The sequence below is a fragment of the Saimiri boliviensis genome, chromosome 6 (genome assembly GCF_048565385.1).
Source record: "Saimiri boliviensis isolate mSaiBol1 chromosome 6, mSaiBol1.pri, whole genome shotgun sequence".
NCBI classification, from domain to species: Eukaryota; Metazoa; Chordata; class Mammalia; order Primates; family Cebidae; genus Saimiri; species Saimiri boliviensis.
In genome coordinates, this window is record NC_133454.1 from 121,756,975 (window position 1) to 121,828,806 (window position 71,832).

Here is a 71,832-nt window from a genome sequence, read left to right on the forward strand (position 1 = left end):
CCTCCCAGGTCAAGTGATTCTCCTGTCTCAGCCACCCAAATAGCTGGGGACTACAGGTGTATGCCACCATACCCAGTTAATTTTGTATTTTCAGCAGAGATGTGGTTTCACCATGTTGGCCAGGCTGGTCTCAAACTCCTGACATCAGGTGATCTGCCTGCCTCAGCCTCCCAAAGTGCTGGGATTACAGGCATGACCAAATATTTTTCTTTAAATAGATTTATTTATTTATTTATTTATTTATTTATTTTTGAGATAGGGTCTCACTCTGTCTCCCAGGCTGGAGTGCAGTGGCACAATCACAGCTTACCACAGCCTTGACCTCCTGGTTTCAGGTGATCCTATCTCAGCCTCCTAAGTAGCTGGGACTACAAGCACACACCACCATGCCTGGATAATTTTTGTATTTTTCAGAGATGCGGTTTTGTCATATTGCCTAAGCTGGTCTTGAATTCCCGGGCTCAGGCAATCTGCCTGCTTCAGCCTCCCACAAACTGCTGGGATTACAGGTTTGAGCTACCGCACCCGGCACTAAAGAGATTTATTTTGAAAACCTTAATCATTTAATTAAATAGAAACCTTTATGTCACTGGTGTAAATGAAACCCAGCATTTTGCTGACAGACATTGAAATAAGTACAGACGGAACTGTTAAAAGCACGCATTCTGTCCTTTGGATATAATCTCGAGCACTACCCAGTGCTCTGTATAAGGTCCTGGTGTATAAATCTTTCTCTACGATAGGGGCTCCATGCATGCCTGATGGAGATGTTGAGGGTGAACTTGATGTTGTTGAGGAGTAGAGTGATTTGCACTAACTTGTAACTCCATCAAAGATGCTGAGGAGACCCCCTGCTGCCTGACCAAGGGCCTGCTGACTCCATAACATCATCTCTAACAGGGGAGGATGATAGGGGCTCCTTCAGAGAGCAAGGTGAAGGTGAAAACTGAGCTCCTGGAGGGATTGATTTACTTATATATTTAGTTATTTTTGAGGCCAGGCTCGGAGGTTCACACCTGTAATCCCAGCACTTTGAGAGGCCAAGGTGGGTAGATCACTTGAGATTTGCCTTTGTGTAGACAGGGCTGGGACGGACACTGCCGGGCTCCCTCTGGCTCTCTGCAGGTCTCCGTTGCTGCATGAGCCTCGCTTCCCTCATGATTATAGGGTTAAACTAAGATGTGATTATGACATGCGTCATCATGAAATATCCCCACCGCAATCGGTGGCCATCTCTGTCCACTAGAGGCTCAGAATTGGGTTCCTAGGGATGGACCCTGGTGTGCATTGCTGGGGGATTTTGGGATCTGTGTCTGCCGTTCCCTCTGGCCAGCCATGGGTTGTTTCTGGAATGGGGCTCGTGGGAGGGAGGGAGGAAGGAGCTGTGGGAAGCAATCCCAGGTTCCTTCGTGGGACTGGAAACTCTGCCTCAGGCCCTGGAATTTGGACTTCCTGTTTGGCCTGGCACTTCTTCCCGAACATTTTCGGCTCTGACACATCCTCTCCCTCCCTCTCTCAGCATCGTTTCCTCATCATAAAATGAGGGGGTTGCACTAGATCATATCTAAGGCCCCTGTGAGCTGGAGAAAGCCCCGATTCCACCCCCTCACTTTTCCCTTGGGCCTCTTGATCGGCAGTGAGTGGAGAGGAGGGAAGGAGGAGAGAAATCGCAGTAGCTGTGCGTTAGGCCACACGCAGGACAGCCCTGGGGTGAGGAGCTGTCCAGTCCAAAATGTGAATAGGGCCAAGGTGGAGAAGCCCTGTTTTAGGGAAGGAAAGACAGAAGAGAGGAGAAGCTTAAAAGACAAATGCAGTTGAGCACAGTGGCTCACGCCTGTAATCCTAGCATTTTGGGAAGCCGAGGTGGGTGGATCACTTGACATCAGGAGTTTGAGACCAGCCTGACTAACATGGCAAAACCTTGTCTCTACTAAAAATGCAAAAATTAGTCAGGCATGATGGTGCTTGCCTGTAGTCCCAGCTACTCTGGAGGCTGAGGCAGCAGAATCACTTGAACCCGGGAGGTGGAGGTTACAGTGTCCAGATCATGCCAGTGCACTCCAACCTGGGAACCAGAGTGAGACTCCATCTCAAAAAAAAAAAAAAAAATCCAAAACAAACCAAAAAGAAAGACAGACGCACAAATGCCCTACAAATAAGCAATGATTAAACAAATAAAAATGAAAAGGAATATTTAGGGAGAAACAAAATGTGCAGGAAAAGGGTTGATGAAGGAGATTGGGAAAAGTTGCCAAGATAGGGAAGGATGGGTTTGCAAAGTGATCACAGCTGGGCTGGTTGAGTTTAAGCTGCTGACCTTAGAGTACAAACCAGCACTCACTTTACAGATGAGGAAACTGGGGAAGTTGGGAAGGACGGGTGTCCTCCCCTCTCCTTCCTGGTTCAGTTTGGAAGATGCTGCCTCACTTAAGCACCCCTCCTATGGGATTTCAGCAATGCAGCCAGGTCAGCAGTGGTGCCTGTTGATGCCACACAGCAGCCTCAGGATGGCAGGCTGCATAGTCCAAAGGCCCAGGAAGTCATTATCATAGGAGCATTAGCATGTGAGCCGGTCATGATTAGTTTCTCTGTGAGACCTTTGCTCCTCACTGGAATCACAGCAAATCAGTTGTCTCCACTCCAGAGGAAGATGCCACATAAAGCAAGACTAAATAAATGAGCAGAGAACAGAGAATGTCTCCATGGCCTTGGGGATGGGCAAACATTTCTTTTTTTTTTTTTTTTTGCATTTTAGGTTTTGGGGTACAGGTGAAGAACATGCAAGATTGTTGCGTAGGTACACACATGGCAGTGTGGTTTGCTGTCTTCCGTCCCCTCACCTGTATCTGTCATTTCTCCCCATGCTATCTCTTCCCACCTCCCCACCCCCCCGTCCCTCCCCCATTTTCCCCCAACGGACCCCAGTGTGTAGTGCTCCCCTCCCTGTGTCCATGTGTTCTCATTGTTCAACACCCGCCTATGAGTGAGAATATACGGTGTTTGATTTTCTGCTCTTGTGTCAGTTTGCTGAGAATGATGGTTTCCAGGTTCATCCATGTCCCTACAAAGGACGTGAACTTCAAACAGAATGCAAACAGCACTAACCATAGAAGAAAAATTGATGAATTGGACTTTATCAAAATTAAATCCTCTGTTCATCCAAGGCCACCACTAAAAAAATGAAAAGGCAAGCCTCGGACTTGGAGAAGATATATAAATCTGCAATACATGTATCTGATAAAGTATTGGTTTCCAGAATATTTGCAGTACTGCAGATCAATAAGAAAAATAAAAGTGATCCAATAATAAAATGAGAAAAAGAGGCCAGGTGCAGTGGCTCATGCGTGTAATCTCAGTACTTTGGGAGGCCCAGGCAGGAGGAACACCTGAGGTCAGGAGTTCAAGACCAGCCTGACAAACACGGTGAAACCCTGTCTCTACTAAAAATGCAAAACTTAGCCAGGTATGGTGGCAGGTGCCTGTAATCCCAGCTACTCAGGAGGCTTAGGCAGGAGAATTGCTTGAACCCAGGAGGCAGAGGTTGCAGTGAGCCAAGATCCCGCCACTACACTCCAGCCTGGACGACAGGGCAAGACTCCATCTCAAAACAAAACAAAGCAGAAAAAACCTAAGGGATTTGAGTGCCTATGCTGACGATAACATATATACAAGAATGTTCAAAGGAGTTTCTCCAAACCTAAAACACTCCAAATTCCCATCTACAGAAGATTGGAGAAATAAATTGGGGGTCTATTCATATAAGAGTACTAGGCAATGATGAAAAGATCACAGGCTCTGATTCTATTAATATAAAGTTCAAAAAGAGGCAAAGCTGATCTATGATGAGTCAAATCATGGTTCTGTCTGGTGGGGATATGGATTGGGAGGGTGCATGAGGGAACTTTTTGCAGTGTTGGAAACATTCCCTATGTGGCCTGAGGTGGTGGTTATAGAAATGCCTATATATGTAAATAATTATCAAGCTGTCCATTTAAAATGACTGCACCTTATGTACTCTGATGAATGTATGTTGCACTTCTATTTTTAAAACATGAAGAGAAATGCAGATTCTCATGTCCAAGAGAAGTAATAACAATAATAATTTACGGAGCACCCAATGTACACCCAGTTGCTTTATAGAGATTAATTTGCTTTAATCCATCTAAACCACTTGTCAAAAAGTTATCATTTTCTTGTTGCAGAGGAGGAAACTGAGGCTTAGAGAGGGAAATAGCTTGTCTGAGTATCACAGCTGGTAAGTGTCGGAGTCAGGACTTGAACACCGTATTCTGCGTGGTTGCCACTTGGCTTGGGATCTGGAGCGTGAATCCTGGTGCAGCATCAAAGCTCTCCGTGGTGCCTGCTACTCCCCCAGGGCATCAGCTGTTGTCCACACCATTCTTTAAAGAGAACTTCATTGTGTGAGCCCCAAGTTCCCCTACCTTCTTCCAAACAAAAACATGGACTGGGAAACCCAGCCCCTTTATGAACCCTTTCCATGAATTTGTTCCAATCAGGAAAAGAGCCCGCAGCTTCCTCCCAACCCGGTTAGTCCTAACTGTTCTGTGTTGTGAATTCTCTGAGAATGAAAGGGGATGGGCTAGAGCTGTCAATATTGTGAGCCAGGCTTGAGCTCCAGCTGTGATCCTTTTAAAAAGTGAAGCTCTTGGGTAATTATTTAACTTCTCAGAGCCTTTGTTTCCTGGTCTGTGAAAAGTGACAGTGGTAGTTCCCTCCAGTCTCACAGTGAGAGTTAAGTGCAGTCATACGTAAGAAGTGCCCAGCTCAGCGACTGGTTCATAGCAAGTGTGCAATAAAGGGTATCGTAGAACCGTCAAAGCTGGCTGGGTGCAGCCAGCCTGTAATCCCAGCACTTTGGGAAGCTGAGGCAGGAAGATTGCTTGAGTCCAGGAGTTCAAGACCAGCCTGAGCAGCATAGTAAGACCCCCATCTCTTAAAAAGATAAATATATAAATAAATAAATAAACAAGCTTTCACTTTCCTTCACTTTGGCCTGATTCCTTCTAAGCCTCTTAAAGAGGCTTAGCACCTTTCCCCTCTAAATGATTCAACACATATTTGGAAGTTATGTGAATGGTTTCTTCACAAAGTATAACATATAGTGAATAAATGGATCTGCATTTCAGCACTTCAGCAAGAAAAGGAGGGCATTTTGAACAAGGGTTGTCAGATGGAGAGTATGATTTGGATGAGTCTTCAAAACTAGGTAGGATTTAGTCACAGATAGAGAACCAGGAAGGTCATTCTCAATTAGGGGGAGGGTGGGAGGTAGCTCCTAGGAGCCAAGGTGAAGTTTGGGAAGGGTGAGCAGGTGATTTTGGCTGGTGCTTGAGACTTGTGTAGGGACTAATGGAAGATAAAGCAGGAAAAGAGGCCTGGTTCCAGGTGAGGTCCCATTAAGAAAGCTGAATTTTTTTTTTTTTAGGCAGAGTCTTGCTCTGTTGCCCAGGCTGGAGTGCAGTGGTGGGATTGTGGATCACTGTGCAACCTTTGCCTCCCAGGTTCAAGTGATTCTCCTGTCTCAGCCCCCTGGGTAGCTGGGATTGCAGGTGTGTGCCACCATGCCCGGCTAATTTTTGTATTTTTTTTTTTTTTAAGTAGAGGCAGGGTTTCAGCATGTCGGCCAGCCTACTCTTGAACGCCTGACCTTAGGTCATCTGCCTGCCTTGGCCTCCCACACTGCTGGGATTACAGGCGTGAGCCATTGTGCCCTGCCCAAAAGCTAGATTTGTTTCAGTCGGAAAAGGAGCTGCTGAGCTTTCTTGAGCACAGGAGGTATAAGATGAAGCCAGGGCATGCAGGCCCACGTGGGAGGTGAGAGAGGCCAAGCCAGGAGGCCCCTGAGAGGACAACGGGGATGAGTTGGGTGTGACTCAGGGAGGAGCACTGGGCTGGGACAGAGGCGTAGGCAGGCTCTGGGAGCCGGGGAGGGAAGGTGAAGGGCTATGAAGTGTCAAAGCCAATTCATGCTCAGGTTCATGAAGGAGAAAGAGGAAAGGGAAGAGAGAAAGTCAGCTGGGCCGTGATAATGAAAGGATGTCTTAATGGCTGAGGCTAGAGGCGGCAGATGTTTTCGTGGTTCCTACCTTCCTCTGTTGTTTGAATGTTCGGGAACACACTGTCCTCTTCTGGTCTCAGGTTTGTATGGGGGGGCAGCAAAAGGACAGACACAGGCTTTCTGCAAGCGTCCTTTCCACGCCTGCCGCGTAGAGACCACACAGAGGGAGGCATGGCACGACCGAAAGACACCCAACAGCAGGACTGTTTAAATCGATCCCTTCCACAGGCCAGCATGTGTTTAGATGCCCGAGCAGGGAGTGCGGGACCTTTTTTCAGTTTGTGCAAAGTTAACGAACCGTCTTCGGATTTTACAGTGAGATGCAAACAGTGTTTTGAATTAAAATCTCTGTTCCTCCCCCCACCCCCCAGGGCCGTAGCAGTGGCCAAGAAGAAAACCACCCCCTTAAGGTTGTTTTTGTGACCGTTCTTTGGAGCATTGTTCTAAAAATGGGAAATGACATCTCGCTGTGCCAAGGGAAACAAGCACCTGCAGTTGAAGGAATACCTTCCACTAGGCGGCTTGCGGAGCCTGCGCGGTGACAGCTGCGGCCGCGCCGGGCCAGGGCTGCGCAGAAGCTCTGCTTGGTGCATTTCTTTACCTGCCAGGGGACAGAGGGTGGGCTTAGGTTTGGGACTAGAGGGGCTTTGGCAACTACGGGGCTCAGGTGATTATCCTTCGCTCATTCATCCAATAAACATTTATCAAGCATCTATTCTTGTGTCAGCCTCCGGTTTTCTCTGTTCCCTTCCCGGGCGTTGTGAAAATCCCTGGGAGGGGTGATCACAGGCAGCAGCTTGCTGTCACTATTTTTTTTTTTTTTCCAGTTTTCAGAGTCAGCGCATGGCTGCTGCCTCCACATGACTGAGAACCTGGGCGTTTTCTCTCCTTCCTCTCTTATTTCTCCCTCTTTCTTACATCCCTTGCTCACCCTTCCCTTTCTCTTTCCTCTTTATCAAAAATCGGAGAAACTTTTTTTTTTTTTTTTTTTTTGAGACAGTGTCTCACTCTGTCACCCAGTCTGGAATGCAGTGGTGTGATCCCAGGTCACTGCAACTCCGCCTCCTGGGTTCAAACGATTCTCGTGCCTCAGCCTCAGTAGCTGGGATTACAGGCGCCCACCACCATACCCGGCTAATTTTTGTATTTTTTTAGTAGAGACGGGATTTCACCATGTTGGCCAGGCTAGTGTCAAGCTCCTGCCCTCAAATGATCCACCTGCTTCAGCCTCCCAAAGTGCTGGGATTACAGGCCTGAGCCATCAAGCCCCACCAAGAAATGTAGTTTTTAACATGCCAATCGATACAGTTCTTCAGGCACATGCCTTTTCAAAGTTTCCTGTCACTGCGGGTCAGTTTAATTCTTATGCTATGGTGGTAGATGTTAAAGGATAATTTTCGATTACTGAGGCAGAGTTTCACTCTTGTTGCCCAGGCTGGAGTGCAATAGTGCCATCTTGGCTCACTGCAACGTCTGCCTCCTGGGTTCAAGCAATTCTCCTGCCTCAGCCTCCTGAGTACCTGGGACTACAGGCACACACCACATCCAGCTAATTTTTGTGTTTTAGTAGAGACAGGGTTTTACCATGTTGATCAGGCTGGTCTCGAACTCCTGATCTCAGGTGATCTGCCTGCTTTATCCTCCCAAGGTCCTGAATTACAGGTGTGAGCCACCACGCCTGGCCTCCTTCCTTTTTTCTATCTATTAGCCATTGTTGTCTTTTCCAAAAGGCCTCCCCTTTCCAAACCCCAATACCATTCTGTTTTGCCTCCTGTTATGCGCCAAATTCTGTCCCCTCCCAAATTCACAAGCTGAAATGCTAACCCCCAGGACCTCAGCATGTGCGTGTATTTGGAGATGGGGCCTTTAAAGAAGAGGTGATTAAAGTTAAATGAGGTCATTGGGGTCCACTCTAGTCCAATATGACAGGTGTCCTCATAAGAAGAGGAGGTTAGGACGTATAGCGACAGGCGGCAGGGCTGTGCATGTACAGAGGACAGACCACATGAGGACCCAGCAGGAAGATGGCCAGCTATTACACAAGCCACGGAGAGGCCTCGGGAGACACCAACGCGGCTGCTCCTTGATCTCAGACTTTCAGCCTCCAGAACGGAGAAAATATTAATACATTTCTGTTGGTTAAGACACTTCGTCTGCGGACTCATGTTGTGGCAATCCCCAGCGAATACACCTGCTAACAAAATCCTTGTTCCTAAAGGGGCAGTTGTTGCATGTCGAGGTTTTTAAGGACAGAAACTCCATCGGGGCCTAGCCACAGTTTCTGTATTTGTCCATAACATCCTTAAAGCAAAACACCGAGAACTGCAGTTTTTCTTTACCTTCCTTTCATCATCACAGTAATCTACTTTATAGATGAAACACTCTTAAAAGTTAATTTGCGCAGGGTCACCCAGGTAGTGAGAAGCAGGATTCAAACTCACTTCTGCCCCTAAGTGCCATTTCTTTCTCTCTGGTTTGGAGCAGCTGACACAGCCCCAAGGAGGGTCTGGGGACAGGAGCCAGAACTGCGCACCTCTGTCTGGGGTGAATATTGGCAAACTGCAGGAGGACTGAGCCATCAACCCTAACATGGTTTGGCTTCTTCCTTAAGCCACTCAGAAGTTCAGTTCCTGGGAAAAACTGACATGTCCTCCACAAGGGGAAAGGTACCACCCCCCACACCACCCCCATCTCAAGGTTTTTTTGGTACGTCGGACTTGAGACCAAGGGGACAGCTCGTGTGCCTTCTGGTCTTTGTCAACAGTGACTCCCAACCACACTCTTACTCTTTCAAAATACATTTTATTAGCAGCACATGGAATGTAAAAGTTAGGCAATTTCTTTCCAGAGAGAAGGTGAACCCTGAGACACTAAAAACCTGAGCATGGATATTACAGTGGAATTACATTACATGTCGCATTTCCAGTGTAACAGGAGATAAAGGGGAATATTGTCCCCAAGGAAATGACTTTCTTCAGCATGCTGACCACACTGCACAGCGCCCGATCCAGCTGCTGGGGATGGGGAGGTGGGAAGAATCTCAAAGCACAAAACAGGATGAGGACGCAGGAAGTCATGGGATCAGCCCTACAGCGGTCGGCTCCTGTCTGTTGTTGGAGAGGCTGTGAGTTCCGTCACTCGCTATACGAGGACCAGAGGGTGTTCGGCAGGTGGAGTCTGGCTCATGGGAGAACACTGAGGGAGGCTCATCTCTGAATCCAAGAAACTTCACGGAATCCCACAGCGCCTCCATTATGACCTTCCATCTCCAGGTTAGGGAGCTATGGTTTCTTTGGGAGTATCTGGGTCCTTTGGAAATATCTGGAAACATTCAGATAAGTCAGCGAAGATCTGAACTTTCTTAGGAAAATCAGTTTAGTCTCTCATACATAGAGTATTTCCCTTAAAGGATTTTGGTTCTTTTCCCTGATGTTCTTGTGCACCCAGGCTGGCATACAGTGGAGTACCTATGGCTCACCTCAGCTTTGACCTCCCAGGCTCAAGCAATCCTCCTAATACAGGCATGTGTCTCGTGACTTCAGAACCCACCCCTCAATCAAACATTCAGATGATTATTAAGGCAACAAAGCAAGTGATAGGCTGCACAATTTGTTTCCATTTCTAGATATAATTGATTAGGCTGTGTCTCATGAGGAGACTGTACCCTTCCTCTAAGCTAGCATCTGGAACACAGTCTTCCAGGGACTTAGGCCAGGTCTTTGATGGTAGTTTCGCCAGGATCAATTCCAAATTGCAGCTTGCCGTCCTTGGCGGCTGCCCAGGGCATGGAGGTGGTGGTCCACTTCGCCACCCAGTCTCCTGTCTTGCTAACCAAGATGAGGCCACCTAAACCTTTGACTCTTGACTTCATATAACCCAACGATAGGTCCGCAGCCTCTTCTACCGTCTTTCCTGAAAATAAGGAAGGGTTGAGAAAAAACACGTTACTAAACGGAATCTCCTGGGAAAATCACTTGCAGTTAGAAAGGCCAAAGTGAACTAGGAAGAATTTGTGGTAAATGAACACCTGAACGCTTAAAAGGAGGGTCCTCCCCTCCTTGCCCTGAGACAGCGCCCTAGCATCAGCCCAAGCAGAGGGGTCTTCCCTCCCTCTCTCAGGCTCAGTGTCTCTCCACTGCCCCCTTCTCCTGAGATGTGGAAGATAACAGTACTCAATGCTCTCCCATTCCAGACCTAAGGGAAGGTGGAGAGTCAAAACACAGCTTTAACGACCTGAAAACAACATCTGCAGCCAACAGGAAAGGATTTCCTACACGTCTCCATGCATTTACTTATCAAATACCTTCTAAGCATTTGTCTTCACAAATTATTTGACTTATCCTGTGGTCTGTGTACCTTGTTCCATGTGGTACAGAGTGAGTCTGGCCAGGTTCACCTTCAGGATGCTTTCCCCGTGCCCTGTGGTTGAGATGGCTCCGATGTTACTGTCAGCATAACCTCCGGATCCTGCTCAAAAAGGGTGATTGTTCTGAGCATTCACAGTCAAGAAATTCAAATCCATATCAGAAGTTGGACGCTATGTGAAAATTAAATCGCAAAGGGCGCTCAAGTATAGACGAAGGTCAGGTTAGCAGCCATGATCCACAGACAGTAAGGTGGACTAGAAAGCACCATGTAGATGCCCCAGAATGGAGGAGGATAAAGGGAGCCTCAGGAGGGCAGGCCTGACCTTCACAAGCAGCTACAGCAGGACAGCGTCTCCTTGGCCCCGAAGCATAGCCATTCCTTTCTGCTCAATGAAGCCCCCCTTCCCTGCCTCCTCCTCAGGCCCCACACACTATGGAGGAGAAAGAGCGTGACTGCATTACATGGATCTCTAGCAAGGCCATCAGGTTCCAGTGATTTTGGGAAAACGGATACCCACAACCTAACATCCGTGCACACTGTCCAGTGGAGGGCAGCTCTATGCGTTGAGGGTGGGCATGACTGGACCTGAAGGAACTATTCTGGGCTATCCACTTAAGCAGGGGTCTGCAGCAAAAGCTACTTTAATAAGATTCTTCCTTATTTTGTTCTGGGATCAAGCAACCTTACAGCCTAAGTCATTCCTCTATCTGTTCACACACAGCTACCAGCCTGAGTCCTTTAGCTTTGGAAGGACTCACTTTTACTCTCCTGCAGTTGATACAGAAGCAGAGATGACTGACATTTGCCTTACTTATGGACGCTGGACATGGGGCAAGGACTCAGGAGTTGAGATGTTGCACTGAATTGTCACAAGGCCCCAGAGGTTCTCAAAGGCAGATCATCCCTGGCTCTGGTTCTGGAGGGAGATGACACTGGGCAGTGAGTGAGCTGCTGCAGTGGGAGGAGGAGCCCTTCCTTTTTCTTGTAAGCTTCTACTGCGGAATAAACTGGCCAGGTCCCATGGTGTCAATCTGCCCTAATATTTGGAAGCAGCCAAGTCTTTGCTTGCTTTTCAGTTACTCTAGGACCACAGAAGGCCAGGTGCCTCCAAGGGTGGTCCTAGCACAGGCATCGGGTCTGTGAAGCTGTCCTCCCCACCACATGCACTTCTCAGGACAAGTGGATTGCCGAGTGACCACTGCTGTGCCTAGCACCCGTCCCTCCTGACTGTCCAGCCAGGGGCCTAAGGCTGCTCAGAAGGCCAGGCGAAGCATACCTGGTGCTCACAGCTGGACAAGGACTTCTGAGAATTTAGCTTATGCCTTTTCTTGTCCGAATTTACCACTGTAACTGAAGTTTAAAGTTAATTTCTAGGATCTAACCTGCAGTGGCCCCATGGTCTGGTCTGAACCCAGCTGAAGCAAGCTGCACTACTGACCAGGGACAGTTTGGTAGGACTTTTGCTAAGGAGAAAGAAAGGTAGACTACTTCGTATCTCTTGGGTGATCTACCAAACAGGAGAGGTGTTACCAAGCCTCTACTCTTTAAGGAAGCTTCCAGTGTCTCTGAGTTTATGACAGAAAAAGGGTATCAAGAATTGTCAAGAGTATAGATTATTACTAAAGAGTAGAGCAACACATTAAAAAGGGAGGGGAGGGCTAGTTTTTCTCGAAAAGAGGAAGTTGCTCTTTGGGGCAGATGGAATAATTTAGCTGTTTCTCAAAACTCCAGTCACCTGCAGGGGTTCACGAGGACTCCTGCATGAAAAGTGTGAAAGTTTGCACAAAGTGAAACATACAACCCCAGCCCTGTCACTCACTTGCCGGAATGAGAGGATGCACCTCCCTGTTGATGTAAAAAACATCTCAATCTGTACTATGTCTGTAGAAGTCTGTCGCTTTCATGCTGCTCAAATCTAATAACCGCAGTCTTAAACTCTCAGATTTCTCAGATTGCTAATTAGAGCCCATGTCTGGGGAGCAAGCCTCACTCAAGTAAGTCTGCAGATCCTGAAACTGAGGCTAAGGAGAAGGCAGAATCTCTATTGGGTAAATGGGGGGCAACTTTAGCGTCCCTGTCTCCACTTCTCTCCCCACGTTGTTCCGAAAAGGCGCGCGTTCTAGGAAAACAGTGCCGCCGATACAAACACCCTCCCAAAGCAGGGCCCCGAACAGCCCCTTCCAACCCCATTTCACTCCCAGACATCTTGGAGCTGCACCAAGAGCAGAAAGGGAACGCAGCAAGAAAGGGAGCGGGGGCCGGGAATTGGGAACGAGGAGAGCCTGAGGATGGAGGAAACGAGAAGGGGCAGGAGCCATCCCTTGGTCCTACCTACACACGGCGAGTCCCCGACGCGGCCGACCATTTTATTAACGAGACCCCCTGTAGAGGTTGCGTAGGCCACATTCCCTTTGCAGTCCAAGGCAACAGCACCCACAGTTTCCAAGTTTCCGCTAAAAATAAACAGAAAAAAGGGACAGGCTGAAAATGAGAATGAACCCCATAACCAACAATGTCACTTCGAACCACTTAAGTCTCATGTTTTATGGTAATGGCAAATGAGGCACCCTTTAACTCCAACATTCTAGAGAGAACCTGCCTGCTTCTTATTCTACATGTAAGTTACAGGTGGATTGCTGGACACTCCTCTACACCTCAGCTTTAAGAGCACATCCGATCCCAGCACCACCGTTTGGTAGCTGTGACCTTAAGTTTTGTTTTGTGTCTCATTACCCTCATCATAAAATGTGGATAAAAAGAAGAGTGCATCTCAAACATTAGTGTGAATAAGAATCCCTTGGATCCTTGAGCCCACAGAGATTCTGAAGCTGCCACCAAGAGGAGAAAGGAAAGGAAAAAGTGAGTTGGTAGATACGGGGTGGGACCCATTATCCTGCGGGATTTTTTTGCTTTTTGGTTTCTTTTTTTTATTTTGAAATGGAGTCTCACTCTGTTGCCCAGGCTGGAGTGCAGTGGCACAATCTTGGCTCACTGCAACCTCCACCTCCTGGGTTCAAGAGATTCTCCTGCCTCAGCCTCCTGAGTAGAGAAATGTATTTTCATCAAAAAATAAAGAGCTAATCTAAAAAATTTAAAAAAAAAAAAAAAAGTCAGCCAGACATGGTGGCTCATGCCTGTAATCCCAGCACTTTGGGAGGCCAAGGTGGGCGGATCACCTGAGGTCAGGAGTTTGAGACCAGTCTGGCCAACATGGGGAAACCCTGCCTCTTCTAAAAATTCAAAAATTAGCCAGTCATGGTGGCACACACCTGTAATGCCAGCTACTTGGGAGGCTGAGGCAGAAGAATTGCTAGAACCCAGGAGGCACAGGTTGCAGTGAGCCGAGATTGCGCCACTGCACTCACACCTGGGAGACAGAGTCCGATTCTGCCTCAAAAAGAAAAAAAAAAAAAAAAAACTAATCTGCAGGAGGTATAATTTCCAAAAAGTTACAAAAGTAATTGTAAAATATACGTAATTTTTCTTAATATTAAAACATGAATTGCAATTAGTAAATGTAATACATCAAAGTTAAATTACAAAAAAGCTAAAAACTTTAACACTATAGTTTTGAAATTAACTAAATCTTTTAAATATTTTTATCAAAATAAAACCATTCGTAGTTATAATATTCAATATCCATGTAGTGGCTAACATGGAGAGTTGGCTCTTCACACAGGTTCTGTCTAGACCTGTGCTGTCCATTTATAGAAGCTGCAGCTACCTGTGGCGACTGAGTGGCTGCTCGCTAACTGTGGCTGTCCCCAGTGAGACCTACTCTAAGAGTAAAACATACATCAGATTGTGAAGATTTAGCATAAAAAAAGAGTAAGACATCTCATAATTTCTTATATTCATTACATGTTGAAATGATATTTTGGACATATTTGGTTAAATAAAATATATTATTAATTTCACCTTTTTGAGGGGTTTGGTGTTTTTTTTTTTGAGACGGAGTTTCACTCTTGTTCCCCAGGTTGGAGCACAATAGAGTGATCTCAGCTCACTGCAACCTCCACCTCCCAGGTTCAGGTGATTCTCCTGCCTCAGCCCCCTAAGTAGCTGGGATTACAGGTGTGTGCCACCATACCTGGCTGGCCGCTCCACCTCAGATCTATTTAAATATGATTCTTCTAGTGGGGTGACCTAAACATGTATATTTTGAAAAAGCTCCCAAGGTGATACAAGGTCCACCTCTGGTTAAATATTATTATCCTGAAAAGCATACAGAGTCAATAGATTTAATTCCATTATAAACTACCAGGCCATATTCACATTTTACTTTCAAATTCTGCTTTAAATACGTGGTCTTTTATTTGGGATTTCAAAATCTGTAACAGAAAACTGTAATTCAGAACATGACTAATTTGGATTTTTAAGAGCTGTACTGATTTCTCTACACTATGAATGAATACTTAAGTTTATAAGGTACACTAGATCACAGAGAACCTGTTTAGTCTATTTAAGATACACTGATCAAGAAGAATCCGGATAACTGATTAATTAATACATAAAATTCTTCTATTAAATCATGTCAGAGGCCAGGCACAGTGGCTCATGCCTGCAATCCCAGCACTTTGGAAGGCTGAGGCAGGCGGATCACCTGAGATCAGGAGTTTGAGACCAGCCTGGCCAACATGGCAAAATCCCATCTCTACTAAAAATACAAAAAAAAAAAAAAAAAAAAAAATCAGCCAGGCATGGTGTTACACCTGAAGTCCCAGCTACTCAGAAGGCTGAGGAGAACCACTTGAACCCGGGAGGTGGGGGTTGCAGTGAGCTGAGATCGCATGACTGTACTCCAGCCTGGGCAACAGAGGGAGACTCCATCTCAAAAAAAAAAAAAAAAAAAAAGAGAGAGAGAAAGAGAAAGAGGAGGAGAAGAAAAGAGAAGAGAAAAGAAGAGAAGAATGTAGATAATCAGGTATTTGCCTAACTTTCATATTTTAATAACTCCCAAATAATGTGAATCACAGGTAAGACTTACGGTTCACTTTCTGTTTCCTGAGCCTGTTTTTCTCGCTTCTCTTTTTCCAGGAGCTTTTTGTTTTCCTCTGTTATCAGATTTTCAGCAGGAATCTCTGGAACTCCCATAGCTGCTGCAAATTGTGCTGCACCATGGTGAGTCAGAAAGCAATGAGGTGTCTGAGCCAGAAAGAAAAGAGAAAATGATCGGTTTTTGGAAATTTTTAAATCTTTTTAACTGTTCCAAATTCACTGAAATAATTACATCTCTCTGGGTGCAAAGGCTTAAAAATACAAATTCCAGTGCTTTGCTTTTCAGTACGCTGAACAAAGCCTGACTCTCTTCTGAGTTTTTGCACACACACAAAAAAGACCCCAGTCAAGCGTGGTGGCTCACACCTATAATTCCATTACTTTGGGAGGCCAAGGCGGATGGTGGATCACCTGAGGTCAGGAGTTCGAGACCAGCCTGACCAACATGGCAAAACCCCATCTCTACTAAAAATACAAAATTAGCCAGGTGTGGTGACACATGCCTGTAATACTAGCTACTCGGGAGGCTGAGGCAAGAGAATCACTTGAACCTGGGAGGTTGAGGTTGCAGTGAGCCAAGATCGCACCACTGCACTCCAGCCTGGGCAACAAAAGTGAAACTCCATCTCAAAAAAAAAAGCCCCCAGTTGATGGAATGTTACTAGAGATGAGATTTACATATTATGTTAAATTTAGCGAACTCAATCCATTTTTAATACATGCTATTAATAGCCAGTCTGATCATTTTGTATGTGGTCTGAAGATAATACCGGAAGATAAAGTAATCACTCACTGGTCAGGTGATTACTAGTCAAGAATCTTGGCTGATTTGAGAAACCCAAATACATTGCTTCTGTTTTGTATATATTTTGTGAGAACAGTGATCTAAGTATTTCTGCACAGTTGGAGCCCTTCTCACTGAAGTATAGCGGTAACAGTTGGAAAAGGATGTTTAGTCACATATACCTTTTCCTTGACAAGCCGAGCAAGTTTAATGGGATTTGCTATACCCCGGACTGCGGACACTGCTCCTGTAGACAGGTCTTTTCCCTCCATGATACTGGCGTCCATTTCAACCTCACCATTTGTGTTCAAGATAGACCCACAACCTAAAACCGAAAACAAGTTGAAAAGCAAGAATTAAGAATTTAGAAATGGCTCCAGATTTTCTCTAATTTGCCCCATTTAATCCATCCTCTCTTCCATTGCCAGAGGAACTTTTTTTTAAGAAATCTTGACTTGGAGGCTGAATGCAGTGGCTCACACCTGTAATCCCAGCTCTTTGGGAAGCCGAGGAGTTTGAGACCAGCTTGGCTAACATGGTGAAACCCTGTCTCTGCTAAAAATATAAAAATTAGCCAGGTGTGGTGGTGTGTGCCGATAATCCCAGCTACTCAGAAGACTTAGGCAGGAGAATCACTTGAACCCAGGAGGCGGAGGTTGCCATGAGCCAAGAGTGACAGAGTAAGATTCCGTCTCAAAAAAAAAAAAAGAGAGAGAGAGGAAGAAGTCTGACTTGGCACTCCATGACCTACAAAATAAAAAGTACAAAGCCCTTCCCAACCTGACCTCTGACCTGCTTTTCCAGCTTCATTTTCTCTCCTTGGTTACATTTTACTGAAATATTAGGTTTCCCTGAATACAGTAGTCCCCTTCTCTACAGCCTTGTTCTGAGGTCTCAGTTACCCTCAGTCAACCATGGCCACAAATTATTAAATGGAAAATACCAGAAATAAACAATTCTCGAACCATCCCACTCTGTCCCCCAGAGGGACGTGATTCCTCCCTTTGTCCAGCACACCCACACTGTATAGGTTCCCTGCCTGTTAGTCACTTAGCAGCCATCTCGATTATTAGGCAGATCAACTGTAGTAGCCCTGCAGTGCTTGTATTCAAGAAACCCTTATTTCACTTAATAATGGTTTCAAAGCACATGATCTTGGCTCGCTGCAACATCTGTTTCTGGGGTTGAATCAATTCTTGTGCCTCAGTCTCCTGAGTAGCTGGGATTACAGGTGCCCACTGCATCATGCCTGGCTACTTTTTATACTCTTAGTAGAGACCAGGTTTCACCATGTTGGTCAGGCTGGTCTCGTGCTCCTGACCTCAGGTGATCCGCCCACCTCGGCCTCCCAGAGTGCTGGGATTAGAGGTGTGAGCCAGCGCGCCCAGCCTTGAGGCTTCTTCTCTTAGCCTGTAGGTGGTTACTATCTCACGGTGTGCTCACTGCTTGCTCCATGACCTCTTCTTGTGCCTGTGAGAGTGAGCAAGCTCTCTGGTATCTCCTCTTCTAAGGACAGTAATCCTATTAGTTCCGGACTCCACCCTTATAGCCTTCCTTAATTTTAATTACTTCCTTGGAGGCCCCATCTCCAAACATAGCCACCCTGGGGGTTAGGGCTTCAACACATGAGTTTTGAGGGGGACAGAAACATTTAGTCCATAACACAGATAAGGGAAAACGGAAAGAATTTGTTGCCAGCGGGCCTAACCTAAAAAAATGGCTACAAGAAGTTCTTGGCTGGGTTAGGTGGCTCATGCCTCTAATCCCAGCCCTTTGGAGGCTAAGGTAAGAAAACTGCTTGAGCCCAGGAGTTTGAGACCACCATGGACAACATAGGGAGACCCTGTCTCTACAAAACATTAGAAAATGAGCTGGATGTAGTGGTGCTCACCTGCAGTTACAGCTTTTCTTGGGAGGGTGACATGGGAGGATCACTTGAGCCTAGGAGGTAAAGGCTGCAGTGAGCTCTGATTGTGCCACTGCACTCCAGTCTGGGTGTCAGAGTCAAATTAAGACCCTGTCACCCCTCACAAAAAAAAAAAAAAAAAAAATGATGGAGGTTTTTTTTTTTTTCAGATGGAGTTTTACTGTCGTTGCTTGTGCTGGAGTGCGATGGCACAATCTCGGCTCACTGCAACCTCCGCCTCTTGGGTTCAAGCGATTCTCCCGCCTCAGACTCCTGAGAAGCTGGGATTACAGGTGCCTGTCACCATGCACAGCTAATTTTTGTATTTTTAGTGAAGACAGCATTTCACCATGTTGGCCAGGCTGGCTCAAACTCCTGACCTCAGGTGATCCAACCTGTCTCCGGCTGCCAGAGTGCCGGGATTAAACACGTGAGCCACCATGCTTAGCCAAAAAGGAAACTTGGAACATCAGGAAGGAAGAAAGAATAAAGGAAAAAGTGGGAGGAAAAGGGTAAATATGACAGACTTTCCTTCTCCTCTTGAATTTTCCAAATTATGTCTGCCATTTAAAGCAAACATGATAACACTGTCTGAAGTGGTTCTCAATGTACATAGTGGAAATATCTCAGAGAACTATACGATCAGCAGGGGAAGGTAAAGGGACCAAAAAGAAAGGTAAGGCTTCTACAGGCTGCTAACCTACTTTTTAGAATGTAGTAAGTTACATGTGTTTATCCATCTACAGCATAATATCTAGAGCAAACACCTAAAAAATCTATACAAAGAGATACACTCAAAAAAAAAATAATACAGGTAAAATAAAATGAAATTCTAAAAAATGCTCGAATAACCCATAGGGAGGCAAGAAACAGAAAGCAAAACCAGCAAACAGAACACTAGACACACAATAGCAGGTTTACACCTCAGTGTATCAGTGATTATATAAAATGCAAATCTTCTAAATACACTAATTAAAAGCCAGGTATAGGCAGAGTGGATAATTTTATTTTTATTTTTTGGAGACAGAGTCTTGCTTTGTTGCCCAGGCTGGAGTGCAGTGGTACGATCTTGGCTCACCGCAACCTCTGCCTCCCAGGTTCAAGCAAATTCTCCTGCCTCAGTCTCCTAAGTCGCTGAAACTACTGGCGTGTGCCACCATGCTCGGTTAATTTTTGTTTTTAGTAGAGACAGGGTTTCACCATGTTGGTGAGGCTGATCTCCAACTCCTGGCCTCACGCGATCTGTCTGCCTTGGCCTCCCAAAGTGCTGGCATTACAGGCGTGAGCCACTGTGCCTGGCATTGGTAAAAAATTTGACCCAGCTATATGCTGTCTACCACATGACCCAGAAATCACAATCCTGGGCATTTATCCCAGAGGTATGGACATTTATGTTCATATAAAAACCTGTTCATGAATGTTCATGGCAGCTTTATTTGTAATAGTCCCAAACCAGAAACAACCAAAATATCCTTTACCAGGTGAATGTGTAAATAAACGGTGGCGCACCTATACTAGATAACACTATTCAGCAACAAAGGAATAAATCATATGGGCAACAACTTAGATGGATCTCAAGGGCAAACATCCTTTTGTAAATGAAGAAAGCCATTTCCAAAAGGTCACATACTGTATGATTCTGTCAGAGGCGTTTGAACCAGAGCAACTTCATCTTGAATAGGAGCTGGGTAAAACAAGGCTGAAACCTACTGGGCTGCGTTCCCAGATGGTTAAGGCATTTTAAGTCACAGGATCAGACCAGAGGTCAACACAAGATACAAGTCATAAAGACCCTGCTGATAAAACAGGCTGCAGTAAGGAAACCAGGCAAACCCCACCAAAACCAAGATGGCCACGAGAGTGACCTGTGGTCATCCTCACTGCTGCACTCCCACCAGCTCCATGACAGTTTACAGATGCCATGGCAACGTCAGGAAGTTGCCCTACATGGTCTAAAAAGGGGAGGCATGAATAATTCACTCGTGTTTAGCATATCATCAAAAATAACCATAAAGATGTGCAACCAGCAGCTCTCAGGACTGCTCTGCGAGGGAGGAGCCATGCTTCAGTCCTTCACTTTCCTAGTCAACCTGCTTTAACTTTACAGATTCGCCCTGAATTCCTTCTTGCACGAGATCCAAGAAAACCTCTCTTGGGGTCTGGATCAGGACCCATATCTAGTAACAATTAAATTTATAGAACATTCTCAAAACAATAAAATGATAGTGACAAGAAACAGATAAGTGATTGCCAGTTGTTAGGAAGGATGTCACACTGTGATTTCTACTGAGAAACGCATAATTGGCCCTCGGTATCCGTGGGGAACTGGATGTAGGACCCCTGGAAATACTGAAACTGCCTTTGCAAAAATTATTCAGTGAGAAAATTATCAAAATGAAAGAAATCTGAGTTAACATACCATCCTATCTTGTCTTTCCCTTAATTATTCCTGGGCTACTGGGTGGAGCTAACTTTGAGAAACATTTAGGCTATAGTTCAAAGGATAACACACCTTGCCCAAAACACAACTGCTTTTGTAAAGTGAATGAAAGTTCATCTAGGCTGGGCGAGGTGGCTCATGCCCATAATCCCAGCACTTTGGGAGGCTGGGGTGGGTGGAACATAAGGTCAGGAGTTGGAGGCCAGCCTGGCCAACATGGTGAAACCCCATCTCTACTAAAAATACAAAAATTGGCGGGGCATGGTGGCGTGTGCCTGCAATACCAGCTATTCAGAAGGATGAGGCAGGAGAATCGCTTGAACCTCGGAGATGGAGGTTGCAGTGAGCCAAGATAGCATCATTGCACTCCAGTCTGAGCAACAGAGCAAGACTCCATAACAAAAAAAAAAAAAAAAAGGAAAGAAAGAAAGTTCAAGCTGGGGGAGGAGAGGAAAGCCTGATTCTAAAGAGGTGTAGAGACACCCACCTGGACCTGCCAACCCCCTCACCTGTAGCCTCGCTCAGAAGCAATTCAGTGCACAGGAGAAAAGTTTTGACTCCCTTTCATTTTATTTTGTTTTTGCTCTTTTTTTTTTTTTTTTTTTTTTGAGGTGGAGTCTCGCTTTGTTGCCCAAACTGGAGGACAGTGGTGCAATCTCAGCTCACTGCAACCTCTGTCTCAGAATCTCGAGTTCCACGAAAAACTAAAAATAGAGCTACCATATGATACAGCAATCCCACTGCTGGGTATACGCCCAAGAGAAAGGAAATCGGTATATGGAAGAGTTATTTGCACTCCTTGCTTCCTGCAGCATTGTTCACAATAGCCAAGATTTGGAAGCTACCTAGGTGTCCATCAACAGATGAATGAAGAAATGATACATATACACAATGGAGTACTACTCAGCCATAAAAAAGAATGAGATTTAGCCATTCACAACAACCTGGGTGGACCTGGAGATCATTATGGTAAGTGAAGTAAGTCAGGCACAAAAAGACAAACTTCACATGTTCTCATTTACCTGTGGGAGCTAAAAATCAAAACAACTGAACCTATAAAGATAGAGAGTAGAAAGATGGTTAGCAGAGGCTGGAAGGATAGCAGAGGGGTTGCAGAAGGGGGGATAGGTAATGCGCACAAAAATAGAATGAGTAAGATTTAGTATTTGATAGCACGACAGTGACTATCATCAATAATTTATACATTTTTAAATAACTAAAAGAATATAATTGTTTATAACACAAAGGATAAATGCTTGAAGGGATGGATATCCCATTACCCTAGTTTGCACTGCATGTCCGTATCACAATATTTCACATACCCGCTTAAGTAAATATACCTACTTGTATCTCAGAATCACCTGGGAATCTTCAAAACAAAGACAACAAATTACAATTCCCAAACCCCACCACAGACCTTTACCTTATTGATTCTACACTGTAAGTCCAGAAAAAGAGTAGATAAATGAAAAAAAAAATCCTGTTCACTCAAAGATTCTCTAACAGCTTATCAAATTGAATTGTAGAGAAAATAAATATCTATAAAGTGCTGTGTCAATATTGTTGAGCTCTAGTGAAAACAAATGGTCATTATTTGGTTGCCAATCTAAGGAAGTTTTTTTTGAAGGAGTTTCGCTCTTGTTACCCAGGCTGGAGTGCAATGGCGCGATCTCGGCTCACCGCAACCTCCGCCTCCTGGGTTCAGGCAATTCTCCTGAGTAGCTGGGATTACAGGCATGTGCCACCATGCCCAGCTAATTTTTTGTAGTTTTAGTAGAGACGGGGTTTCACCACATTGACCAAGATGGTTTCGATCTCTTGACCTCGTGATCCACCCGCCTCGGCCTCCCAAAGTGCTAGGATTACAGGCATGAGCCACCGCGCCCAGCCAGGAAGTTTTTAAGGAATATTTCTAGCATTCAGATTTACAAGTTCAATCTTTACAGTGTTGGTATCTAAAAATAAACACTTTTTAATAAACTATTATGAAACTAGCTTTAAATATAAAGTAAAATCCATATCGTAACAGGAATAGAATGTAGACATAATGTTTTTACAAATGTTCAGGTAAGTTGTGTCATGAATGCTAATTATTGCCACTGAACTCAATACCTACTGGGATCAGCTTTGTGTATGAAGTTCCCAAACAGTTACTTATTCTAGAGGATTATGGCAGAGACTGCTGGGAATATCGTTTGCCTGTACGGAAAGGTTCGCAGTATGCTGTTCAAAGTCCCACCTTTCCCCCCAGAATCTTTTTTTTCCTTCTTTTCAGCTCTACTCTTTTCTTCCTCAATGTGCTGAATAGCAGACATTTGAAAGATGGGAGGGGAGACATTGAGAAGGCCTCTGGATAGAGAGCAAAAAAAATGAGAACTAGCTGCTCCAATTCCCTAATCCGTACTTCCCAATTCATGCAGATGAGGAATTGTTAGAATAAGAGACGGGAAACCAGAACGACCCATTTCAAATAAAGGTCCTGTGTAAATAAGTGAGGGTTTGTCAGCCCAGGGGCTTCTGAGTGCTAAGAGGCAATGGTTTAACAAGTCACCCACAGAAAGAGCTGGCTGCTCCCTCTGCTGGCAAAGTCAGTCCCTATCCAGTAAATTACGGCTTGGTAACTCGTGAGTTAATCATTTAATGTTCATTATGAGTTAACTTGAGTTAGTTTAACTCAAGTCAACCAACTCAAGTGAGTTAAATGATCAACTCATTTAATGTTCAGATTAAATATTATCAAGTAAATTTCTTAGACTACTGCCTGACACATGGTAGATAATCCCGTTAGCTATAATGATTAGTATTCTAACAAAGGGTGGACTGGCCAGGCACCGTGGCTCATGCCTGTAATTCCAGCACTTTGGAAGGCTGAGAAGGGTGGATCACCTGAAGTCAGCTTGTTGTTCAAGACCAACCTGGCCAACATGGTAAAACCTTGTCTCTTAAAAAAAAAGGTGGGTGGGGGGAATGGGGGCTGACTGAGTGAAAGAAGCAAAACACAAAAGAATACACTCTACATCCCAAAGTTAACCTGAAAACTTTGGAACCTTGTGGGGGTGATAAGACATACCTCATTATTCCCTCCTCCCTTTTGGAATTCAGGCCCAGCTGACCAGCACTAACATTAAAACAGATCTTAAGACTGACAAAACCGACTTTGTTTGTAGCAATAAGATACCAAATTCCAGCAGGACTCTAGTATGACATCACATGACACATAGTAAGCCCTGAAAGTGAACTATTTTTACCCCAAATTATGTTTCTTTGCCGTATCTTGAAGTAGTCCTGCAAAGCTACCTCTTGCAGGGAAAATCTACATTCTGAAGAGAATTGCCTTCCTTTTCCAGGCCTTTTTCCTGATTCAGGAGAGAATCAACTCTGATAAGAAACATTTGCAATTTATTATCTTAATAACCAGAAGGCTTCCTCTGCATTGCATAAGGGGAGTCTTGGTCTCCTGAACCCCTTATCCTAAGGAGACATTCCTTTTTTTTTTTTTTTTTTTTGAGATGGAGTCTAGCTCTGATGCCCAGGCTGGAGTACAGTGGTGTGATCTCAGCTCACTGCAACCTCTGCCTCACAGGTTTAAGTGACTTTCCTGCCTCAGCCTCCCAAGTAGCTGGGATTACAGGCTCCCACCTCGATACGTGGCTAATTTTTATTTCATTTTTAGTAGAGATGGGGTTTCGCCTATTGGCCAGGCTGGTCTGAAAATGCTAACCTCAGGTGATCTGCCAGCCTTGACCTCCCAAAGTTCTGGGGTTACAGGTGTGAGTCACCGTGCTCAACCACCTTCTATCAATTCCATCTGCAGCCACAAGTCCTTATATAATCCAGACATTCCATTCTATGGATTATAGGTCTTTAGACAAAACTTTAAACCAAGTGTCATCAGAAAATCTTTGAATCTACCTATGACCTGGAAGCCACCCTCCCACCCAGTAATCCCACATTTCCAGATGGAACCAATGTACATCTTATATGTACTGATAGACATATAAGATGTCTTTTGTCTCCCTAAAATGTATAAAACAAGCTGTAGCCCAACCACCTTGGGCACAAGTTCTCAGGATTTCCCAAGAGCTGTATCACAGGCAATTGGTCACTCATATTTGGCTCAGAATAAATCTCTCCAAATATTTTAGCATTTGACTCTTTTCATCACAGGTGAAAAATAAAATACTGTTTTCTTTTTTTACATATGTAGTTTCACCCCAAAGTTCATTAGATTCCCCGACACTTTACACAGGTTCTATTTATTCTGAGGGAGGAGCCTGACCGGACTGACATTATTGACTAGCTGAAAGGCACATTTACCTGCGTTGAAGTCCGGATTGTCTTCCAGGGTGACCACAGCTCCCTCCACGGCGTCCACGGCGCTGCCGCCCTCCCGGAGGATGCAGTAGCCCACGGTGGCGGCTCTGATGATGCCCTGGCGCAGTCGCTCCTTCACATCCTCGGACACGGGGCCAGCTCCGCCGTGGACCACCAAGACGGGGTTCATGTCGGCGGATCCTAGGCAGCAGGAAAACGAAAGCGTCGTCCAAAGCCAGCCCAAGGAAGCCGCGGGGACACAAGGTCCTCGGGAGATCTCGTCGGGACAGCGCCCAGTCTCTACTTTGGGAGGTCGGGTTGACAGCGTCGGGTGGGAAGGGGCGGCTCGGTCGAGCTTGGTACAAAGAGCCCAGGGGGCCCCGCGCTCTCCCGCGTTCCTCTCTGCCCCGGCCCGGACCTGCTGGGGCCTCAGTTTCCCCGGGGACGTTGCCCCCGCGCCCACCGCCGCCCGCTCCAAGCCCCGACACCGAGGGAGGATGTATATTTCGCCTTCCGGAAAATGTCTATTTTCGTTCGCCCTCCCCAGTCTCGGCAGGCTGCTCCGGGAGGACCGCGGACTTACTGAGGGCACCGCGGGAGCCGGACGCCGAAGCCTCAGGCTGGGTCCAGCGCTCCCCGCAGCGGCCCAGCCCCGCCGCTCAGCGGAGCCGGCTGGAAACTGCTCAGCCGGCATCTGCTCCAGCCGCCACGGCTCTGCGCAGGCGCACGAGGGCGGGGCCCCCGCGCCGCCCAATTCCCGGAAAGCCCCGAAGCGCGGTCAGAGCGCGCCAGTCTCACCGCTCTCAGGAGTCTCGGCTTCTGGCCCGTGTGAGCTTCCCAGTGGCATGATGGCACCTTCTTCCTCCTGACGAGGCGGGGAGCTGGGTGGTTGGGTTGGTGGTGAGAAGCGTGAAGTGGCGTCCGACGGCTTTGTAATTGCAAATTGAGAAGTCACGCTGGGCCGGCGCAGTGGCTCACACCTGTAATCCCAGCACTTTGGGAGGCCGAGGCAGGCAGATCACCTGAGGTCGGGAGTTCGAGACCAGCCTGACCAACACGGAGAAGACCGTCTCTTCTGTTGGAAATAAGAATTCGGAATCACAAAGGAAATGAGCACTCGAACAAAAGATCTCTCAGCAAAGCAAATTTACCTCTGCCGAAGGGTGCTACTGCTCGCACCTGGGGTGGTCACAAGAGCACAAGAAAAAAAGGAAGAGCAGGGGTTTTTATTCTCAACTGCAGTTTGTCCCTGTTACTGTGTCCTGTCTCCATTGGCTGGAGTTGGACTGCGCAATCTAAGCTAAACCCAATTGGCTAATTTGAAGAGCGCAGGAGCGTGGGCTACAGTGGTAGGAAGGGTAGTTTCAGACAGGAAGAGTCCTTATGGCGGGAGGGGTAGTTTACAGAGCGGTAACAGATGTGGGTTGCAGATTTGGACCATAGTGAAAGTTGCTTACTGGAACCAAGGGCAGAGAGGCACAAAGAAGAAGGAAGTTTGTTCTTGAAAGTAGAGAACAAAGAATAAAGAAACTAAGCAAGCCAAACCTTTGAAGATGAACTTCTTTTTGTATCTGTCATTTAAACCCTTTTAATTTTTATAATACCTCTTCTTTAAACCTTTTTAACATGTCTTGACTTTGTTGTTCTGTTTGGTCTTCTAAAAGAAAAAGCTCATTAATAGGGAGGGGGGTAATTGAGGGAGTTTTTGGTGAGAGCTGTTTCCATAAGTCTTTGTATTAATCCTTGCGCATAGGGTATGATACAGCATCCTATGAGAATAAGTACACCTATGACAATTGTGAGAAAGTTAACATTGAAGACATGAGCCCTTTACATTTACTGAGTCACCTTTCCATAAAACTTGTGAAGGAATCATTTATGCTGGAATTTTGAGCTAGTTCATTTGATAAGGAGGTGAGGTTTGTAAAGCTTTGGTAATTGTTCCATCGGGGACTGTGTTGTTAGGACAAATGTACAGCATTGGATTCCAATCATGACACAGACTGCAGCTTTTTCTGCTAACATCATGTCAAGGGCTATTCTATTTTTCCAGATTATTTGGCTGGTGGGGCCTAATTGTTTAGCTATCCCTTTCATAGCATCTCCAATGTAATTGACAAATGGCTGTTTATAGTTTATCCAACATACATTTTTACTTATAGTTGACCACCAGAATCATGCAGATTTGAATCCTGTAGCTATTTGATTTCGAGTCTTAAATTTATCCGGTACTCCTAGTGGGATTCCAATAGCATCTATATAAATGTGAGGGTCAACAGATCCGGGTGGAGCACTTCTGTTCACCCAGTTTTGACTTTCTTGCCTGCTGTGTTATCGGAATGCCAGGGTGAAAGGGGATGGCCAATTGGACTAGAGCAAAGAGCCGCTCCAGTTCCTTGGCAGATAACTCAATAGTAGCTTTCCATAATATCACCATACCTCTGCTCGGGTGTGAACAACAGCGGCTTGACTGGTAAGCTCTTGAAAGGCTTGGTTTCACTGTACCTTTTTAGATCTCCGAGACGTTAGCCTCTCCTCCTGTCATGAGAGACACAGCCGGATGACTCTCAAGGGCCGATCCGAAGAGCCTTTAACTTCAGGGAATAGCAGTGAGAGTCTTGCACGCCTTACTGCCCCAGGCTGTGGGGTTTTCAAAGAGACTTACCATGCAGCTCATGCCTGGTTGGTCAGAAGACCATCCAAGTGGGAAAGGGACTATTTGAGCCTCTGGCCTGCCTGCCACACAAGCATAACCGTCACTTTCGGTTATCGTGGGAACAGAATATTTAATCCATTCCAACTAGGCATTTGCATCTTGGTATCTTGTCTCAGCTACTAAAGTTTGTTTTAAATCTTTAACTTCTGCAATGTCTACTATGGCTTTGTCATTGGAGAGAATAACAGTTTGATTGAAAGAAGATTCTGAAGGAGAAGGGAGGGAAGCGGGTGGAGGAGCAATGAAGTGCATCTCAAAAGATCCTTTTGGGTCTACCCCTCCCACCTCAGCTTCTAAGCGTAGAAGCCACCTAGAGTGGGGTTACCGTCAGTAGGGGTGGGGACAATGATAGAGATTTGCAAAGGATTACCATTGTTGAAGTTGGCAATAGGAGGGAGTTATTCCTTTGTAAAGTGGATGTAAGGTTTTGGGTCAACGCAGCTTCCTCCTGGGGAGGTCCAACCTTGTTACTTGGTGGTCCCCAACCATAACAGAATTTCCACTGACTGCTTTGTGCTTTGCTGGTACAAGTGTCACTATTACAGGCAGTCTTGTTTACCTTAGAGGGGCAGAGGTACTTTTCGGAAGGGGCTAGCTTTCTTTGGTTTTGGAGATCTCCACAGGGCATAACAAGACAAGCATCAAAAGTGAAAATTTGAGGTACGCTTGAACTAGTTACATAACATGAATGACAAGCTGGCTAGCCACAGTGAAGACAGGCTATAAAATAATATAGTAGGTGTGGGAGGGTTAGGTGTTTTTATTTGTTTGTTTGTTTGTTTGTTTGTTTTAGCTTTAATCTGGTAGGACTTTCCCCTGGAATAATGGTCCATGACTCTGGAGGTAGTGATGTCTTCTTTGCCCGGGTATGATGAGTCTATCCTTTATTTGCTGTTTGGACTGCAGCTCAGTGGTTAGGAGCACTAGGTAGCGTCCTTCCCAAGTTGGTTTGAGTTTTCCTCTTTCCAGCCTTCGATGAGAATGTGATCTCTGGCTGATGCTGATGTGCTGGGAGCTCCAGGGGTGGTGCCTGTGCTAGGAGGCCTTTAGTTTTGAAAGAAAGTGGAAGAGAGAGCAAGTATATAGTTTTTGAGGCACTGGTCTTTTGTTTCAAATGTGGGAATGTCAGCAGTGGAACGTAAATAAGGCAATCCATATAGCATTTCGCAAGGGGATAAATCAGCATCTTTCCAAGGGGCAGTTCTAATTCTCAACCCAGCAATAGGAAGGTATTTAGTCCATGGCAACCAAGTCTCTAAGACTAATTTGATAAAGTGACTTTGTAGGGTTTGATTCATTCTTTTCACTCTTCTCAATGAGGGTGGGTGCCATGGAGTATGGTATTCACATGTTATGTCTAGTACTTGGGATAGTTTTTCAATGATATGCGCGGTGAAATGGATTCCCTTATCTGAACCAATATTTTTTATTAGTGCAAACCTTGGTACAGTATTTTCAATAAGTGCCTTCACTACGTTATTAGCAGTCGCATTTGAAAAGGAAATAGCTTCTACCCAGTGAGTGAGGTGATCTACTATCACTAACAGGTATTTTAGGCAACTGATTAAAGGCATCTCCATGTAATAAATTTGGACACTTTGGAACAGTCTTAGTCCTGGACTTTTTCCCCCAAAGGGTGATTTTTTTAGAGTTTGCTTATTAGAGCCCCAGGGAGGTGATTCTAACCACAGTGGCACTGGTGATCTAGGAGGAGGAGGCTTGGGGTGGGGAATGCCAGAGATGGGGAGAGGAGGTGAGACCAGAAAAGGAGGGACTGGGCAGGGGGGGGTCTGAGTCAGAAATGAAGGAGGCATGAGAGAGACTGAGGAAGAAGGAATGGGAGTGATGGGGGGGCGGAGGAGGAAGAGAAGAAGAAAAGAAAGAAGCAGCTAACATTTTCTTTCTTTCTTTCTTTCTTTCTTTCTTTCTTTCTTTCTTTCTTTCTTTTCTTTCTTTCTTTCTTTCTTTTCAAGAGAGAGTCTCACTCTGTTGCCCAGGCTGGAGTACAGTGTCGTGATCTTGGCTCACTGCAGCCTCCACCTCTGGAGGCTCAGGCATGATTCTCCTGCCTCAGCCACCCAAGTATCTGGGATTACAGGCATACACCACCACACCTAGATAATTTTTGTATTTTTAGTAGAGATGGGGTTTCCACATCTTGGCCGGGCTGGTCTCAAACTCTTGACCTCAAGTGATTTGCCTCCCAAAGTGCTGGGATTTCAGGTGTGAGCCACTACAACTGGCCGCAACTAACATTTTCTGAAGGTCAACCAGCAGGCTGCCTTTACTACTTCCTTACTCCCTACCAACTTCCCATCCCCACCAGTCTCAGCTACATGAGGAAAAGGCTTTTGGCCGACCCCACTGGGGGCAGGATGGGAATCTGTGAGGCTCCCTCTGAATTCTAGAATGTGTCAAAGTGGCTTGAGCTTGCTGTCTTCCAGGGCTTTCAAACAAGAAGCAGGACACATACCTTTCAACTCTGAGATCCCTGAACTTATTTAGGAGATCTAGGACCCTCGAATTTGTTCAGCAATAGGGCACGAGGCTGTTTTTAGGAGGCCCACATAAACATTTTGTGCACTAGCCCTTCTTTCTAACTTTCTTCTCCTCCCCACTGACCAGAGAGTTGTAATTCACTTAGTGATATGGGATAGGGGCAGGGAAGTGCCGGGTAGAGAAAGGCATGGTCCCTGGCTAGGGCTCCACCCCCGGGCCTGTGCCCATGGACCTAGGTGAGGACAGGCACTCCTGCCTTCAGGCCCAAATGTTGCATTTTGCAAGACCGCCCCGGCCCACCACGCCTCCATCCTGTGCTTATAAAAACCCGAAGACCCTAGGGGGCAGGAGCACCAGTGGCTGGACATTGAAAGGAACGGAGTGGTAGAAGAGCGCACTGACAGGCACCAGCAGATGCTGGCAGGCCATCGACCAGAGGAGCAATGCAGAGTTTGGCTGAGGTAGTCCCAAGAGAGCCTGGCTAGGGGCGGCCCGGCTCTGGGGAGAAACCACCCTCCCACTCCATCCCCCTTCTGGCCTCCCCATTCACCTCGATGAGACCTACTGCTCAATAAAAAACCTTGCACTCATTCTCCAAGCCCAGGTGTGATCCGATTCTTCTGGTACTCCAAGGCAAGAACCTCAGGATACAGAAAGCCCCCTGTCCTTGTGATAAGGCAGAGGTCTAATAGAGCTGATTCACACAAGCTGCCTGCGGAAGGCAAGATTGAGAAAGCACCCTATAACTCACGCCCACCGGGGCTTCAGGAGCTGGAAGTATTCACCCCTAGACGCTGCCTTGGGGTGGGAGCCCCACAACCTGCCCATCTGCATGCTCCCCATGGAGGTTTGAGCAGCAGGCACCGAAGAAACGAGCCCCTCCCCCTGTTGCTCACCCTTCTACAGAACTAGGTCCTATTGGTGTTTCAGGAGTTTTTTGCTGTTTTTTGAAATGGATTCTTGTCCTTTGGATCTTGGTGTTGAAGATGGTTTTGAGTCTTTTCCATTCTGATGTGACTTTTGTCCATTTATGGCTGGAGTATCTCATATAGATTTCCTCACTGGCGCTTTTCTTCAGTTTCCTCATCATCAAAATCATCATCTTCATCACCATCATCATCTTCAGCAGCAGCAAGTTCTACTTTTTTCTGTGGAAACTTGCTGCCACCTCCAGGGGCAGGCAGATCACTTTCCAGATATACTTAAGAGTTTCACATCCTCCTCCTCTTCATCTTCTGACTCTGCATCTTCCTTCACAGCTACTAAGTGCTGTAATATCACTGGCCCCGAACCACACTTCAGCCATAGGACCATTGGTGGTGTTGTTTCAAAGCCCCCAAGGAAACCATTGTCTGTACCGACACTTTCAAAGTTGCCAGTGTTACTTTAATTGGACTGCCTTCGTAATTCATTGCCTCTGCTTCAGCAGTGTGCAATTGATCCTGTGCATCAGCCCCTAAGCTGACCGTTCTTAGAGAAAACTGGTGCTCATTTTCATGGTTGTCCACCTTAAAGCCATCTTCTTTGTCGGCCTTTAGTTCACGACCGAAAAGATAGTCCTGGGGCCTGGGGGGGCTCATGTCCATGTCCATCGAATCTTCCATCGGGTAGCAGCAGGCACGTAGGTGGGAGAGAAGGCAGACAGAGATAAATGGCCACTGCTCAAGGGAACAGCCGTGCAGGACAGAATCACACCAGGGAAAAGCCACAACATGTCTCTTACTAATAAATGTAAACAGCGCAACTCCCTGACTTAACAGTAATTATTGCTAGCTTGGCTTGATACCAATTTTGATCATTTACAGGTTCTCCTTCTCTGCTATATATATATATATAATATATATAATATTATATATAAATATATTAATATATTAATTAATATTAATTTAATATATTTATATATATAATATAATATAATATATATATTTCGATCTTTTGTTCGAGGGCTCATTTCCTTTGTGATTCCGAATTCTTATTTCCAACAGAAGAGACGGTCTTCTCCGTGTTGGTCAGGCTGGTCTCGAACTCCCGACCTCAGGTGATCTGCCTGCCTCGGCCTCCCAAAGTGCTGGGATTACAGGTGTGAGCCACTGCGCCAGCCCAGCGTGACTTCTCAATTTGCAATTACAAAGCTGTCGGACGCCACTTCACGCTTCTCACCACCAACCCAATCACCCAGCTCCCGGCCTCGTCAGGAGGAAGGACGCTACCTCAGCCCTCCAGCCACGTGCGATTATATATATATATACTTTTTTTTTTTTTTTTTTTTTACAGAATCTTGCTCTGTCACCTAAGCCAGAGTGCAGTGGCATGATTCTGGCTCACTGCAACCTCCACCTCCTGGGTTCAAGCAATTCTCCTGCCTCGGCCTCCCAAGTAGCTTCTATGACAGGTGCACAACACCATGCACAGCTCATTTTTGTATTTTTTAGTAGAGACAGAGTTTTGCCATGTTGGCCAGGCTGCTCTTGGACTCCTGACCTCAGGTGATCTGCCCAATTCAGCCTCCCAAAGTGCTGGGATTACAGGCGTGAGCCACCACACCCAGCCCCAGTTTTTTTTCTAATGATGTTTCTCTTCTAAAAAACTGTCACTTTTCATTCACCTATTATGCTATGATGTTTCCTGTACTATTTTCTTCAGAAAAGTGTGTTTGGATTAAGTAAAGCATCTTCAAAGTAAAATTCTCAAAGTACTTACTATATCCGAAAAATCATATTGAGATTTTAAAGGGCTCTGTTCTCATTTACCTTCTTTTTTAACTTTTATTTTAAGCTCAGGGGTACAATACAGGTTTGTCACACAAGTAAACTTGTGTCATAGGGGTTTGTTGTACAGATTATCTCATCACCCAGGTCTTAAATCTTTTCTAGTCATTCTTGTTTTAGAGATAATTCCATAAACATCTGGCTTCCTGACTTACCCCACTTGGTGGTGAGTTCCTGGAGGATGGTTCATGTCAGTTTTAATATTAATCTTGAGTATCATACCAAGAGGTTTCACTTGATGTCATAGAAAGGTTTTCACCTAGAGTTTGGTGCCCCCAAAACTCCAGGTAAAAGGGCGGTAAAGAGTCACACCACGTGTGAAGTGAGAGGACCGGGGATGGAATTCTGGCCTTCCTTCTGCAAGCCTCGTGCTCTCCCTGTCCCTAAATGATTTGGCATCCTCTGCATTTTCATATTGTAACTGACGATCGCTTTTGGAAAGAACTAAGATGTAAGTAACAAATCAGTTCGTATTGGTTCTAGTAATTTATGCCTAACCCTACATTGTGGATTCGTAACTACTTATATCTTTTTCTCCATCTACTCTCTGTCATTGTTTTCTCATCCTACACTGCAGGTTCTCCTTGGGCAGAGATTGTGTCTGAAACGCACAGGACACAATCCTCTTGGGATCAGGATTTTGGGCCAAGCGGCTTCTCAGTAGCTTGTGCTGTGGCTAATCCTGGTGAAGAGGCAACATGGTGATAGCAGGATTTGAACCTCTGTTCTTTTGCGATGGGATCAACGAAACAGCCGAAGAGGCTTCTTTCAGAGCACCACCATTTCTTAGCGTCCTTACCAGGGGTCGGTGAGATGAAGCAGCCGCCCTCCAAGGGGGCCTCGGCCCTCCAGCCACGTGCGATCCGGAGGGGCGGGGTGCAGTGACAGCGCTCTGGCCACAAGGGGGCGCTGTTCCCCCAGAGCTCGGCGGGCGGAGGCTTCGCGATGACCAAGTTGGCCTCTGCTGGGGGCCTCCTCTGCCTGTGGCCACCCTTCTTTGATACAAATGGGACTGCGCCCTGCGGAACGTCCTGAGGGACCTGTAATTTCTTCTCCCTCAGGAGTATCTCTTGGACACCACTGTGTCTCAGCGCTATCGGTGGTTCAGACTGTTTGCGACCTTAGCCAGTGTGACACATCTGCGATGGTCGTGATGGTCCCACATTGCCCGGAGCCGGGGCTGTTCGTAGAAACCGCTCTTCATCTCTCCGTAGGAGGTGGGTCTTCGCCTTCTCAGAAGGAGGACCGACTTCCCTGGCTCAGGAAGAGGGCAGGGGGCTGTTGGGCACGTGGAGCTGCGCCCCTCCTTGGCTCTCCCAGGGGCTGACCTCTGGGGATAACGGTCTGCGACTGTGGGAGCCCTGCTGGCCGTAGGTGAGAGAGTGCCTCGCATTCTCCGCGAGCATGCACCCTCTGCTCTGCCCCTGCCCTCTGCACGTTGTGAAGCTCACCGGGGCAGGCCTGGAGATGGAGCTGCGGTGGTTCGCAGAGTTCACTTTGGCCTAAACCTAACCGGATGCAGAGAGCTTTTGACTGCTATTAAGTTTAGTGCAAAAGTAATTGCGGTTTTTGCCATGAAAAGTCCTATTTTACTCCCAGGCATACATTTCACTTGATTCACCACTCGGAAGAGATGTGATGACTTCATACCCTCCACGCCACAGTGTGGGCTCTGGAGGCAGAGGACCCAGGTTCGAATCCTGATCCTTTCATTCGTTTACTAGCTTTGAGACCTTTGGCAAATCACCCTTTCTGAGCCTCAGTTTAGTATTCTGGAACGTGGACTATTAAATAATGGGTAGAATGAACTTGACACATTGCGTGACACATAGGAAATGCAGAAGAAATGTTATTTCTTGCCGTTTTGACCTGTGCTCTGAAACTGTCAAAATGGCATAGAAATTATCTGATTTTTGAAGGTTTGTGAAAATTGGTAAATCTTATCTGGGCTGGCAACCTTTTAGAGCTAGATCAGAGCTTCCCAAACACGGCCTGTGGGCCAAATCCAGCTCTATGCTTTTTCTTTTTAAAAAAATACAGTCTGAAAGCTAAGAATGGATTTTATATTTTTTAATGGTTAAAAAATCAAAAGAAGGCCAGGTGCAGTGGCTCATGCCTGTAATCCCAACTCTTTAGGAGGCTGAGGCAGGATGATCCCCTGAGGTCAGGAGTTCAAGACCAGCCTGGCCAACATGGTGAAACCCTGTCTCTACTAAATAAATATAAAATTACCTGGGTGTGGTGGTATGCACCTGTAATTCCAGCTACTTGGGAGGCTGAGGCAGGAAAATCGCTTGAACACGGCAGGCTGGGTTTGCAGTGAGTGGACATCGTGCCATTGCACTCCAGCCTGGGCAAAAAGAGCAAAACTCCATCTACAAAGAAAAAGAAATCAGAATTTTTTTGTCAGTATTTTGTGACATATGTAAATTATGTGAAATCAAATTTCACGGTTCAGAAATAAAGTCTTATTGGGAAACAAACACATTCTTGTGAAAAGAAACCCAGGGTGGAAATGGCGATATCAGAGGCGTCTGAAACGTTGCTGGGTGGGCAGGAAGAGTTGGACCCGGGCCTGGACACACCCAGATGGAATGCCACCTGTGGAACTGGGCCAAACTCTAAACTTCCTCAAGAATCAGGTACATTTAATGTAGTCTATTTATATTGGGCCTGATCTCAAATCTCCTGGGGAGATAGCTGTGCCAACATAAGCTGATCGCCAGCTAGAGACATTCTAAGCTGTCGATCAACCACCATTAATCATTGACGGTGCTACCTTGTTCCACCTGTGTAAACTGACAGTCAACCTCTGTAAGCTCCTCTTCAGCCTCACTTAGATTTTAGCCGCTTGCTAGATGTGTGTCCCCCGCATTGCAATTCCTCTTTTGTTTGCTGCCCTGCAGGGGTTTTATTTCTTATCAGTTGACAGTCATTTGTTTGTTACATGTTGTCTCTGGCTGCTTTCACCCTAGAGGGGCAGGGTTGAGTAGCGGCAACAGGCCACGGTGGCCCACACACCCTCATGTTTACTACCTGGCCCGCTGCAGAAAGTTTGCTGATCCTGAGTTAGATGACTGGTGCTTTTCTTTCTTCCACACTTGTTAGCCTTTCCAGAAATACGTGTAACGAGAGGAGGGCTCTCTCCTTTGCATGATGGTCTAGCTAGTTGATTGGCTATTTGATCTAGCTAATGGTGTAGCTAATTAGAGATGGCAGGTAGTTAGCAAGCACTTCACTTAGATGATCATTCAGACCTCCATTACTGCAGAGCTGTGTAGAGCAGTGTGTTAGCTGAAGTCTCTAGAGAGACAGAACCAATAGGAGATTATTTATCACTATATATCTACAGAAATATGTGGGGGGATTTGTTAGGGAAATTGGCTCGTATGATGATGGAGGCTGGGAAGTCACAGGGCAGGCCGTCTGCAAGCTGGAGAACCAGGGGAGCCTGAAGCGTGGCTCGGTCCAAGTCCAAAGGCCTCAGAACCACAGGAGCTGATACTGTGAAATGAAGTCTGAGGCCGAAGGCCTGAGAAACTGGGAGGCAGCTGATGTATGTTCCAGAGTCCAGAGTCCAGAGAACCTGAAGTTCCGACGCCCTAGGGCAGGAGAAGAAGGGCGTCCCAGCTCCTGAAGAGAGACGGCAAGAGCACACTCCCCCTTCTTCTGCCTTTCTGTTGTCGGTGGGCCCTCAGCTGACTAGGGTGCCAGCCCACACTGGGTGAGGGTGGATCTTCCCAGGGATTCAAATGGCAACCTCTTCCGAATACACCCTCACGGACACACCCAGAAAGAGTGGTCTACCAGCTATCCGGGTATCCCTTAATCCAGCCAAGCTGACACCTGAAATTAACCCTCACAAGCAGGGAAAGCTGAAAATGAAGCCTGAGCGTTCCGTTCCTGTGCGTCTTAGGGCCAAGGGCCCGCACTGAAGTCCCGTGCCGTGTGTCTGCCTGGGGCCATCCCGGCTGTCCCACTTGTTTCGTCTGAGCTGGACTGACACTGTTATCCTGCCTATGCTCAAATGAACCTAGACCATTCTCTTCCCGGAGCCACTCTAGAATATGTTCCTTCCCACTGAGGAATGAGAAGAAATGATGTATGTGAAAGTACTAGATGAGATGTAGACTAGAATCGTATACTGCACACGATTGTGCTTTTATACAATAGGCTGGCTCAGTTCATGTAGTTTGCCTGGCCAGCCTGGAGCAGCATTTCCGGCTGCCCGCTGAAGTCTCCTCTGGGTGATCCTGGGCTCCTTCTCTGCTGCTGGTGTTGGCTCTGCCCTTTGGACAAAGAAGGGTGTGCTTGCTGATCCAGAGCTGCCTTTTCTGGTTGGCATTCCTGTTGTTTTATTTTTGAGTGTGTGTGCGTGTGTGTGTGTGTGTGTGTGTTTGAGACAAAATTTCACTCTTGTTTCCCAGGCTGGAGTCCAATGGCTCACTGCAACCTCCATTTAGTGGGTTCAAGCCATTCTCCTGCCTCAGCCTCCTGTGTAGCTGGGATTATAGGCATGTGCCACCATGCCCGTCTAATTTTGTATTTTTGGTAGAGATGAGGTTTCACCATGTTGGTCAGGCTGATGTCAAACTCCTGAACTCAGGTGTTCTACCCACCTTGGCCTCCCAGATGTTTTATTTTTGTTAAGTGAGGTCATCCTCTTTGTCTGAGGGCAACCCAGCTTCCTCCTGCCAATATACAATGACCCAAGGAGTTGCTGTGCCTTTGGGAAAAGCAGGGAGGGGACGCAACAGAAGCTGGAGTGTCAGTGACAGAATCCCAGGTTCCTTCCCTCCTGTATGTAGGTTAACTGCAGAGCCTCCAGGAGAATATCCAGGTGTCCCGGAGGAGTCATCCTATACATCCCCTGTGGTTTTGGATTCTCTCATCACTGCTCAGGCAATTCTGTCCATCACTCCTTTTGTCAAGTTTATCCAGGGCTGATAACCACAGGTCCCTGACTCAAAAGCCAGAACATCAGCTTTCAGTGCGAGCTATAAAGGTCAGTGTTGCCTTAGCCTCAGATGAACAAACCCTCCTCAGAAGCAAGGACAAGTGGGAGTATAATACTGGCCTGTTTTACACGCGGGCAACTGAGGGTTCGTGCCTAAATGCAGGATTTTGCATGATCCCTCTGTCCATTGTTTTTTTGAGACCCCAAATTTATTACGACTTAATCCTTCAAGGCAATGCCTTGATAGGCTCTAGAGAATCTGCCAGCTGTGTTATCTTCTCTCCAACATCCTCTTTCTCTCTGTGTCCCTACCCCACTCACTCCTCAACCCACTCCGTTCCAGCCACCAGCACGCTTGTCCTCAAACTCTTCCCTTCAAGATCAACCTGTCTGCTCAAACATTACAACAGAGTCTCGCTCTGTTGCCCAGGCTGGAGTGCAGTGGTGCAATCTCTGCTCACTGCAACCTTTGCCTTCCGGGTTCAAGAGATTCTCCCGCCCCAGTCTCCCAAGTAGCTGGGACTACAGGTACATGTCACCACGACCAGCTAATTTTTGTATTTTTAGTGAAGATGGGGCTTCACCATGTTAGCCAGGCTGGTCTTGAACTCCTCAAATGATCTACCTGCCTCAGCTTCCCAAAGTGCAGAGATTACAGGCGTGAGCCTCTGTGCCTGGTCACATTTAAACAATGTTATAGGAAACAATCTGATTAAAAGTGGGTAAAAGATATGAACAGACATTTCTCAAAAGAAGACATATGAATGGCAAACAGGCCTACAAAAAGTCACTCTACATCATTGATCATCAGAGAAATGCAAATTAAAACCACAGTAAGATATCACCTCACTGTAGTTACAGTGGCTTTTATCCAAAAGACAGGCAATAACAAATGCTGGTCAGGGTGTGTAGAAAAGAGAACCCTTGTCCACTGTTGGTGGAAATGTAAATTAGTACAGCCAATATGGAGAACAGTTTGGAGGTTCCTCAAAAAAACTAAAAATAGAGCCAGCATACGATCCAGCAATCCCATTGCTAGGCATATATGCAAGAGAAAGGAAATCAGTGTATTGAAGAGATATCTACCCTCCAAGGCTTACTATAGCACTATTCACAATAGCCAAGATTTGTTAGCAACCTAAGTGTCTATCAAAGATGAGCTGGGCATGGTGGTTCACGCCTGTAATCCCAGCACTTTGGGAAGTTGAGGCAGGCAGATCACCTGAGGTCAGGAGTTCAAGACTAGCCTGGCTAACATGGGGAAACCCCATTTCTACTAAAAGTTAAAAAAAAAAAAAAAATTAGCCGGATGTGGTGGCACACCCCTGTAATCCCAGCTACTTGGGAGGCTGAGGCAGGGGAATCACTCAAACCCAGGAGGCGGAGGTTGCAGTGAGCCGAGATTGCAGCATTGCACTCCAGCCTGGGCAACAAGAGTGAAACTCCGTCTCAAAAATAATAATAATTAAAAATAAATAAATAAAGATTAAAAAAATAAAATATGCTTTGTAATTCTTGTCTTGCTTGGTCTCTTAGTAGCATTTAATCTTTTTACCCCTCTGTCTTCCAAACTTGCTCTTCCTTTCTCTGTGCCCTCACACTCTCCTAGGCCTCCTCCTACCTCCTTCTTTGGATCTTCCTTCACGGCTTCCATTATGAGCCCCACCCGACCTATTGGGTGTTTTTCAGGGCTCCAGCCTAGACTGGCTTTTTTTTCCTTTTTACTCTAATCTTTCTCCCTAGACTCACTAGTTGACGGGTTTTCGTTGTTATCTGTATACCGACAACTCCCAGATATTTACCTGTAGTCAGACCTTTATCTCACTTGCAAATCCACATATATTGCTTGTTCATTAATATCTTATCCATTCGGCTGGGCGCGGTGGCTCAAACCTGTAATCCCAGCACTTTGGGAGGCCGAGGCAGGTGGATCACGAGGTCGAGAGATCGAGACCATCCTGGTCAACATGGTGAAACCCCGTCTCTACTAAAAAAAAATACAAAAAATTAGCTGGGCATGGTGGCACGTGCCTGTAATCCCAGCTACTCAGGAGGCTGAGGCAGGAGAATTGCCTGAACCCAGGAGGCGGAGGTTGCGGTGAGCCAAGATCGCACCATTGCACTCCAGCCTGGGTAACAAGAGCAAAACTCTGCCTCAAAGAAAAAATAAAAATAAAAATAAAAATAAAATAATATCTTATCCATTCATTCCATGGCTATTGAGCTTTCATTATGTTCCAGGCCATGTTTTAAGTACTTATGATACATCATTGAACAAGACAGGGTTGGTCCCTACCCACATGGACCAGCTTACATTCTGGGTGAAATTAGTGTGTCAAGACAGACTGACACAAGCTAGTGTACAGGATAATTTCAGCAAAAGGCATTCAAGGAAAATAAAACAAGGTGACAGGCTATGAATACCTCCTGTAGTTAGGAAAGCTCTTTCTGACAAGAGGACATTTCGGTTTTGTTTTTGTTTTTGTTTTTGTTTTTGTTTTTCATTCCCTTTTTGACCATAGACATTTAGGTTTAAATGTGAAGAGTAAGAAAGAATCAGCTGTGCCAAATCCGGGGGTAGATCTGACCTGGCAAGGAGGAGCGGGCTTGGCATGCTCAAGAAATAGAGAGAAGGTTGCTGTGGGTGGAACACAGTAAGTAAGAGAGAACATGAGTTGAGGTAGTGCCAGTCAGCAAGGTCCACACCCCAAAAGCCCTGGTAACAAGTGTGGCTTCTCTCCTAAGTGTGGCTGCCACTGGCAAACCACCAGAAGGTTCTATAGAACAATTTTTTTTTTTAATGGAGTCTTGCTCTGTTGCCCAGGCTGGAGTGCAGTGGTGCAATCTCAGCTCATTGCAACCTCTACTCCTGGGTTCAAGCGATTCTCCTGCCTCAGCCTCCTGAGTAGCTGGGATTACAGGCACACATCACCACACAGGGCTAATTTTTATATTTTTAGTGGAGACAAGGTTTCACCATGTTGGCCAGGCTGGTTTTGAACTCCTGACCTCAGGTGATCCACCCACCTCAGCCTCCCAAAGTGCTGAGATTGCAGGTGTGAGGCACTATGCCTGGCCTCTAAGGAACAACTTAAATGATCACTTTGGCCACTCTTATGTCCTCTAGGCATCTCAAGCTCAGCCCATCCCAAGCCAAACTTAATATCCTTCCTGCAAACCTTTTCTGTCTCCAGGATTCCCCACATGATAAACAGCTCCACCATGTTCCCAGTTGCTAAGTCGGAATTTCTGGTTTTTCCTTACCCACCTGCATGTCCAGTTCCTCTATCACGTTTATTTCACTTCATCTTTCATGTCTAGGTTTCTTGGGGAGGATACAGCAGTCGCTTCAGGCCAGAATAGGTCCCTGTAAGGTGCACTCATAGAACCCTATTTCTCCTTTATAGAGTCTTTCCCAGCTGAAATAAGTAGCCATGTAGCTGGAGTCTGTGATCGCTCTCCCCTGCTGCATAGTCAGCTCTGTGGCTCTCCAGCTCTCTTGTATATCCAGGGGGCCTGGAACAAGCAGAGATGAATTTTGATTCACTTCCAGAAGGTACATCCATTTTCACTCTTTTTTTCTTTTTTGAGATGGAGTCTCTGTCACCCAGGCTAGAGTGCAGATCACGGCTCACTGCAACTCCCCCCTCCCAGGTTCAAGTGATTCTCCTGCCTTAGCCTCCTGGGTAGCTGGGATTATAAGGCATGCCCCAGCCCACTCACCTAGTTTTTGTATTTTTTAGTAGAGACAGGGTTTCCCCATGTTGGCCAGGCTGGTCTTGAACTCGTGACCTGTACTTGGAACACACAGACTTTGTTCCGATCCCATCTTTCTTTTGGGTCTGCATATCCTCTATTCCCAGGCTGGAAGCTGCAGGGGGCAAACCCCCATGTGGCACATTCTAGGCATCATGCCATGGACCGGACATGGGCCCTGCCTTTGAGGAGTTGCCTCTCTAAAAGTGACCATGCAGAATGTTACAAAGTACTGATACCTAGGTTAATGGACCACATCTTTGAAGGGCATAATACCCACGCACACAAAGGCCGTGAGACTGGGAACTGCAGGAGGACAGGGCCTTATCCATCTTCACTGTTACAGCCTCAGGGTTCAGTACAGGACCTGGCCCATGGCGGATACTGTTCATTGATTGGAAAAAGGTAGAAATACTTTGTGTGAAAACTAAGGCGGCCATGGCTTTCACATTGTGGCAGTTACAAGCTGTTCATGTGAAAGAAAACTAAAAGCAAAGATCACACCTGTGCCTTTACCTCTGTCTTGTTTTTCGTTATGATTAATGATCTAGAGTGCTTATGATACCCTCTAGGCTTTGCAAAACAATTTGAAGAATTGTTTTAAATAATTTGAACACCTCCTTAACAGTAAGCAAAATCAAACTGCCTGAGGCTGCAAAAGATCCATCAATCAAGGTAATTAGGAGTTCTAATTTGTAAGCAGGGAGCTATTTTCACTAAATGGATGAATGTGGCAGGCAGTGAATGATTTTCCATGATGCCAGATGCTCTCCAGTGATGACAGGCCACTGTTCATCCTAATGGCTTTCCAATGTACTACTGCCAATAATTCATCAACAAGCATGTATCAAATATTAATGGCATGCCCAACCCTGGGATTTGCAGACATTGTGGAAGATACAAAAGGAATATGACATTTCTGCAAGGCACTTTCAGTCTGGTGTGGGTGGCAAGTATATGTGCCCAAATGTATGGGGTTGGGCAGAATTGGTGAGTGCAGTGGTCTAGATCTTTGTTCTGACTCCACAGGATTCACATGGGCCAGGGGTCCCCATCAGGAAGATTCTGTTATGCACAGTGGTCCTCATTAAGCACCTGGAAAGGATGGGGAGAAGAGGGTTCCCTGCAGTCATAATTATAATGATTATTCACTGTTTAGTAAGGGCCAGAAACTGTGATAGGTAGTTTCCAGGCACATCTCAGTTGATCCTTGCAACAACTGTATGAAGTGTGTATTATTTTCTTTATTTTACAAATGAGGAAATCAAGATTAGCTAGGATGAGTAACTTGTTCGTGGTGACACAGCAAGGGCCTGGGATGTAGAGTCGATGGATATCTGAGCCTGTGCTTTTAACCACAGCTCAATATTGCCCCCGTCAACTTCTTAGCATCTCCTTAGGGGAGCAAGCTGCCTCTCCCAGAACTTTCCCAGTAAAGAGTCTCTAGATCAGAAAATTAAGAGAATTCGGAGCATGGAAAGATCACATTGAGGTGTGACAGTTTGTTGATAAGGAGGCTCCTTAGATTATTCTTGAAGGGGTCTGCAATTTTTCTGGCAGAGTTAGAGGGAGATTCAAAGAGAGGGTGTGAAGAAAAGACCAAAGACCAATATGACCAAAGTCCAGCTCCTCACCTTGGGAGCTCCGTGTGCTGCCCATACTATGCCAAGAAGCCATCGGTGACCCCGACAGCAGGATGTAAGCTGCAGAGCCTTGCCTTCCAGGTCCATGCGAGGCCCCTGCCTCTGCAGCTTTCCAATCGCAGTGCTCATGGCCGGACCACGTACCAGCAACCGAGAGAATGGCAAGGGGATCCCAACACCCTGCCGCTGGGCCAGAGTCTCCAAGTGGACCTGGAAGGTTTCTGTGGGAAGGAAAGGGCTGGGGTTGGAAAAACTGCTACTGTGTCCTTGCCTTACTTTACAAACCAGTCACAAAGGGCTGTGCGCTGTGCCTGGGTCAGAAACACCAAGGAAAGGGCTAAGATCTGTGGAAACAAATTCATCTGAAATATAAAATGTAGGTATAACCAAAATATTAAAATTCTGTTAAAAGAAAAATATCCATAGGTGGCCTGAGCACAGTGTCCTGTGTCTCCTTCGGTCACTGCCTTTTCCATCTGAAGCTGATGACTCTTGACCTTTCCAGATTGACTATTCCCACCTAAAGTATTAATGTATGGAGATCGCACCAGAAAAATCTGGGTGTATACATTTGTGTGTGTGCACGTGTGTGTGTGTGTGTGTGTGTGTGTGTGTGTGTGTAGTGTGTATCTATGTACTATTGAGTATATACATCTAAAATGGTAATAGTATATTACTGTTTATGCATAACAGGGATTTTACCTTCCTGGTCCCTGATACTGATGTTTCTGGCAGCCCCGCTTGCCCAGATCACACCTGATAGGTTCTACTGGGACTCACTGCAAGTAGCTCAGAGCACAGCCTTGGGGGACAGGCAGAGGAGAGCACAAAAGTCCCAGGGCCAAAGTACCCACCTTCCCTCTGGCCACTGGGAGGCAAAAAGTAGAATTTTTAAATAATTACACTTATCTGCCCCTGGTCTATCCCCAAGGGCAATGGAAGAAATGTTAGGCTTCTCTGGACATCCAATCAAGATCAAAGACCTTCCCTGGAGGGCAGAGTGTGTAAGTTTGGCTGACTTCTTTGCAGGTGCTCAGACCCAATTCCTTCCCCTCAATGCCTGAGCTCCTTGAACCAATACCCAGGGAGTGGATTATCTTTGAGATCTCTTATTCCATTCAACTTTTGTCTCCCTTCCATGGAATGGAGGAGCAGATCAGAACCCCACTCTTTATTGAGTCTCTGCAAATAATGAGTAGTGAGATAGATGAACCATTGCAACGTAGAGAATAGAACTCCCTTGCCCTTCTCATGCAGAATTTCAGAGCTATATCCAACAGAATTAATGAGTCCCCAAGTAATTTGGTTGTCTATCATTCACCATTTATCGAGCATATAAACTGTGCTTCTGCAGGGCCAAGAAGGAAAGGGATAAAACACCAAGGTCCTGCTTTCAATATATAAACCAAGACACATCGTGGTAAAAGTGCTGAAAGCCAAACACAAGAAGAAAAACATCAAAAACAGAAAGAGAAAAATGACTTATCTTTTACAAAGAAACCTCAATAGAATGAACAGTTAACTTCTCACCAGAAACAACTAAGACAGAAACCAGCATCCAGAAAAGCTGTCTTTTAAAAATGGTGAAATAATAGACACCCCCAGATAAACAAGAACTGAGAGAATTTGTTGCTAGCAGACCTGCCTCACAAAAGGTACTGAAGGAAGATTTTTTAGTCTGAAAGCGAGTAAAACAACAACACAAAAGAGCACTGGAAAAGGCAATTATGCAGTTATAGAAGATAGTGTAAGTGTATATTTATTTTATTTTAACTGATTTAAAAAGTAACTGTATTAAACAATGTGTATATGATATATGATTAAGGCTGAAATATATAGACATGCTACTTGCCAATAACAGCACAAAGGAAGTAGGATGTGGTGGGGAGCAAGGTTGTATTGGGCTAAAGAAATGATCCCAAATGGGCCGGGCGTGGTAGCTCATGCCTATAAACCAAGCACTTTGGAGGCCAAGAGGGGTGGATCACCAGAGGTTGGGAGTTCAAGACCAGCCTGACCAACATGGTGAAACCCCATCTTTAAAAATAAATAAATAAATAAATAAATAAATAAGAAATTATTCCAAACGTTAACTCAAATACCCAAGAACAAAAGAAGAGAACCAGAAATGATAATAAGAAGGTTACTATAACAAAAATTGTAAATATTTGCTCTCTTTTCTCAACTTCCTTGAGATATAAAATTATATGAAGTAGTAATTAAAACAATAGCAGAACATATATGTCTCTAAAACATGCAAAGCAAAAGCTGAGAACTTCAGGGAGAAATAACAATTCAACAGTGTTAGAGGCTTCAATATCCCACTTTCAACAATGAAGAGAGCAGCTGGATGGAAGTTCAAGGAAACAGAAGACTTGAATAGTATAAACCAATTAAGCCCAACGGATATCTATAGAACACTGCACCCAGTGAGAACAGAATATACATTCTTCTCAAGTGCACATGAAAACTTTTCAAGATAGAGCATAGGATAGACCATAAAACAAACTCCAAAAAATTTAAAAGAATAGAGATAATATAAAGTATGTTCTCCGACCCCAGTGGAATGCAATTCAAAATCAATGACAGAAAGAAATTTGAGAAAAGGACAAATATGTGGAAATTGAAAAACACACTCCAAATGACTAACAGATGAAAGAAGAAATCAAAAGGAAAATTAGAAAAATATTTTAAGACTAATGCAAATGAAGACACACATGTAAAAAAAAATTATGGGATGGGCCGGGCGCGTTGGCTCACGCCTGTAATCCCAGCACTTTGAGAGGCCGAGGCGGGAGGATCACAAGGTCAAGAGATCAAAACCATCCTGGCCAACATGGTGAAACCCCGTCTCTACTAAAAAATTACAAAAATTAGCGTGGTGGCATCTGCCTATAGTCCCAGCTACTAGGGAGGCTGAGGCAGGAGAATTGCTTGAACCCAGGAGGCGGAGATTGCAGTGAGCCGAGATTGCACCACTGTACTCCAGCCTGGCGCCTGGTGACAGAGCAAGACTCTGTCTCAAAAAAAAAAAAAAAAAAATGTGGGATGTAACTAAAGAAGCACTTAGATAGCTATATGTGCCTATGTTAACATAGAAGATTTCAAATCAGTAGTTGCACTTCCTACCTATGGCACTGAAAAAAGAAGAGCAAATTAAATCTAAAGCAAACAGAACAGAAAAGATTAGAGCAGAAATTAGTGAACAGAGTGGAAAAGCAATAGAGAAAATCAGTGAAATAATAAGCTGGTTCTTTGAAAATATCAACGAATTGACAAACTTTAGCTAGATTGACCAAGAAAAAAAGAGAGAAGACTTAAATTACTAGAATCAGAAATAAAAAAGGGGACATTAGTAACAGCCTTACAAAAATTAGTATGGAATACTATGAACAATTGTATGCCACTGATGGTAACTTAGATGAAGTAGACATATTCCTAGAAAGACACAAGGTACCAAAGCTGACTCAAGAAGAAATAACCTATCTGAATAGATCTATAACAAGTGAAGAGTTTAAATCAGTCATCCAAAAACCACCCACAAAGAATAGTCTAGGCCCAGTGGGTTCATCGCTGAATTACACCACACATTTAAAGAATAATTAATACCAACTCTTTATAAACTTTTCCCAAAAATGTAAGAGGGGAAAACTTTCTAACTCATCCTTAGCTAATATTACTCTAATGCCAAAACTAGACAAAAGACATCACAAGAAAATAACCCTACAGACTAATATGTTCTATAAACATGAATGCAAAAATTTTCATCAAAATAATAGTAAACCAAATTGGACAACATATAAACAGATATAATTCAGTGGGACTTTTTGCAGAAATGCAAGGTTGATTTAACATCCCCAAATCTATTAATGTAATACACCATGTCAATAGAATAAAAACCAGACGCCACATGATTATCTCAATAGATGCAGAAAAATCACTTAACAAAATCCAACACTGCTTCATGATAAAGACAACTAAATGAACTAGGAATAGGAAGGTATTTCCTCAACCTGATAAAATAGGTCAATAGAAAACCCCAGACAACATCATATTTAATGGTCAAAGACAGGATGCTTCCTCACTAAGATTAGAAGCAAGACAAGGCTCTCATCATTTTACTAGAGGTCCTAGGCAGAGCAATTAGGCAAGAAAAAAAAATTAAAGGAATCCAGATTGGAAAAGAAGATAACATATCTTACATATAGAAAACCCTAAGGAATCCATGAAAAAATTATTGGAAGTAATAAATGAATTCAGCACATTTTCAAGGCATAAAATTAATGTTAAAAATTTAATTGTATTTATATATACTTGCAATGAACAATCTGAAAATGAAATTAAGAAAACAATTTCATTTATAATAGCACAAAGAAGAATAAAATATTTGAGAATAAATTTAACTAATGAGGTTAAAACTAAACTGGAACTAAACACCATAAACTGTTGATGAAACAAATTGAAGGAGACAAATAAATGGAAAGATATCCCATGTTTATGAATACGAATAACTAATATTGTTTTAATCCATACTACCCAAAGCAATCTATGGATTCTGTGCAATGCCTATAAAAATTCCAATGTCATTATTCACAGGAATAGAAAAAATAATACTAAAATTTATATGGAACTATAAAATACCACAAATAGCAAAGCAGTCTTGACCAAAAAGAACAAAGCTGCAGACATCACAAATCTGATCTCAAAATATACTAAAAAGCTATAGTAATCAAAATGGCATGGTGCTGACATTAAAAACAAACACAATGACCAATGAAACAGGATAGAGAGCCCAGAAATAACCCCACACACCTATAGTCCATTGCTTTTAAAAAAAAATTATTTTACTTTAAGTTCTAAAATATATGTGCAGAACGTGCAGGTTTGTTATATAGGTATACATGTGCCATGGTGGTTTGCTGCACTTATCAACCCATCATCTAGGTTTTAAGCCCCACATATATTAGGTATTTGTCTTAATGCTCTCCCTCTCCTTGCCTCCTGACAGGCTCAGATATGTGATGTTCCCCTTCCTTTGTCCATGTGCACTCATTGTTCAACTCCCACTTATGAGTGAGAACAAACGGTGTTTGGTTTTCTGTTACTGTGTTAGTTTGCTGAGAATGATGGCTTCCAGCTTCATCCATGTCCCTGCAAAGGACATGAGTGCATTCTTTTCTATGACTGCATAGTATTCCATGGTATATATCTGCCACTTTTTTTAATCCAGTCTATTATTGATGGGCATTTGGGTTGGTTCCAAGTCTTTGTTATTGTAGATAGTGCTGCAATAAACATACATGTGCCTGTGTCTTTATAGTAGAATGATTTACAATCCTGTGGGTATATACCCAGTTATGGGATTGTTGGGTCAAATGGTATTTCTGGTTCCAGATCCTTGAGGAATTGCCACATTGTCTTCCACAGTAATTGAACTAATTTGCACTCCCACCAACAGTGTAAAAGCATTTCCTTATCTCCACAGCCTCACCAGCATCTGTTGTTTCCTGACTTTTTAATAATAATCCTTCTAACTGGCATGAGATAGTATCTCATTATGGTTTCGATTTTCATTTCTCTAATGACCAGTGGTGATGAGCTTTTTCATGTTTCTTGGCCACATAAATGTCTTATTTTGAGATGTGTCCATTCATATCTTTTGCCGCCTTTTTGTTGCGGTTGGTTTTTTTCTTGTAAATTTGTTTTAGTTCCTTGTCTAATTAAACTAAAGAGCTTCACAGCATCAGCGTGAACATGCAATCTACAGAATGGGAGAAAATTTTTGCAATCTATCCATCTGACAAAGGTCCGTTGATTTTTAACAAACATGCCAACAATATACAATGGAGAAAAGGTAGTCTCTTCAGTAAATAGTGTTGGGAAAACTGGATATCTACATGCAGAAGAATAAAATTGGACTTTAATCTCACACTATATAAAAAACCAATTCAAAGTGGACTAGACTTAAATGTAAATCTGAAAACTGTAAAATTGCTAAAAGAAAACATCAGGGAAATCTCCATGACATCGACCTGGGCAATGACTTTTTTGGATGTGGCCCTGAAAGCATAGGCAACAAGAGCAGAAATAGACAATTGGGATTACACCAAGCTAAAAAGCTTCTGCACAGCAAAGGAAACTATTGACACAGTGAAAACAAAATTTGTGGACTGGTAAAAAATATTTGCAAACCATTCCTCTTATCAGGGGTAAATATTCAAAATATATAAGGAACTCAACTCAGTAGTAAGAATACAAGTAACCTGATTAAACAATAGACAAAGGACTGGAGTAGACATTTCTTAAAAGAAGACATACGAATGGCCAACAGGTCTATTAAAAATGCTCAACATTGCCGGGCGCGGTGGCTCAAGCCTGTAATCCCAGCACTTTGGGAGGCCGAGGCGGGTGGATCACGAGGTCGAGAGATCGAGACCATCCTGGTCAACATGGTGAAACCCCGTCTCTACTAAAAAAAACACAAAAAACTAGCTGGGCATGGTGGCACATGCCTGTAATCCCAGCTACTCAGGAGGCTGAGGCAGGAGAATTGCCTGAACCCAGGAGGCGGAGGTTGCGGTGAGCCGAGAGCGCGCCATTGCAGTCCAGCCTGAGTAACAAGAGCAAAACTCCGTCTCAAAAAAAAAAAAGATGCTCAACATCATAAATCAAGAAACTGTAAATTAAAACCATGATGAGATATTATTTCACACCTCTTAGAATGGTTATTGTATGAAAGATAAAAGATAAGTGTTGGTGAGAATACAGAGAAAAGAGAATCTTTATACACTGTCGATGGGAATGTAGAATAGAGCAGTCATATGGAAAACAGTGTGAAGTTTCTTCTAAAAGTTAAAAAATATATAGCACTATTATATGATTCAGTAATCCCACATCTAGGTACACAGCCAAAGGAACTGATACCAGTTTATCAGATATATATCTACACTCCCTTCTTCATTGCAGCATTATTCACAACAGCTAAGATGTAGAAACAACCTAAGTGTACTTCAATAGATAAATGAATTTCTTTAAATTGTGGTATATATGCACAGTGAAATACTATTTATCCTTAAAAAAGAAAAAGATAGCTAGGCATAGGGCTCATGCCTGTAATCCCAACACTTTGGGAGGCCAAGACAGGCAAATCACCTTAGGCCAGGAGTTCAAGACCAGCCTATCCCACATGGGGAAACCCCAGCTCTACTAAAAATAAACAAATGAAAAAATAAACTATCCAAGCATGTTGGCGTGTGCCTGTAATCCCAGCTACTCAGGAGGCTGAGGCAGGAGAATCACTTGAACCCAGGAGGCATTGGTTGCAGTGAGCTGAGATTGCACCATTGCACTCCAGCCTGCACAATGAGAGTGAAACTACATCTAGAAAAAAAAAAGAGAGAGAGAGAAAGAAGAAGGGGAAGAAGAAGAAGAAAAAAAAGATTCTCTCACTTGGGACAACACGGATGAACGTGGAGGACATCATGCTAAGTGAAATAAGCCAGGCATAAAGAGAAACATTTAATTATCTCACTTGTATATGGAAACCAAAAACCATAAACTCATAGAAGTAGAGAGTAGAATACTGGTTACCAGAGGCTGGGGGTGGGAGATGGAATATTGGTCAAAAGGTGAAAATTCCAGTTAGGATAAATTTGTTTTTGAGATCTATTGCCCCCAAGATAAGTATGTGAGATGATGGATATACTAATTAGTATGATTTAATCATTCCAATTGTATACACATACCAAAACATCTCATTGTACCCCATAAATATATACAATTATTATTTGTCAATTAAAAATAAAAAGAAAACAATTCCACTTACAATTGCATAAAAAGAATAAATTATCTGGTTATTTCCAAATAATATAACAAATTAATATCTGGTTATTCCCAAATAGGTTTAACAAAATAAGTGTAAAACTTTTATCTGAAAACTATAAAATGTTATTGAAAGAAATTTTAAAAGATACCAATAAATGGAAATAATCCCATATTCATAGATAAAAAGACTTAATTTGTTAAGATGACAATACTCCACAAACTGATCCAAAGATTTATTATAATCGCTATTAAAGACTTCTAATAGAAATATTTCTAATTCTAATTGAAATAGATGGCTTCTTTGTAGAAACTGTCAGGCTGATTGTAAAGTAGGCAGAATTGCAAGGAACCCAGAAAAGTCAAAGCAATCTTATAAAGAAAGAACAAAATAGGAGGACTCACACTTCCCAATATCAAAAGTTACTACACAGCAATGATAATCAAGGGAGTGTGGTACTGGTAAAGGACAATGTATAGATCAGTGGAATCAAATTGAGACTCCAGAAATAAAACCATGGGTCTATTTGGTTATCTGATTTTGACAAGGGTGCCAAGACTTTTCAGTGGGAGAAAGAACAACCTACTCAATAAATAGTGTTAGACAACTGAACAGCCAGCAAAGAGTTGGACTATTACCTCTCACCATACACAAAAAAAAAATTCAAAATGGATCAAAGATTTAAATGTAAAAACTAAATGTATCAAACACTTAGAAGAAGAAAACAGGTAAATCTTCATGACCTTGTATTTGTTCATGGATTCTTTTTAAAAATTATTGAGGTAAAATTAATATAAGATAAAATACCAAATTTGAAGTCAACAGTTCAGTATATTCGTAATGTTACACAACTACTCCCTTTACCTTGTTCCAAAACATTTCCATAACTACAAAATAAAATCTTGTATCTGTTAAACAGTTTCTCCCCATTCTCTCTTCCATCTCTTCAGCCCTTGGCCACCATTCATCTGCACTCTCCCTGAGGATTTACCTGCTCAGATATTTCATATAAATGGAATCCTATGACATGTGACCTTTTGTATCTGGCTTCATTGGCTTTGCATAATGTTTTTGAGGTTCATTCATACAATAGCAACTTTAAATACTTCATTACTTTTTATAGCTGGGTACTATTTTAATTTATTAATATTAAGTAAAGCAATTCACTTAATTTAATTATATTAATTAATTAAATTGTATAATATACCATTGTATGTATATACCACAATTTATTTATCCTTTCTTTTTTTTTAAGACCAAAGGTCTTGCTCGGTTGCCTAGGCCGTAGTTCAGTGGTGCAATCACAGCTCACTGCAGTCTTGAATTCTTGGGCTGAAGTGATAGTCCCATCTCAGCCTCCTGAGTAGCTAGGACTATAGGTGTGCACCACCATACCTGACTGGTTTTTTTTTTCATTTTTTGTAGAGATGGAGACTTATATTAACAAGGCTGGTCTCCAACTCCTGGGCTCAAGTGATCCCCCAGCCTTGGCCTCCCAGAATGCTGAGATTACAACCGTGAGCCATCACACCTGATCCTATTCAGTTTTTGATGGACATTTGTGCTGGTTCCAATGTTTGACTTCTGTGAATAGTGCTACTATTTAAGTACTTGTTTCGATTCTTTTTGGTATTGTTTAAATACCTGTTTCAATTCTTTTGGATATATTTTTAAAGGTGGAATATCTGGATCAAATGTTTTTTTATATTTAATTTCTTGAAGAGTTCCCAAACTGTTTTCCATAGTGGCCAAACCATTTTACATTTCTACCAGAATATTTTTTTTTTCCTGAGACAGAGTCTCGCTCTGTCACCAGGCACCAGGCTGGAGTGCAGTGGCACGATCTCGGCTCACTGCAACCTCCGCCCCCTGGATTCAAGTAATTCTCCTGCCTCAGCCTCCCAAGTAGCTGGAACTACAGGCATGCACCACCACGCCCAGCTAATTTTTGTATTTTTTAGCAGAGACAGGGTTTCACCATGTTGGCCAGGATGGTCTCAATCTCTTGACCTCATGATCCGCCTGCCTTGGCCTCCCAAAGTGCTAGGATTACAGGCGTGAGCCACCGCACCCGGCTTCTACCAGAAATTTATGAGAGTTCTGATTTCTGCACATCCTCTCCAACCTTGTTCTTTTCAATTTTTTTGTTATAGACATCCTATTGAGTGTGAAGTAATATCTCACTGTGATTTTGATTTGCATTTTCCTGATGACTAATGCTGTTGAGTGTTTTTTCATGTTGCCTATGAATTCTGAGATAAGATATCAAAATCATGAACAATGAAAGAAATAAATAGGGGGGTGGGGTGGGCAGAAAAAAATTTTTTTAATTTAAAAAAATAGACAAATTGGACTTTATCAAATGTCTTTGTGCATCAAAAGACATTATCAAGGAAGTAAAGAGATACCAAGAGATTGGAAGAAAACATTTGCATATTATATACCTGATAAGAGACTTGTATTAAAATATATAATGAATTCTTACAACTCAATAATAAAAAGACAACCCAATTAAAAACATGGGCAGGCCGGGCTCAGTGGCTCATACCTGTAATCCCTGCACTTTGGGAGGCTGAGGCGGGTGGATCACCTGAGGTCAGGAGTTCAAGACCAGCCTAGCCAACATGATGAAACCCTGTCTCTACTAAAAATACAAAAAATTAGCTGGGTGTAGTGGCATTTACCTCTAATCCCAGCTACTCAGGAGGCTGAGGCAGAAGAATTGCTTCAACCCAGGAAGCAGAGGTTGCAGTGAGCCGAGATAGTGCCACTGCACTCCAGCCCAGGCAACGAAAGCAAAACTCTGTCAAAAAAAAAAAAACAAGGCCAGGCGCGGTGGCTCAAGCCTGTAATCCCAGCACTTTGGGAGGCCGAGGTGGGTGGATCACCAGGTCAAGAGATCGAGACCATCCTGGTCAACATGGTGAAACCCCATCTCTACTAAAAATACAAAAAAAATCAGCTGGTCATGGTGGCATGTGCCTGTAATCCCAGCTACTCAGGAGGCTGAGGCAGGAGAATTGCTTGAACCCAGGAGGCGGAGTTTGCGGTGAGCTGAGATCGTGCCATTGCACTCCAGCCTGGGTAACAAGAGCGAAACTCCGTCTCAAAAAAAAAAAAAAAAAAAAACCATGGGCAAAGTCCAAAGTCTTCTTAAGCTGATAAGCAACTTTAGCAAAGTCTCAGATGCAAAATCAATGTGCAAAAATTACCAGCATTCCTATACAGCAATAACAGTTAGGTCAAAAGCCAAATCAGAAATGAACTCCCATTCACAATAGCCACAAAAGAATAAAATACCTAGGAATACAGCTAACCAGGAAGGTGAAAGGTCTCTACAAGGAGAATTACAAACCACTGCTCAAAGAAACCAGAGATAACACAAACAAATGGAAAGACATTCTATGCTCACGGATAGGAAGAATTAATATCATTAAAATGGCCATAGTGCCCAAAGCAATTTGTAGACGCAATGCTATTCCCATTAAGCTACCGTCGACATTCTTCACAAAACTAGGAAAAAAAACTATTTAAAAATCCATACCAAAACAGAGCCTGAATAGCCAAGGCAATCCTGAGCAAAAAGAACAAAGCTGGAGGCATCATGCTACCCGACTTCAAGCTATACTATAGGGCTACAATAACCAAAACAACATGGTACTGGTACAAGAACAAACACTATAAACCAATGGAACAGAATAGAGAACCCAGAAATAAGACCACACACCCACAACTATATGATCTTTGACAAACCTGACAAAAATAAGCAATGGAAAAAGGATTCCCTATTCAGTAAATGATACCGAAATAGGCATATGGAGAAGATGGAAACTGGACCCCTTCCTTACAATCAACTCAAGATAGATTAAAGACTGAAATGTAAAACCCCAAACTATTAAAACCCTGAAAGACAACCTATGCAATACCATTCAGGACATAGACATGGGCAAAAATGACAAAGATGCCAAAAGCAATTGCAACAAAAGCAAACATTGACAAATTGGATCTAGTTAAACTAAAGAGCTTTTGCACAGCCAAAGAAAATATCAATAGAATAAACAGACAACCTACACGATGGGAGAAAATTTTTGCAAACTGTGCATCCAACAAAGGTCTAATATTCAGCATCTGTAAGGAATTTAAACAAATTTACAAGAAAAAAACAAATCCCAGAAAAAAATGGGCAAAGGACATGAACAGACACTTTTCAAAAGAAGACATATATGTGGCCAACAATCAAATTTTAAAAGCTCGGCCAGGCGCAGTGGCTCACGCCTGTAATCCCAGCACTTTGGGAGGCCGAGGCAGGTGGATCACGAGGTCAAGAGATCAAGACCATCCTGGTCAACATGGTGAAACCCCGTCTCTACTGAAAATACAAAAAATCAGCTGAGCATGGTAGTGCGTGCCTGTAGTCCCAGCTACTCAGGAGGCTGAGGTAGGAGAATTGCCTGAACCCAGGAGGCAGAGGTTGCGGTGAGCTCAGATCACGCCACTGCACTCCAGCCTGGGTAACAAGAGTGAAACTCCGTCTCAAAAAAAAAAAAAAGCTCAACATCACTGATCATTCAAGAAATGCAAATCAAAACCACAATGAGATACTATATCACACCAGTCAGAATGTCTATTATTAAAAGTCAATCATCCTTAACAAACTAACACAGGAACAGAAATCCAAATACTGCATGTTCTTACTTATAAATGGGAGCTAAATGATGAGAACATACGGACACATAAATAGGAATATCACACACTTGGGTCTATCAGAAGAGGATGGGGAAGGAGGCAGGAGAGAATCAGGAAAAACAACTAATGGGTACTAGGCTTAATACCTGAGTGATGGACTAATCTGTATAACAAACCCCATGACACAAGTTTACCTGTGTAACAAACCTGCACATGTACCCCTGAATTTAAAAGTAAAAACAAAAAAAAAAGGCAAAAGATCTGAACAGACATTTCTCCAGACAAGATATACAAGTGGCCAAAAAGCACATGAAGAGATGCTCAACATCATTCAGACATCAGGGAAATGGAAATCAAAAGCATGAGATGCTACTTCACACCCACTAGGATTGCTAGAATCAAAAAGTCAGATATTAACAAGTGTTGGCAAGGACGTGGAGAAAGTGAAACCCTCATACACTGATGATGAGAATAGATAAAATTGTTGTACACTATTAATACTTTGGAAAACAATCTTGCAATTTATCAAAAGATTAAACATAGTGTTACCATGTGACCCGACACTTCCACTCCTAGGTATATACGCAAGAGAAATGAAAACATATGTCCACACAAAAAAACTTGTACATGCCTGTTTACAGCAGTGTTATTCATAACAGCCAAAAGGTGAAAACAACCCAAATGTCCACCAACCCATGAATGGATAAACAGAATTTGGTATATTCATACAGGGAGTAATATTTGGCCATAAAAGAGAAAGATGCTGATGCACGGATGAACCTTGAATACATGCTAAGTGAAAGAAGCCAGTCACGAAAGATCACATATAATATAATTCGACTTATATAAAATGTCCAAAATAGGCATATTTATGGTAGACAGGAAGTGGTTGCTTAGAGCTGTTTGGGGGGATTGGGTGATTGGGGAATCATAGGTAGGGATTAGAAGGTTTCTCTCTGAGGTGATGATAATGTTCTAAAATTGACTGAAGAGATGGTTTCCCATACCTGTTAATAGGCTCATGAGTGCATTGTATATGCAAATTACATCTCAATAAAACTCTTTATTTAAAAAAAGATGTATATGAGGGAGATCCAAGATGGCTGATCACTAGCAGCTAGGGATTGTAGCTCCCAGTGAAAGCACAAAGAACGAGAGGACGCCACACCTTCACATGAATTCTTGTTGCTCACGCACCAGGAGATTCCCAGCGGAGGAGCCCCACGGGTCGTCAGCGCGACTCTTGTGACCGGCGAGGCGGTTTTGCCAGCGCCTCGGAGCGTCTGTTCTTGGTGCAGAGTCAGAAAAGCACCATCAATCTTAACGCCGCTGATTTAGTCGGCGCAGTGGGTTGCTCAGATTTCGGTGCTGAGAATCAATAAGTTGGACGTCCACTCAGAAACCCAATTACAAAGATGGTAATTATAAAGACCACAGATGGATAAATCTACAACGAAGGGAAGAAAACAGCCAAAAAAGGCTGAGAATACCCAAGATCAGAATGCCTCTCCCTCAGCAGGGGATCACGGTTCCTCATCAGCAAGGAAACAAGGCCTGATGGAGAACGAGTGTGTTCCAATTACAGAAGCAGGCTTCAAAACGTGGATAATAAGAAACTTCTGTGAATTGAAAGAACTTGTTCAAACCCAGTCTAAAGAAACTAAGCACTTTGAAAAAATGTTTGACGAAATGTTAACAATAATACACAATTTAGAGAGGAATATAAGTGAATTGATGGAGCTGAAAAACACAATACGAGAACTACGTGAAGTATGCACAAGTTTTAACAGCCGAATTGATCAAGCAGAAGAAAGGATATCAGAGGTCGAAGACCAACTCAATGAAATAAAACAAGAAGACAAGATTAGAGAAAAAAGGATAAAAAGGAATGAGCAAAGTCTCCAAGAAATATAGGACTATATGAAAAGACCTAATCTACGCTTGATAGGTGTACCTGAATGTGACGAAGAGAATGAATCCAAGCTGGAAAATATGCTTCAGGATATTATTCAGGAAAATTTTCCCAACCTAGTAAGGCAGGATAATATTCAACTCCAGGTAATACAGAGAACACCACAAAGATATTCCTCAAGAAGAGCAACTCCAAGGCACATAATCGTCAGATTCACCAGGGTTGAAATGAAGGAGAAAATACTAAGGGCAGCCAGAGAGAAAGGTCAGGTTACCCACAAAGGGAAGCCTATTAGACTTACAGCAGATCTCTCTGCAGAAACCCTACAAGCCAGAAGAGAGTGGGGAACAATATTCAACATCTTTAAAGAAAAGAACTTTCAACCAAGAATTTCACATCCAGCCAAACTAAGCTTCATAAGTGAAGGAAAAATAAAGTTTTTTGTGAATAAGCAAGCACTCAAGAGATTTCATCACCAGCAGGCCTGTTTTACAAGAGCTTCTGAAAGAACCACTACACATAGAAAGGAACAAACAGTATCAGCCTTTCTAAAAAATACCAAAAAGAGCATCAATATAATGAAGAATTTACATCAACTAATGGGCAAAATAGCCAGCTAATATTAAATGGCAGTATTAAACTCACATATATCATTATGAATTCTAAATTTAAATTGACTAAATCCCCCAATCCAAAGACAGACAAGCAATTTGAATAAAAAACTAAAACCCATCAGTATGCTGCATCCAGACCCATCTTATATTCAAGGATACACAAAGACTCAAAACAAGGGATGGAAAAAGATTTACCAACCAAACAGAGAGCTAAAATGTATAAATAAAAAGCAGAAGTTACAATTTTTGCCTCTGATAAAATAGTCGTTAAAGCAACAAAGATCAAAAGAAGCAAAGAAGGACATTATATAATGATAAAAGGATCAATGCAACAACAAGAGCTAAAGATCCTAAATATATATGCACCCAATACAGGAATACCCAGACATGCAAGACTAATAAAGAGACTTAGACTCCCACACAATAATAGTGAAACATTAATATTAGACTAATCAATGAGACAGAAAATTAACAACGATATCCAGGACTTGAACTCATATCTAGAACAAGTAAACATTTATAGAACTCTCCACTTTAAATACACAAAATATACACTTATCAGTACCACATCATATCAACTTAGAAGTTTAAACGAAATGTTGGTTGGCTCCTTGTTTGTTATTCTCTTCCCTCATTTTCTTTTATGTCTCCATTATTAAGGACAATTATAGGCATACCCATATTTAGACTGCATTCTAGCCCGGGCAACAAAGCAATACCCCCATCCTCTCTCCCTCTTCCTCTTTCTCTTTCTTCCTCTTCTTTATTCTTTTTCTTATTATAAAAAAAAAAAAATCTAATCTCCTTTCCTTCTGCACCACCTTTCCTTCCCATTCTCTCTTCTTATCTAAAAAAAAAAAGCACCTCCTCAAAGCAATGAAAGACATCCACCAAAAAAAAAAAAAAAGTATAGTTTGAGTGAAATTAGAGAAAAAAAGAGAAATATGTTAAAATTAGATGCATTTAATAGCGTAATTCAGGTTTAAACAATCATTAAGCCATTCGTTTGGAAGGGACAGATGACGAATTTTGAATAAAGTAGGCTTTCTCTCAGCCTGGCAACATACACGTGGAATCAAAGAATATTCAATCAGTGTTTTATTCAGATTTAATTTTTTTTTTTAGAATTGGGAATGGTTTTCAAAACATGTTAGCCCCCGCCAAACTCCAGCCCCAGGCAGGAAGCAAAGCTGTAGGACTCAGTACACATCATGGGGAGAACTCAGGTCGCCCAGGATAGATGCGTTCCCTAGACCAGCAGCATCAGCGTTGCCTGTCGATGGTAGCGGCTGCCGGTCCGCAGTGGCGAGGCAAGGGCGGTGGTGAGAGGAGTGGCTGCGAGAGGAGTGGCTGTAGGAGCAGCAGCAGCGGCAGTGGGTCCCCGACGCCTCGCATCCCGGCCGCAGCCGACTGCGCAGAACCCACCATGCGGCCTGGAGGGACCCGACCCCACGCCCGGAGCCCCGGAAGCTCCAGACCCTGGCTCGGCCTTGCGGTTCTCGTCCGCAGCTGCTGCGGGGAAGGCGCGGGAGGAGGAGGCGAAGCTGGGGCCCAGCTTCCCGGGCCGGGGTGGGAAGTGGGAGCGGCGCCAGCTTCGGGGACCGGTCAGCAGCGCGGTCACCGCGCCTGCCCCACCGAGGGCACTGGGTTCCTACACCTCGGGAGGAGGCTCTGCGCAGGGCCGCCCGGGCTGCGTCCGCCCTGCATCTGGGTGACCGCCGGGCCTGACACTCCACTCCCTACGGTGCGATGCGTTCCTGAAGGCGCCCCCATCGCAGGGCTGAGAGCCGGGTCAGTGGGAGCCCTGGGCGGCCCCTGAGCGCCGGGGCCACCGGGGAGCTCGCGGAGACGTCGCCCCTGCCCCGGAAGCCAGCGGGGTCCCAGCGAGGACCTGGAGCCCCATTCCCAGGCTGTGAGGGGACGTGGCCGGGGCTTCAAGCTCCACGGAGCCGGCTCCAGCCGGGAGCAGGCAAGGGCCCCGCGGCAGCCACAGCTGCCCAAGTTGGAGCTGTGGACCCAGGCCTCTCTGCACTCTTGGGAACCTGGGGAGGCCCCCATCTTGCCCTTGCAAGTTTGGAGGTGTCTGCTCTCTCTGCCTGGCGTCTCCCCACTCCGGGTGCCCACTCTGACTTCAGAGCGGGGTTGAGGCTGATCCTGGACGCTGTCGCAGCCCGGCTAGGTGGACAGGGCTGAGAGGCCAGCAGCCCCCTGCCGGATGCCGACAAGTGGGAGGCAGGGGAGGGACGCTGAGGAGGGAAGGGGGCGGAGGGAAGCTCGGGTGCCTCTGGGGAGAGCAGCCTAAGCACCATGGACTAGTGGCACCAGGTGGAAGGGGGCGGGTTTCCAGTAAGGTCACACCTTCAGGCCAGGGAGTGCCTGAAGGCTGGCCGCTGGGCTGCCAGTCCTGTGGACCGGATTGGGGACTTATGGTGCCTTTTCTGGGCCTACCCATGGACCAGTCTGCCTGCACTTCTTCCCTTCTGACGCCCGTAGAAGTCCAGGGATCAGCCGGAGCAAAACAGAGAAGGGAGAGACTAAGGGACGACCAGCTGCAGAGAGAAGCCATCCACTCTAGGGCCTCCTCTCTCTCAGAGCGCAGATGATGGACAAGCAGCTGCAGAGAGGAGCTGCCTTCTCTGCTAGGAACCCAACACTTGTCAGGACATCCTGGTTATGGAAAGGAGCTGCCCACTGCGGGACTTCTCAGAGCTGTTCTATTGCTCAATAAAGCTCTTCTTCATCTTGCTCACCCTCCACTTGTCTGCATGCCTCATTATTTCTGGTTGCAGGACAAGAACTCAGGATCGGACAAATGGCAAGACTAGAAAAGCTGCTGTAACCCACACAGGGCCATAACATGCCCCTTTATTGCCATGTTGCTGACAAAGAAAAGGAGAGAAGAGCTGTGGCCCTTCAGAAAGCCCTGACCTGGGAGCTCCCCGAGCCATGGCTGTGACTCCCTCTTTGGGGTCCTGTGGTTCCCGGTGTCTCCAAGCCTCTGAGTGCCACCTCATTCCCCAGTGCCAGTGGAGAAGCTGCTTGTGGTACTCCTGGTCAAGCTGCAGCCTTGCAGAGAATTGGCACCGGTGCTGGCACCTGGGGCACCTGGAGCTGCCTGTTCTTTGGCAGAAGCCAGTGTGTCTGACTGCGCACTGGCCAGACCCGACACTTGCTCACACCCTCCTTGCCGCTTCATGCCTGACTGCTGTCTCTCTCGGAGGCACGGGATCCAGGCCAGTAGCGTGAGCTGAGCACAGTGTGCCAGGCCAAGTGGGTAGACCGAGTCCAGTGGTCCAAGCAAAACTCGGGCAAAGGCGCCACCAGCCGCAGGTTTATAGCCAGAAAAGTGACACTTCAAAGACCCCATAACACTGTGATATTGCTAAAAATGCAAATTCTAGGGCTTTTCATCAGAACTTTTGAATCAGAAGTTTTTTTGTTTTTTTTAAAGACGGGGTTTCACCATGTTGGTCAGGCTGGTCTTGAACTCCTGACCTCAGGTGATCCACCCGCCTTGGCCTCCAAAGTGCTTGGATTACAGGCGTGAGCCATCACTCCCGGTCCTTGAATCAGAAGTTTTGGCAGCGGGGCCCATCAATCGGCATTTCATGGAGACCTCGCCCCCCGATGAGTCTCATGTGTGCCCAATTTGACCACCACTGCATTTGAGCATCTTCCTCAGACCTCAGAGTGGAGCCTCTGAAAGCAATGGAACCATGTGATAGTTCACTTTTCGAGTCTTCTGGTGCCAAAATTGTGTTTGGCTTCTTCCCAGTCTTAAGTCACATTCAAAGTTCATTCTTCTGTTCCCTCATCTGTGTTAAGTGATGGGATGCCCAGAAAGGAGAGGGTGGGAAAAAGCATTATCCCACAGAAAAGTGGGAGGAGTCAATCCAACTTGATGGGTCAAGAGTAGATTCTCAAAGAACTGCCAGCTGGGCAAGGCAATGCAGATGACTAGGAGTTGCTGAGATGGCTAACAGCAGAGGCGGGCAGACCTGCCCGAGGACATATACCACCTTGACACACAGTGTGTTTGCTGCTTCAGGCGTGGCCCCAGTTCGGTGAGTTGTGCTAGGACATGGCAGGTAGGTGGTAACAAAGTTTCTCGTAAACAAGCTCTGTGAGCCTTGCTTCCCATCTTTGAAGGGAGTATGAATATAATTACTTCCCAGGGTGACTGTGAGAATTAAGTGAAATAAGTCCAAGTGTCTCAACCGGCACTGGAATAGAGCAATGATTCTGTGAATACTGGCTCTAGCTCTGGCGATCCAAACAGGTACCTACACAGGATATTGATGTGCAGAGTGGGAGGTGAGGTTACAGGATAAAGGTGGGCTTCAGGACTCACGGTCCCAGAGAGCTGCTTGCCCTCCGGAGGGCTGTGGAGATAACCAGGTGTTGTGGTTGTTTGTCCTTCTTGGCTGTTGTGTATCCAAATGTCTCCCAATTCTCTGGTAATTTTAGTCTAAGGGGTCTGAAAGTCACTCCTCCAGCCCTCTCTAGCCATAGGGTTTAGATGCATGGCAATGTGAGTCGGTTTGGTCAGTGAGATACTCTTGCTCAAGACTTTAAATCTTGAGAGATTTACACAATGGTCCAAGGACAGTCAGGGTTTATTCTGACTTGATGTTTATTAAACAAGCATCCAGTAACTGTGGACTCCAGTGGTGTGGCCATAATTGCGTAGCACCGGGCACCTATCCTAAGCAGATGGTTTCCATGGTTAGATCAGGACTTGGCAGAGACTCACTGCACTTTGATTATTTTCTGAGATTTGTTCCAGCATTGCTGCTGATTTTGTGGCCAAATCCCACCTCAAACCACCCATAGTTTTTTAACGAACTCCTTTTATACTTCAGTTAGCCATAGTTGTTTTTGCTTATTGGCAATTAATTACTTTGATTAGTCTATATCATGTATGAGAAAAGAGCCTAGAATCTTAACCATGTTCCGTTGGGTTGTTGAGAGTGCACCAGTTAATCGACAAACATTTACCAAGCTCCTAGGTATGGATATTCTGTTCTTACTTGTTCCTGCCTCTGGAGCATTAAGGATTGAGATTCTGTCTTTGCCCGGAATGTAAATATACTGCTTTAAGTAGCATCATGAATTTGAATGAAAAATGTTAAAGATGCATCCTTTTTTTTTTTTTTCTTAAGGGCAATATAGACACAGGTAAGAAACATGGCTGTGCTTTGGTCAAGGATAGGCCTTGGTAAACATCCAGAGTGACTCAGTGAGTCTAGAGCGCAGGCAAACAACTCCACTTGTTACCATAGCTATGTGGACATAACATAGAGAAGCTCACCGCCATAGCCATAACACAGGGAAGGCCATCACTTGGCTCTAAGCCCCTCTTATCTGTAAAAGGTATTATTGCCCTGTTGATACCATGCAAGCGCTCTTGGTCCCAGAGAAAGAGTCAGAACTGTCCATCTTCGCAGACAGACAGAGGGGAGCCAGGACACAGCTTGGCCTGCTCATGCACAGAGAGAGAAAGAGTTAGGCTGCTGACCCTGAAGGCAGGGAGAGCCAGCTGTGCAGCTGTGTGGGCATGCTGGACCAAGCAGCTGAGACAAGGCACACAGTGTGGGAGAGCTGGTGTGAGCAAGCTGCTGAAGAGGGAGCTGTTGATGAGAGCTGCTGCTGAATAAATTCATCTTCACCTGCCCACGGTCCGCCAAGTGTTCTTTCTGCTCATCCCCCCATTCCCTTCAGACCTCAACATGACATTCATAGTTGTGAACCTGACAACTGGTGATGTCAGCAGGATGAGGTGGTTGGGTCTTCAGCCCCTGAGGGTCCCTGGGTTGGCTGTGTGGCCGCAGCATAGGCTGTAGTACCCGGTGGCAGTGGTGCTGCTTGGATGAGGCCCCGTGGAAGAGTCAGGGGCAGTGGACAGGTTTCCTGCGAGTGTGGAGAAAGCACTGAAGCTGCTGGAAGCTCTTGGCACCAGGGGAACGCACCTTGGCTGGCAGAGTCAGACGGTGTTTCTGAATGCACCTCAGGAAGTACATGTTCGGTCCCACAGGTAAGGGACCTCCCCGCACAAGCCGAATGCCTGGGGCCCAAGTGCAGAGCTTGGAGCAGGGCCTGGCAGCGGTGGACCTCCAGGGGCAAGCAGGACACTTAGAGGCCCAGATCAACCGCCTGGAACAGGAGTTGGCAACAGCCGTTAGCACGACCTTGAGTCTGCCCTCCCAGCCGGACACTCCCGTTTGGTCTGATGCTGAGGAGGAGGCTCCTCCACTGTGGGCTCATCCTGTGATTCGTCAGAAGGTAGAACAGTCGATGAGCAGTTGATGGGACCCCAGGGGAGAGCCCCCTGGTGGTGGAGCACACCTCTTATCGTGCTTGTACCCCCACTGAGCTGTGGGAATTAGATAAACAGTGCCTGCAGGGGGTGGGAGGTGAAGCAAAGTTGTTCAACCTTCTCCCACCCAGACGCTGCAACTCAAAACTACCTGCAGCGTGCGAGGGAGCTGACAGCATTTCTTGCTCTGCCTCCGAGATGGAGAAGCTGGCTTCTATCACAACTCACCACTCCCTTCATCAATGGCTACAGCTGTGCTGACGGTTGGCACAAGGGCCAGGTGAACACACGTTAATCAAGTGGCTGAAGAGAAAGCTGTTGATGAGAGCTGCTGCTGAATAAAATCATCTTCACCTGCCCATGACCCACCGAGTGTTCTTTCTGCTCATCCCCCCATTCCCTTCAGACATCAACATGAAATTCATAGTTGTGAACCTGACCACTCACCCCTCCCTTCAGCAGTGGCTACAGCTGTGCTGACGGTTGGCACAAGGGCATGGTGGTGGGCACCTGTAGTCCCAGCTACTCAAGAGGCCACTCCCAGCTACTCAGGAGAGTTGCTTGAACCCGGGAAGCGGAGGTTGCAGTCAGCCGAGATTGCACCACCGCATTCCAGCCTGGGTGACAGAGTGAGACTCTGTCTCCAAAAAAAGAAGTTAGAGGAGGTGCAAATAGCACATGGCACTGCTAGCCCGTACAATTCTCTGGTATGGCCAGTCAGCCTGATAGAACTTGGTGGACGACAGTGGATTCTCAAGAACTGAATAAGGTGACACCCACCTCTGCATGCAGCTGTCCTCTCCGTCACAGACTTGATGACCTGCTTGACAAGGAAAGTGGGACAATGTCACTGTGTGGTGGACTTAACCAATGCATTCTTCTCAAATGACATTGCTCCAGAGAGCCAGGAATAGTTTGCCTTCATGGGAGGCTGACAACAGACTTTCACAGTGCTGCTGCAGGGACATAAGCATAGCCCCACCATAGGTCCTGGTCTTATTAATAATGTTATGCTAACCTCTGATTCTCTGGTACATTTAGAAGCAGCAGTGCCCCTCTTGCTGGGATGGGATAATGCAGTTAAGACAGGCTTCCTGGTAGCAGGAGCAAGCCCTACGGGTAGTTGACCGGGGTGTCCATTTAAGCTAGATGTGCATGTAACCACAGATAGTTTCATTTAGGGCCTATAGCAGTGCATGAAGTGCCTGAGTATGCCAGTAGGCTTTCAGTCCTAACTGTGGAAGGGAGCCGAACTCTGGTATTCCTTAATAGAGAAGCAGTTAGTAATATTGGGATGGGTGCGATCATGGGTAGCAACCCCCTGCTCTGCGACAGCACAGTCATCCACTTTAGCCCAGTGGGGTGCCTGCTTAGAACAGGAAAGTACACTAAGTACAAGTCCCTAGTAGCCAAGTTACAAGAGTTTTTAGGGTCTGCAGTCCTAATACAAGTTAAGGCCATGGGGCCTAAGGCACCCCCCCACATTTCTAATGAGACGTAGTGCACAGATAGGTCTGTGTACTATGTCTGTATACCCAGCCAGAGTGCTACTGCTGCCTGGATTGCTGCCGCGGTCTAGCCTAGTACTGACACTGTATGGTCTGATACCAAGTGTGGGCAAAGTAGCTAATGGGTTGAACTTAGGGCGATGTAGATGATAATTAACCGCAAGATTAATCTCAATGATAATTATCAAGGTGACACCCATGGTACTCTACACCAATAGCTGAGCACTTTATTGAGGTTTAACCTTGTGTAAACCTGAAGCTTGCAGAATTATCTAGCTACCCACCGACTCATGTAGGGCCAGGCCATGCAACCAGGAAGGATGGCCTTCTTCAACCAGGTATGGGGAGGAACAGTACTCTGCTATTGCCTGTCCCAATGACCCTAAAGGTGGGGTAACAAAACACAAAACAAAACAAAACAAAACCTGGTGTTGGCCATGGACCCCCCCAAGCCCCTCATTGCAGCTGGTTGGCTATTGTAGTCCCCTGGGGGGAAAGTCTGTAGTATGACTTATATGTTACTCCTTGGGTATTTAATGTGTGGCCTCCACAATTGGCCGTTCATGGGGAAATGGCCAGGGATGGAACCCTCCTCTGGGGGACATATGTACTGTCTGTGTGGTCTCTTATGAGCTCCTCTGTAACTTTGGCAAGGGTACAGGACCCAAAAGAACCATGGGGAGCTGAGAAGGTGTGGTATCGCCCAGGGGAGAAGCCCTTGGCGGCTGCATTCTTGTTATCTAAAGATGAAAAATTGGTCTGTATTTTGCCGGAGGGACATGATTTACCCTTGTTAGTATGCGTGCTTGCTTTGTCATTTTGGTTATAGGTTGGTGTGCCCCAACAGCATCATAGACTGGGCCCACACCTCCACCGACGTGGCCAATCTCCAGCTGGTGGATCTGCACCGCCCCTTCCAGCAGCACCTGCAGACCGCTTGCCCTGGCATGTGCATCCAGCTTCTGTGAAGAACTGGACATGGCTAGAGACTTGGGGTCCCATGGACAACGGTTGGGATGCAACACGGCAAGCTTTGAATAAGGGGCATCGCAAAACCCATGGCAAGTCTGTCCCCTACCTCACTCCCATAGTGTCCGTGATGGGTGGGGCTGGCTACTGGAAGAACACATGGTCCCCCATTGCAGGTACCACAATGGAGAGCGTGTACTGGGGCGAAGTCAATGTGGGATAGTTGCCTGCTGAGATTTCTGCAAACATAACATGTGTGTGGAACAAGTGGCCTTAGCAAGACCAGGCCTCCATGAACTTTGTGCTCCCTGGGAGTTTATGGGTCTGTGGGGACACAGGATGGCCATATCTGCCAGCCGGTTGGACTGGACGTTGAACCTGGGAGTGGCCTGATGTGCCTGCCACTGTGCTTCCCACATTGCCTGGTGGCCCACAGAACTGGGAGGTGCTGGGTTCTCGCTTTTTGTGAGCATGGGGGGCCCCCTGATGGTTTTATCCTTTAGCAGTAACTATCCCTGAAGCAAGTGTCACTACTGCGGAAATGTAAGTTATAGCCCTGCAGAGCACATGGCTCAGGCCCTGCATTATACCGGAGTTGTCCTCTTTCGCTGACTGATGAGGTTAATGAGATCAGAAAGGTGGTGCTTCGAAACAGATGGCCTCAGACAGAGTCACAGCTGCCCAAGGTGGCACCCGTGTCCTTGTAGGGACGCAATTTTGTACATTTATTCCCGACAACCACCAGAACATAACAGCAGCTTTACAAGGAGCATGACAAGAGATTAAAGCGATTAAGTGCCTTACAGACAACCGCCTGCAGAGATGGTGGGTGTCTCTGCATCCACCCTACATTGCGCTTTAATAATCACAGGTAGCATAACTACCTGTGATTATTATTAGTGGTAGGGTGTTGCTCCCTGTATTATTACTGTAACCCATGGGTCCAACATGCTGCCCCATGTGCGTGGATCCCCACTAAGGACTCCTTCAGCCTAGCGGGTGGAATGTAAGGCCTGTGCGTCAAGCCTGTTGATCGAGCCAGTGTGCCCAAAACTTACATACAAAGCCTGTATGTTAATACATCGAGTCTATGTACTCAAAGCTTATGTGTATAACCTGTGTATCCGAGGCCGATGTCTCCCTCAGGCAAGGGGGTGAAGTGTAAGAAACAGCTATCCTTTGGTTAAGGAGAGGCCTTGGTAAACATCCAGAGTGACTCAGTGAGTCTAGAGCGCAGGGCCCCCCCACCCCACGCTCCACTTGTTACCACAGCCATGCAGACATAACGTAGAGAAGCTCACCACCATAGCCATAACATAGGGAAGGCCACCACTTGGCTCTAAGCCACTATTGTCTGTAAAAGGTATAATGGCCCTATTGACACTGTGCAGGCGCTCTTGCGCCCGGATAAAGAGGGAGACTCAGAGCTGTCTCTCTTTGCAGATGAACAGTGGGGAGCCAGGACACAGCTCAGCTTGCTTGTGCCCAGAGAGAGAAAGAATGAAGCTGCTGACCCTGACAGCAAGGGAGAGCCGGTTACGCAGTTGCGGGGGAGCTGCCGGACTAAGCAGCTGAGACAGGGTGAACAGTTCGAGAGAGCCGGTGTTAAGTAAGCTGCTGCTGAGAAAGCCACTGATGAGAGCTGCTGCTGAATCTCATCATCTTTCACCTGCCTACGGCCCCCAGGGTGTTCTTTCTGCTCATTCACCCATTCCCTTCAGACCTCAACATGACATTTGGCATAGTCGTGAGCCTGACAGCATATCTTTGTGAGTGCTGAGTGTGGGTTTCCCTGCAGCGTTAACACGATGGCCTTCACGTGTAGTTTCTTGTTAAAAAGTCAGTTTCTCACCTCTTTCCAACAGATCTCTATGGTGCCCTAGTCCTAACCTAGACTCAGGGCTCCTTTAGCTTAGACTGTGCCTCACTCTCAAATTTTTCTTCTTCTTCTTTTGGGAAAACACTATAAACAAGTTCCTCACAAGTCAGGTTAGAACTGAATGGGCCTGCCTGCTGCATGCAGTGACCCTGAGTCCAGGGAAAAGATCAACTCTATGAGCTGCAGATCATCAGCTGCGCCACATACTTATGTTGATATATAGGGGTGGGGTCGAGGGACTGTCACAGCTACACTTATGCAAGTTCTCAAATGTCCACCTCCAGGGGACACAGTGAAATTACAGGAAAAGCAGCAATGCTGGGCAGCCAGGGAGGCTCTTTGGCTAAGCTGGCCTGTCAGCTCTCCAGCCCCAGGACCCGCTGCCTCCAGCTCTTGATTCAGGAGGACTCTTGGCTGCCAGGACTCAGGGGTGGTATGTCCCAGCTGGCACTTGCATCTCCATCTTTGATCTTTCTGTTCTCTACGCTCTTAGGGTCCTGTGACTCTGGCCCATGTTTATTCTTGTGATCTGGAGGGGCTCCTAGCTTTAGAGTGGAAATTGATTCAGTCAGTGGGAACTTACTGGCACAGACCTGTTACAAAGGTCTGAATGTTCTTGTCTCAGCTCCACCACCTACTAGCTTCAGAGGCCAAGGCAGGTGGATCACCTGAGGTCAGAAGTTCGAGACCAGCCTGACCAACATAGAGAAAACCCCATCTCTACTAAAAATGCATAATTAGCTAGACATGGAGGCACATGCCTGTAATTCCAGCTACTTGGGAGGCTGAGGCAGGAGAATCACTTAAATCTGTGAGGCGGAGGTTGCAGTGAGCCACCATTGCACTCCAGCCTTGGCAACAAGGGTGAAACTCCATGTCAAAACACACACGAAAAGAATAATAATAATAAAAAAACAGGAATGCCAACCAGGAAAGGCAGCTCTGGATCAGCAAGCACACCCTTCTTTGTCCAAAGGGCACAGCCAACACCAGCAGCAGAGAAGGAGCCCAGGATCACCCAGAGGAGACTTCAGCGGGCAGCCTGAAATACTGCTCCAGGCTGGCCAGGCAAACTACATGAACTGAGCAAGCCTATTGTATAAAAGCACAATCGTGTGCAGTATACGATTCTAGTCTACATCTCATCTAGTACTTCCACATACATCATTTCTTCTCATTCCTCAGTGGGAAGGAACATATTCTAGAGTGGCTCCGGGAAGAGAATGGTCTAGGTTCATTTGAGCATAGGCAGGATAACAGTGTCAGTCCAGCTCAGACAAAACAAGTGGGACAGCCGGGATGGCCCCAGGCAGACACACGGCACGGGACTTCAGTGCGGGCCCTTGGCCCTAAGACGCACAGGAACGGAACGCTCAGGCTTCATTTTCAGCTTTCCCTGCTTGTGAGGGTTAATTTCAGGTGTCAGCTTGGCTGGATTAAGGGATACCCAGATAGCTGGTAGACCACTCTTTCTGGGTGTGTCCGTGAGGGTGTATTCGGAAGAGGTTGCCATTTGAATCCCTGGGAAGATCCACCCTCACCCAGTGTGGGCTGGCACCCTAGTCAGCTGAGGGCCCACCGACAACAGAAAGGCAGAAGAAGGGGGAGTGTGCTCTTGCCGTCTCTCTTCAGGAGCTGGGACGCCCTTCTTCTCCTGCCCTAGGGCGTCGGAACTTCAGGTTCTCTGGACTCTGGACTCTGGAACATACATCAGCTGCCTCCCAGTTTCTCAGGCCTTCGGCCTCAGACTTCATTTCACAGTATCAGCTCCTGTGGTTCTGAGGCCTTTGGACTTGGACCGAGCCACGCTTCAGGCTCCCCTGGTTCTCCAGCTTGCAGACGGCCTGCCCTGTGACTTCCCAGCCTCCATCATCATACGAGCCAATTTCCCTAACAAATCCCCCCACATATTTCTGTAGATATATAGTGATAAATAATCTCCTATTGGTTCTGTCTCTCTAGAGACTTCAGCTAACACACTGCTCTACACAGCTCTGCAGTAATGGAGGTCTGAATGATCATCTAAGTGAAGTGCTTGCTAACTACCTGCCATCTCTAATTAGCTACACCATTAGCTAGATCAAATAGCCAATCAACTAGCTAGACCATCATGCAAAGGAGAGAGCCCTCCTCTCGTTACACGTATTTCTGGAAAGGCTAACAAGTGTGGAAGAAAGAAAAGCACCAGTCATCTAACTCAGGATCAGCAAACTTTCTGCAGCGGGCCAGGTAGTAAACATGAGGGTGTGTGGGCCACCGTGGCCTGTTGCCGCTACTCAACCCTGCCCCTCTAGGGTGAAAGCAGCCAGAGACAACATGTAACAAACAAATGACTGTCAACTGATAAGAAATAAAACCCCTGCAGGGCAGCAAACAAAAGAGGAATTGCAATGCGGGGGACACACATCTAGCAAGCGGCTAAAATCTAAGTGAGGCTGAAGAGGAGCTTACAGAGGTTGACTGTCAGTTTACACAGGTGGAACAAGGTAGCACCGTCAATGATTAATGGTGGTTGATCGACAGCTTAGAATGTCTCTAGCTGGCGATCAGCTTATGTTGGCACAGCTATCTCCCCAGGAGATTTGAGATCAGGCCCAATATAAATAGACTACATTAAATGTACCTGATTCTTGAGGAAGTTTAGAGTTTGGCCCAGTTCCACAGGTGGCATTCCATCTGGGTGTGTCCAGGCCCGGGTCCAACTCTTCCTGCCCACCCAGCAACGTTTCAGACGCCTCTGATATCGCCATTTCCACCCTGGGTTTCTTTTCACAAGAATGTGTTTGTTTCCCAATAAGACTTTATTTCTGAACCGTGAAATTTGATTTCACATAATTTACATATGTCACAAAATACTGACAAAAAAATTCTGATTTCTTTTTCTTTGTAGATGGAGTT

General features: G+C 45.3%; 1 protein-coding gene and 1 pseudogene across 2 annotated transcripts; both read right to left on the bottom strand.

Annotated features, from left to right (window-relative positions):
* Positions 1-8,861: 8,861 nt before the first annotated feature.
* Positions 8,862-26,117, bottom strand: LOC101034040 (asparaginase and isoaspartyl peptidase 1). 2 transcript variants are annotated; one of them, XM_039471495.2, is made up of 8 exons: positions 26,041-26,117; positions 25,688-25,964; positions 24,893-25,090; positions 16,412-16,554; positions 15,435-15,592; positions 12,779-12,900; positions 10,436-10,546; positions 8,862-9,991 (listed from the first exon to the last, which is right to left on the bottom strand). In XM_039471495.2, exons 2-8 carry the CDS (start codon positions 25,734-25,736, stop codon positions 9,786-9,788), a joined length of 987 nt encoding a protein of 328 aa, XP_039327429.1. In that variant the 5' UTR covers positions 25,737-25,964; positions 26,041-26,117; the 3' UTR covers positions 8,862-9,785. The 2 variants fall into 2 exon arrangements, with proteins under 2 accessions (XP_039327429.1, XP_039327430.1); XM_039471496.2 differs by lacking the exons at positions 25,688-25,964; positions 26,041-26,117 and adding an exon at positions 25,473-25,584.
* Positions 26,118-30,996: 4,879 nt separating this feature from the next.
* LOC120364565 (nucleophosmin pseudogene) lies at positions 30,997-31,708 on the bottom strand (annotated as a pseudogene).
* Positions 31,709-71,832: the final 40,124 nt, after the last annotated feature.

Bases quoted from the DNA above. Each gene is read 5' to 3' on its own strand.
- LOC101034040 (XM_039471495.2), bottom strand. From the start codon at position 25,736: ATGCCACTGGGAAGCTCACACGGGCCAGAAGCCGAGACTCCTGAGAGC. The intron at 25,091-25,687 runs GTGAGACTGGCG...CCTGCTGCCTAG, and splicing joins AGCCGAGACTCCTGAGAGCG to GATCCGCCGACATGAACCCC. The intron at 10,547-12,778 runs GTAGGACCAAGG...CTTTTTGAGCAG, and splicing joins CGGGGACTCGCCGTGTGTAG to GATCCGGAGGTTATGCTGAC.